A 63498-nucleotide genomic window follows, 5' to 3' on the forward strand; every position below is an offset into this window, starting at 1 on the left:
AACAATACTTCAATTTCTTGAACCCCATATATTTTAAAAACTATACCATAAGGAAAATATTTAATTCATAATTACATTTTTCTCTCCCTTTTCCTGTATCAGTAGTAGCAAATTCTGTAGTTCTGTAATTTATTGATAAATAAACTAAGAAGTTCATACCTTCAAGTTTTACATTGAAGGTGCTTTCCTTCCTACTTGCAGGTAATATGCATTTCTGTTGCCTGGAGGCAAAGAGTGAGTCTGTGGACTACAAATTCACCAGAGAATGTTAGTACTGGAAAGGGTGGCCAAGGCAATGTTGTCTGTCCTCTTTTTATCCTTCCTGTCTTCCTCCTCCTGTGCTGTCAGCTTTAGCCCTCTTCAGAGGCCTCTATAAGGAGGCTCGTTGGTGGGCACCAGTGTGTTTGGTTTTTCAGGAACTGATGATCAGGGATATGGCCGAGGCTCTCACCCAGTGGAGGCAGCTGAACTCTCCTCAGGGAGATGTGCCTGAGAAACCCAGGAATCTGGTCTTGCTGGGTAAGGATGGCTCCCCCCGTGCCCGTGATTCTACCCAGTGTGGTACCTTGGCCTCCTCAGTTTCTAGGAGCTCCAGGGTCCTTATATTCAATGATTCTTAATTCTAGTAGGGCCTGAGACAGGCAATTTCTGCCTTTTGTTTCTGGATATAGTTTTAACACTCCTGGAATTAGACATAAACACCTTTATTTTATAGACCTGTAGCATCCTTCTTCTCTACTCCTTGACCAAGGATGTGGAGACAAAGTGCTAATGAAAACAACTCTTAAGAGAATGGATGCTTATTCTTTAAATAGGGGGAGGTGAAATTGATAAGAGACTCAACCCCCTATCAGTCTTCCTACCTCGAGAGCACTGTTGAGGAAGAAATGGAGAACTGACCTTACTCTCTCCCTCTCTTACCGTGTTCCTGAAGACCAAGGAATGAACTCTGAGGTCTTTACCAGACTCCTTTTTCTTTCCCTATGAATAGGGCTTCCAATTTCCACACCTGATGTAATCTCTCAGTTGGAGCATGAGGAGGAACTGAAGAGAGAAGTTTCGAAAGCAGCCAGTCCAGGTGTGTGAGTGTTGAAAACAGCGCGCGTAAAAACCAGATTGTCAATGGAAATGCTTATGGAGGAGGAGCCTGTCCAGGTATTGCTAGACCCATGGAAAAGTTGAAGTCCCTGTCTCCCCTGTGCCACATCCTAGCTTCGTGGATGGTAATCTGTTTATAAAGTTATAATTTGATTTTTTAGAAAGTAAATACTTTCTACTCTTTCACACCAATTCTTTTTCCCAAATAAGGTGCAATGAAACCAACATTTTAATGTTTGTTAATAACTTGCTTGGGTTCAAGGCTCTAAAGCAGGATTTTCCACGTGTCATTTTATCTTTGCCGGACGCCATATTTTTGAGTCTCAGATCAATGACTGTAAATTCATCTCTGGGTTTTCCCTTGCCACCTTCTCTGTCTAAGCAGAGGCGGCATGGCATGATGGTTAAGACTGCAGACTTCGGAACTAAGCTCCTTGGTTTAAACCCGATCTTAGGTACTCATTAGCTTTGTGACCTTTAACAGGTGACTTATGTTCTCTGTGACTTAAATTTCCCCAATGTTGAAATGGGGATAGTGACAGCACAGAGCTTATACTGTTGTGGTGACGATCAAAGGAAATAATCCAAGAGAAATGTTTTAAGCAGTACCTGGCTATATGCTAAGCAAATGATAGCTATTAAGTCCTCATAACTTTTTTGAAAGATGTTATGGATTTGACCCTGTTACTTCTGTCAAACTGGATTACTGCAATAGACTATTGGTTAATTATACTTTCTTTACTCTTATCCTTGTAAAATTGAGGCAGCATAATACTGCTAGATGCCCCAATGAGTTGCTTCCTCTGCCAGTTCTGTATTCCTCTCCCTGCTTTCAAAGCCGTTGTTAGTCTACCTGTCTAACTTTTCTGGCTTCTCTGTTATTCATTTTGAACTCTTAACATCAGATAGGCAAGTCCCTCACTGTCCTCCACTAACCCTGTGTTCTTCATGAACATTTGGGGCTTTAATTTTTCCACTCCCCTTAGCTGGAAGTCCATTTGCCTTTAACCTATTCTACCTATTTGTCCTTTAAAATCCCAGGCACGTCCCTGAGTATACTAGTTGAGAACACTGTATTGTATTAATTTATTTCATGTAGAGACATGATTGGAATGGATATTAAAGACCGTTTAAGCTTGCAAGGATTTAAACATTTTTAGCAATGAAGCTTTTCCCCCTCAAATTCTTACTAGGAAGACCAGGAACTTGGGGCAGGTATCATGAGAGGTTGGGGACGAATCTGAACACATGGAGTTTCAACCTTCCTCTCCCAACACACTGCTGTTTTTCTCTTTCTTTCTTTTCTCTCTTTTTTCTTTCTTCTTGGTTCTGTTTTACTCTTTCCAGTTTGCTGGGTCTAGGGTGATGGTAAGCAATCAGAGGTGATTAGTTGCTTTCCAGTTAATAAGCTTTGTGCTCATTTGAGTTTGTAGACCTGGACCATGTTGAATGCTAGCTTCTAGAATTTGTGTCTCATCTTGAGACAGTAGAAGCAACAGATTTTTGTGAAAGGGAGATGGTTTTCAGCAATTAGTCTTTTAGCTGTGGTTGGGACATATTGGAGTAGGAAAGGATTGGTGGCAAGGAGATTAGCTAAGGATGGTCATTCTCGAGGCATGAAATGGTAAGGCTCTGGTCAGATGGGTACAGTGAGTCTTTGGAAGACCATCTTTCTCTGATCCTAGCCCTGTCTCCTCTAAGTCCTTTAAAAAAAAATCTGCTATTTCTCCAGATCACCTCTTGTTAGTCTCATTCTGTTATTTTTCGTTATTTCCTATCCTGCTGCATAGGGGAACGTTGAGTACCTGTACACACTCTCCTTTTACGCAGCTGTACTTCTTTGTCCAGTCATCTTTTTTTCTTGTGTTCTCCCAAGATTGCAAGACTATTTTTGAGAGCTTTCAAGTTCATGTGTTCCCTGTAAATATTCTTAAACATGTCTCATTAATTTCCTACCCCAGCAGTTATTTTTCTCTCAGTGTAGGAAATGATACACGTGTGTATTTTTGCTTATTTCAGACTGGGAAACAATACCAGAAGGGAAGGAGCTAACTCCAGAGAAGGATATTTCTGAAGAAGAATCGGCCCCTGGGGTGTTAATTGTAAGATTTTCAGAGGAAGGTTCTAGTGAATGTGAGGATTCTTTAGAGAGTCAGCAGGAAAACCATGAGAAACACTTAATACAAGAGGATGTCACTCAGAAATCTTCTAGGGAGAGAAGTTACCAATTTGATGAATTTAGAAGAAATTGCACTCGGAGGTCCTTACTTGTTCAGCAGCAGGGAGAGAGACTACATCATTGTGAGTCATTTAAAAATAACTTAAAACAAAATTCAGAAATAATTAGGCACGAGAGAATTTGTGCAGGAAAGAAACCTTGGAAATGCAGTGAGTGTGAGAAAGCCTTCAGTTACTACTCAGCTTTTGTCTTACATCAGAGAATTCACACCGGAGAAAAACCCTATGAATGTAAGGAATGTGGGAAAGCCTTTAGCCAGAGCATACACCTTACTCTGCACCAGAGAATTCATACTGGAGAGAAACCCTACGAATGCCATGAGTGTGGGAAAGCCTTCAGTCACCGCTCAGCCCTTATTCGGCATCACATCATTCATACTGGAGAAAAACCCTATGAATGCAATGAATGCGGGAAGGCCTTTAATCAGAGTTCATACCTCACTCAACATCAGCGAATTCATACTGGAGAGAAACCTTATGAGTGTAATGAATGTGGGAAGGCCTTCAGCCAAAGCACATTCCTTACCCAGCATCAGGTCATTCACACTGGAGAGAAACCCTATAAGTGTAACGAATGTGGCAAAGCCTTTAGTGATCGGTCAGGTCTTATTCAGCACCAGAGAACTCATACTGGGGAGCGGCCTTATGAGTGTAACGAATGTGGGAAAGCCTTTGGCTACTGCTCAGCCCTGACTCAGCACCAGAGAACTCACACTGGGGAGAAACCCTATAAATGCAATGATTGTGCCAAAGCCTTCAGTGATCGCTCAGCCCTTATTCGTCATCAGAGAACACACACTGGAGAGAAACCTTACAAATGTAAAGATTGTGGAAAAGCATTCAGCCAGAGCTCGTCTCTTACAAAGCATCAGAAAACTCACACTGGAGAAAAGCCCTACAAGTGTAAGGAATGTGGGAAGGCCTTCAGCCAGAGCTCATCCCTCTGTCAACATCAGAAAACTCATGCTGGAGTGAAAACCAAGAAATATGTCCAAGCTTTTAGTGAGCATTTAACCTTTGGCCAACACAAGAGAATTCATACTGGATAAAGACCATGTACATGTGGTACATTCAGAGCATACTTATTGAGCATTTACCGTGCTTGCCATGGGGATCTACAAAGAAATTTAAGATGGTGTTGCAAAAAAGTGATTGAGAAGTCACTGCTGATATGGGTTGTAGCATGATTAGACTGAAAGTATAGTTTTACCTTTTTAAAAGTGTTCTGGCAGAGGACACTGAATTTCCCTCAGGAAAGAGGGAAATTGTTTGTAACACCCTAACGTGTATGTAAATTCCCATATCCTTGGGAGAGAAATGGGGTATGCTGTGGTGGAAAGGGGACATCTTGACTGTGCTAGATATTTTCATAATACTAAGAATATAAGTTTTAAAGAGATAAGTTATACTTTTAGGGAAGTTGCGTGGGTAGAAATAAGAGATTGAGAATTCACAATGAGTTTGTCCAGAGTCAGGAGTGGTGGTGGAAGGGAAGTTGTCCTTCGTTCTTAAGTTTAAAGAGCCAAAGGAAGTAGAGGGAAAGGATGGAAAAAAAGAGCTCCGGGAATGAACCCAAAAAATGTTGATTATGTTAACTACTCAACTGAATGTTCACAACCGTGAAAAATATTAGACTTAATAGTTGTCCTGTTGAAAAGTTTCTGTGAGGGCAGCTAAGGACTGTTGGCTGCAGGGTAATGCAGGGTGTTTGCGTCTGCACTTTCTGTCTTTTAGACCTTGCTTACTGAGACATCGCCTACTAAATCATGTTAATTTCCAAGGGTCGAGAACCACAGCTTAGAAAATTGAGTACAGAAGAGAACTTTGATGCGTTCAAACTGTTTTAAGGTATCTGAGTTACCTGAGAATGTGCTTATTTACAAAGATTTACCTCAGTTGTATCTAGTTTGTACCTTAGATTTTGTATAGCTTATAGTAAAGTTTAGTTGTAGATTTGCACTGACACTGCATGTTAGATTATGAAAAGCTGGAAAAGACTTTGAAATACCTTTTACCATTTTACTCTTGGGTAGAGGCAGGTGGCATTTTTTATATATATTTTTTTCATTGAAACTTTGAAGATTATTGGACACATTATTTTGAGTGCAGAGTTTTTAATTTTAGGAAGTTGTACTGTGATGTATCTTGGTGTGAATTTCTTTTAGTTTACCCTATTGGGTTTGCTTAGCTTCTTCAATGTGTAGGTTTATGTCTTTTGCCAAATTTGGTAGATGTTCAGCCCTCATCTCTTTAAATACATTTTAGCCCCCATCTTCTACGTCTTTTCTCCTCGGACTCTAATGAAAGAAATGTGAGCTCTTTGGTTGTAGTCTCACAAGTTCCTGAGGCTCTGTTCATTTTTTCTTGATGATTTTTGTCTGAATCTACTCAATCTGCCATAACAAGATAGCAAAGACTGACCAGGTGACTCAAAAAAATACGTAATTCTAACGGTTCTGAAGGCTGGGAAGTCCAAGATCAAGGTGCCTGCTGACTCTGCTTCTAAGCAGGGCTTTCTTCCTGGCTTACAGATGGCTGCCTTCTCACTGTGTCTTCTCATGTCCGTAGTGCAAGCAGATGGGCCAGTTGGGAGAGGGAGAGAGAAATAGCTCCCTCTTCTTATCAGTCCACCAGTTCTAACAGATTAGGACTCTGCCCTTATTACCTCATTTAACCCTAATTACCCCCCTGAAAACCCTGTCTCCAAATAAATTCACATTGGGGATTAGGACTTCAACGTAATTTTGGGGAAGAGGGGATACATTTAGTCCATAACGTTCCACCCCAGCCCCCACCGAATTTATGTCCTTGTGTGCGGAATACATTTATTCCACTCCAACAGCCCCAAAAGCCCTAACTCATTCTAGCATTAGCTCTAAAGTCCAGACCTTCAAGTAAATTATCACCTAAATCAGATACGGGTAAGACTCAAGGTACAGTTCATCCTGAGGCACAATTACTCTCCAGCTGTGAACCTGTGAAACCAAACAAGTTGTGTGCTTCCAAAATACATTTGTGGTCTGGACATAATGTAGGCATTCCCATTCCACAGAGGGAGAAATAGGAAAGTAGGAGGAGGGATATGTCTTGAGCAAGTCCAAAACTTAGCAAGGCAAATTCCATTAGGTCTTGTGTTTTGTCAGTTCTTATGAGAATAATCCTCTTTTGCTCAGTGCCTCCCGGACCCACTGGGGTAGAGGTCCTATCTCTGGTACTGCCAGGTAGCCCCTCGCCCAAGCCTTTGCTGGGCAATTCTGCCCGTAAGGCTTCAGTTGGAGGCTTTCTGTTCTGTTGAAACCAGGGTGATGGTTCCACCCTTTGAACAGGAGGCATCCCCAGTGGTCTCTGAATTCTTTTCAGGGTCATTCTCTTTTCTTGAAGGATAACACCTCTTCATAGACAAATGGCTCTCTAGTCTGGTTCTATAGGATCTAAAAAGTCCTAAAGCCTGCCTTCATTTTACTTTCTTGTTTTTCTGTCCCGTTTAGTGCCAGGTGGCTGTGTTTCTGCTGTTATAATCCCATCTATATTCCTGGCTTCTCCTGGGGCTGCTAAACCCATTTGATCTATTTATCAAATGGTTGAAATAGTTTTTAAGCCACACGCTTAGTGTTTTCTTCATAGCAAAGTTTCTCATATTTTTGTGATACGAATGGAATTTTCACATTTCTTTAATTGTGCTTCCTTGTTTCTCAACAGTTCCTTCTTCACTTAATCCCTCTCCTCTCACATTTTACTACAAGCACTAAGGGGACCCAAGCTGCACCTTCAGTACTTTGCTTAGAAATCTGCTAAATAAACAGTTTCATCACTCTCAAGTTCTGCCTTTCAGAAAACACTACAACAGTTCAGATAAGTTTTTTGCCACTTTATGACAAGAGCCACCTTTTTTTTTTTCCGGTTGTAATAATATGTACCTCATTGCTATCTGAGGCCTTGCCAGAGTGGCCTTTAATATCCGCATCTCTAGCATGTACCTCAAAACTCTTGGCCTCTACCCATCACCCTGTCCAAAGCTGCCTCCACATTTTGAGGCATATGTTACAGCAGCATCCGCCTTCTGGGTACCAGAATCTCAATCTGCTTGGTCGGCCATAACAAACATCCATAGACTGGGCGGCTCAAACCACAGAAATTTATTTCTCAAAGTCCTGGAGGTTGTTAAGTCTAAAATCAGGATCCAACAGCGTTCAGTTCCTGGCTTGTAGATGGTTGCACTCTCACTGTGTTCTCACATGACCTGTTCTCAGTGCACAGGTGTGGAGAGAAATTGGATTGGGACCCCACCTTTCAGGTCTCTTTTAACCTTAATTGCTTCCTCAGAACCTATCTCCAAATATAGTCACATTGAGGGTTAGGGTGTCAACATAATGAATTGGGGTGGGGGGACATAGTTCATCACAGTTTTCTCTCTCCAGATTATTTTCTGTTGTTCTGTCTTCCAGTTCACTAGATCTTCCCTCTGTTGTTTTGATTCTGCTGTTGAGACCATCCTTGAATTTTATTTCAGTTATTGTACTTTTTAGTTGCGTTTGATTCTTTGCTCTGTTTCCTTGCTGAGAGCCTTTCTTTGCTTATTTTGTTTGTATTAAGCATGTTTGTAATTACTCATTGAGGCGTTTTTGTGATGGCTGCTCTCAAATCCTTGCAGGTTATCCTAACATCTGTGTCATCTTAGTATTGACATCTTTGGGTTATTTTCTCATTTAAGTTGAGATTTTCTCGGTTCTTGGTGTGATGAGTGATTTTCAGTTGAAGGCTGGACATTTGGAGTATTTTGGTGTGAGACTTGGTATCCTATTGAAGTCTTCTGCATTGGCAGGCCTCCTCTGATACCACTGTGGTGGAGAAAGTGTTGCGGGGGGTGGTGCCTCAATTCTTTAAGTTGGTTGGAAGTCCAGGTTCACCATTGGCCTCTAATGACTCCTGGGGCAGGGGTCCTCACTACTGCTGGGCAAGGGTGGGATTTACAGCTCCCCACTAGGCCTCCGCTGACACCGCACTGGCCAGGGAAGATCAGGAATGCCTTGTTACTGCTATTTACGTGGCCTCGATTGACAGCATGGTGTGGGGTTGAGGGTGACATCATTACTATTGGGAATTGGTATAAGTCTTGACCCCCCACTTGGCTTCCACTGAGACCACAGCAGTAAGAAAGAAGAGAGATGGCTCTGAGTAGGGGGGACACTGCCAGGGTGATGTGTGGGGAGGGGTGGGTTTTAGAAATCTATCTGCCCACTTGGTTTTCTCTGATACCACCCCAGGCTAAAGGTGGAGGACTGAGAGCCTTGTTACGGCCTGGTGACGGTGGAAGTATAGGCCTTTGTTGGTGGGGATAGGACCATAGCTTGCTTCTGTGGTCTTTTAAGTAGGATTGTGGTTTTCTAAACATTTTCTGTCTTGCTAGGCTACTGCCTTTCCAGTCCTTTGGCTAGAAAAAGCAGATTTTTTTTGGGGTTTTTTTTTTTTTTTTTTTTTTTTTTTTTTGGTCTGTGCCTGTGCCTGTTGGCATTTCTGGGTTGTCAGCTTCTCTAGAACCCAATCTGGGATAGATGAGGCAATAAGAAAACCCAGGAAAGTCACTGCTGTGTTCTTCCTCAGGTTCTGAGGTCCCTAGCCAGTCCATTCTCTCTCCACCTTTTAGAACTTTCTTATATTTGCTTTGTATGTAATATCCCAGATTTTTAGTCGTACTTAGTGAGAGCAGTAGGAGAAAGTAGTGCTCCACCTTTCCCGTGACATCCTTGTGCTTGACACTGAAATCACACATCAAGTTGTGGTATATATAGGGTTTGTGGTATATACAGGTCATTTGTAACCAGTTAGGAATAGGTACTAAAAGAAATGCTCACTGGATTCCTGAGGATAAGCTGCCAATTTGATAGGTAGAAACTATCAGCCTGCTTCATGTAGCTTTGAAGGAACAATAGTTTATAAATTGAGGAAACACCAGTATTTAATTGTACGTTATAAACTTGAGAAGGATAGATATGACTAAGAATATAAACTGTAGGGTTAAATTTTTTGTATTTGTATTTTTGTTTGAAAAGCATATGAGAAGCACTGGAGAACTGGACTCAGAATTTCGATTTTTTTCCAATTGTATATTATCTACATGTGGCTATCTGTTCACTTTCATTTGCCATATGATATGAGATCATAGAGAATCAACAAAATAAAGAATGAAAATAACTGAGATTTGGGACAAGTCACCTTCATCCTTTGAAATCTATTTCCTCATAGATAGATGTGTTAAAATTTAATGCCTACTTGAGAATGATTAGAGTTAGGTAGGAAATGGATGCAAATGTGGTTTGTAAGCTATCAGGTGCTACGTAACTATTAGGTATTAATGATACAGTCATTAGAAGACATATCCATCATGTATGCTTCACACTGGTGGCCCAATAAAAACAACTGTGAATATAGTGGAATGACACTTTTTATCTTTTTAAATAAGTTTTCTGGGATCCTGTTAAAATCTGCATCTTTTGAGATGACCATGTGGTTCCTTTTAATCTATTAATGTGGTAAAGTACATTGATTTTCTGATGTTAAAGAATCCTTGGATTCCTGGAATGCAATTTCGTGATTTTTTTTCTCTCTCTCTGGGGAAGTTTGTGTCCCTTGAATTTTAGTTGCATTCATCTGTTAAACTGGGGTTATTGTGTTTGTGGTGTGTGGTTTGGTTGGTTTTAGGGGCTATTTAGATTTACTATTTCTGCTAGAAAGTTGTAGGTTTTTCTAAGAATGTATCCTTTTTGGTCATCAAGTTGTTTAAAATGGTTTTATTTTCACGTACTTTTCTATCTGAAGTTATGTCCCTTTTTTCTTTCCTAATATTGCTTATTTGTATCCTCTATTGGTAATGTTTCTAGAGATGTGTCAATTTTACTAGTCTTTTAAAATAACTGACTTTTCTAACTTTTGCAAAAATCAACTTTTATCAAAGTGCACAATAAAATTCACCCACTTAAAGGTGTTTGTTATGTTTGACGAAGATATTGCCCTTGTGACTACCACCGTAATTGTGTGTGTGGTTATAATAGTTCCTCCTTTTCCTCCTCCCTCTCTCTCTCCTTCTTCCCATCTTCCTCCTTCTCCTTTCACCCCTTTCTCTTTCTTTCTCCCTGTTCCTTCCTTCCTTCCACAGTTCTGTCTTAAAACAACCTATGTAGACTTGTGTAACCATCACCACAAAGGGTACAGAACAATTCCACTGCACCAACAAATTCCCCTTGTGCTGCTTTTTTTAAAGAGTGGCTCCCCACCCCGCATTGAGTATAAAGGCTTTGATTTTCATCAGTGTTTTGTTGTTTATTAATTTTTATTGCTGAGTAGTTTTCCACGTTAGGTGCTACAGTATTCTTAGCCATTAACCCACTGAAACACATTTAGGTTGTTTATAATTTTTGGTGATTATGAATAAAACTGTTACAAACATTAGGTTTTTGTATGAACATAAATTTTCGTATCTGTACGGTAAATATTGGAGTGAAATGGTTAGGTCATATGGTGAGTATATGTTTACCTTTGTAACACAGGGCCAACCTTTTCCAGAGTGATTGGTTAAATTTGTTTTCCCACCAGCAATGTATGAAGATGTGGTTGCTCCATAATTTGCCAACACCTGGTAATTCTCATTGTTTTTATTTTATCCATTCTAGTAGATGTGTAGTGGTATCTCATTGTGGCTTCAGTTTGTATTTCCTTAATGACTAATGATGTTGAGCATCTTTTCATGTGCTTTTGTCCATCTGTGTATCTTTTTGAAGTGTTCAAATCTTTTGCCATTTTAAAAGAATTCTATTGTTTGTTTTCCTAGTTTTATTTTTGTAGTTTGTGGCTTGTCTTTTATTCTCTTTTATTCAATTTTATTTCAGTGTCTTTTATAAAGCAAAGGTTTTAAAGTTTAATGAAGTCCAGTTTTCCTTTTATGGACCATACTTTGGTGTCATATTTAAGAACCCATCCCGAACTAATGTTTAGGAAATTTTCTTCTACTAGCTTAATGGTAATGTTTTCATATTGTGAAAATTTTCACATTTTTATATAATGTGTTAAAGGTCTAGGCTCGTTGTTTTTACATGTGGTTATCCAACTGTTTCAGCATCATTTGTGGAAAACATTGTTTCTCCATTGAATTGCCTTTGCCCTTTTGTCAACAATTGATTGCTCGTGTTTAAGTGGCTCTGTTTCTCAGTTTTCTATTCTATTCCATTGATCTATGTGTCCATCCCTTTGCCAAAACCACACATTATCTTGATTACTGTAGCTTTGTAGTAAATCTCAAAATCAGGTAATGTAAGCCCTTCAAATTTATTCTTTTTCTAATTTATATGCTTCCACTGTCATATATTTGTCTATATATTATGTCAAGTTTTACTTTATGTATTTTGACACTCGGTTGTTATCTGAATACAGGTTAAGAATTGTCAAATCTCTGGTGATTTGAATGTTTTCTGATTATGTAGCAACTTTCTTTAAACATAAGAATACTTTATAACAGATAATATTGGGGTTTTTTTGGAGGGAGGGGAGGAGGTTTGAAACAAGGTCTCACTCTTACCCAGGCTGGAGTACAGTGGTGGTGTGATTTTTGGCTCATTGCAGCCTCAACCTCCTGGACTCAAGCAATCCTTCCACTTCAGCCTCTCGAGTAGCTGGATTACAGGCATGCACCACCACACCCAGCTAAATTATTTTGCATCTTTTGTAGAAATGGGGTTTCACCATGTTGGCCAGGCTGGTCTTGAACTCACGAGTTCAAGCAATCTGCCCACCTTGGCCTCCCAAAGTGCTGGAAATACAAGCATGAGCCACTCTGCCCCACCACAGATTTATTGAGATATAGTTTACATTCCATAAAATTCACCCATTTAAAACGTACAGTTCAGTGTGTGTGTATTCACAGAGTTGTACAACCATCACCACAATAAATTTTAGACCGTTATCACCTCTAAAATGAAACTTTTAGCTATAACCTCTGCTATGATCTGTATGTTTGTGTACCCTCAAAATTCCTAAGTTGCAATCCTAACCCCTAGGCTGATGGTATTAGGAGATGGGGCCTTTGAGAAGTGAGTAGGTCAAGAGGGCGTAGCCCTGATAAATGAGCGCAGTGCTCTTATGAAAGTGGCCACAAACAGGTCACTCACTCCTTCTCCCTTGTGAGGACACAATGAAAAGACAGTCATCTGTGAGCTAGAAAGTGGGTTCTCACTCAAATTTCATTGTGCTGGTGCCTTGATCTTGGACTTCCCAGCCTCCAGAACTCTAAGAAATCATTTATTGTTGTTTATCAGCTACTCAGTGTGTGGTACATTTGTTATGGCAGCTGGAACAGACTAAGATAACTCCCAACTCCTCTATTCTCCCCAGCACTAGGCAACCATGAATACACTTTCTATGTGTGTAGATTTGCCTGTTCTAGACATTTCAGATAAACGGAATCATACAGTCATTATACAGTATATGATCTGGTGTGGTTTGAATGTGGATTAGCCTGTTTTCACACCACTATCAATAACCTGAAACTAAGTTATAAGGAAAAGAGGTTTAATTGGCTCACAGTTCCGTAGGCTGTACAGGAGGCATGGCTGGAGAGGCCTTAGGAAGCTTATAATCATGGTGGAAGGCAAAGGGAAAACAGGCTCATCTTACATGGCCAGAGCAGGAGACGGGGGAAGGTGCCACACACTTTTAAACAACCAGATCTCGTGAGAACTCTTCTCACAAGAAGAGCACCAAAGAGGGAAATCTGCCCCCATGATCTAATCACCTCCAATCAGGTCCCACCTCCAACATTGAGGATTACAATTTGACATGAGATTTGGGCAGGGCCACAGACCCAAACCATATCAGAATGTGTCCCCTAAAGTTCATGTGTTGGCCACTTGATCCCTAGTGAGGTAGTTCTGGGAGGTAGGGCCTAATGGGAGGTCAGTGGATTATGGGGGCAGCACCATCACAAATGGATTAATGCTATTGTGAGAGTGGGTCTGTTGTCACAGGAGTGGGTTCCTTACAAAAGAACAAGTTTGGCTCCCCCTTGTTCCTCTATTGCCCTCTCTGCCCTTTGCCCTCTCTTTGCCCTTTGGCTATGGAATGGTACAGCAAGAAGCCCCTCAACAGACACCAGCTCCTTGATTTTGGACTTCCCAAGCTCTAGAACTGTGAGGAAATAAATTTCTATTCATTATAAATTACCCAGTATAGCATTCTGTCATAGCAGCACAAAAGGGGCTAAGACATGGTCTTTGTGATTGGCTTTTTTCACTTACCATAATGTTTTCATAAGGTTTATGTTATGGAATATATTAGTGCTTCATTTATTTTAAAAACATTCTTTCCTTTTTTAAAAAAATCTCAAATGTGATAGTACTTTTTTTATTGTGTTAAAAAACACATAACATAAAATTTACCCTCTCAACCATTGTCTTCGTTTGTTTTGTGCTGCCATAACAGAATACCACAGATGGTAATTTTTAAGGGTGGAAAATTTATTGCCTCACAGTTCTGGAGGCAGGAAAGTTCGAGGTCAAGGGGCCAACATTGGATGAGGCCCTCCTTGCAGCGTCATCCCATGATGGAATGTGGAAGAGGAGACTGAACTCATGCTTTTGTAATGGCACTAATTGCACCCACAAGGGTGAAGCCCTCATGGCTTAATCACCTCTTAAAAGGTCCTGCCTCTTTAAACTCTTAACACCGGCAATTAAATTTCAACATGAGTTTTGGAGGGGGTAAACATTCAAACCATAGCATTCCACCCCTGGCTCCCCAAAACTTTTGTCCTTTTCACATACAAAATACATTCATTCCATCCCAATATCCCCAAAAGTCCTCACTGATTTCAGAATCAACTCCAAATTCCAAAGCCCAAGAGTCTCATCTGAAATCAGATATGGATGAGACTCAAATCACTATTCATCCTAAGGCACATTTCCAGCTCTGAGCCTGTGAAATTAAACAAGTTATGTGCTTCTGAAATAGAGTGGTGAGCCAGTCATAGGATAGACATTTGCGTTCCAAAAGGAGAGACAGAAAAGAGAGGAGATCCTAATCAGGTCCACCCTGTGGCTTTCCTGGGCTCAGTCCACACAGAAGCTCTCATGGGTTGAAATCTTGTGCCTGCAGCTCTCCCAGACTGGTGTTACACACTGGTAGCTCTACAGTTCTGGGGTCTTGGGAATGGCCCTGCCTCCATAGCTTCTCTAGGCCTAGTGGGGGACTCTGTGCAGTGGCTCTGACCCCACAGTTCCACTGGGCATTGTCCTAGTAGGGTCTCTCTACAGTGGCTCCACCCCTGTAACAAGTCTCTGCCCCAGGCTGTTCATGACATCCTTTGAAATCTAGGGCTACATTTAAGATCAGGTCATCTGCAGATAATTTTATTTTTTCCTTTCCAAGTTATCGCTTAATTACTCTTACTAAGACCTCTAGTACTATGTTGAATAGAAGATGTGAGAGTGGGCTTGTTCCTATCTTGGAGGAAAAGCTTTCAGTTTCTCACCGTTGAGCGTGTTATTAGCTATGGACTTTTTATATATGGCCTTTGTTATGTTGAGGTAATTTCCTTCTATTTTTAGTTTGTTGAGTGGTTCTTTAAAATCATGAAAGGGTGTTAAATATTGTCAAATGCTTTTTCTGCATCAGTTGAGATAGCCGTGTGATTTTTTTGTTTTTCATTCTGTTAATATGGTTTATTGCATTGGTTCATTTTCATATATAAAACATCCTTGCATTTCATGGATAAATCCCACTTGGTCATGGTCTATAATTTTTATTTATTTATTTATTTTTATATAACTTTCATTTTTTAAAATTATACTTTAAGTTCTAGGGTACATGTGCACAACATGCAGGTTTGTTACATATGTATACATGTGCCATGTTGGTGTACTGTACCCATTAACTCGTCATTTACATTAGGTATATCTCCTAATGCTGTCCCTCCCCTAGCCTCCCTCCCCACAACAGGCCCCAGTGTGTGATGTTCTCCGCCCTATATCCGAGTGTTCTCATTGTTCAATTCCCACCTATGAGTGAGAACATGCAGTATTTGGTTTTCTGTCCTTGCAATAGTTTGATGATGGTTTCCAGCTTCATCCATGTCCCTACAAAGGACACGAACTCATCCTTTTTTATGGCTGCATAGTATTCCATGGTGTATATGTGCCACATTTTCTTAATCCAGTCTGTCATTGATGGACATTTGGGTTGGTTCCAAGTCTTTGCTATTGTGAATAGTGNCCATGTTGGTGTACTGTACCCATTAACTCGTCATTTACATTAGGTATATCTCCTAATGCTGTCCCTCCCCTAGCCTCCCTCCCCACAACAGGCCCCAGTGTGTGATGTTCTCCGCCCTATATCCGAGTGTTCTCATTGTTCAATTCCCACCTATGAGTGAGAACATGCAGTATTTGGTTTTCTGTCCTTGCAATAGTTTGATGATGGTTTCCAGCTTCATCCATGTCCCTACAAAGGACATGAACTCATCCTTTTTTATGGCTGCATAGTATTCCATGGTGTATATGTGCCACATTTTCTTAATCCACTCTGTCATTGATGGACATTTGGGTTGGTTCCAAGTCTTTGCTATTGTGAGTAGTGTCGCAGTAAACATACCTGTGCATGTGTCTTTATAGCAGCATGATTTATAATCCTTTGGGTATATACCCAGTAAAGGAATGGCTGGGTCAAATGGTATTTCTAGTTCTAGATCCTTGAGGAATCGCCACACTGTCTTCCACAATGGTTGAACTATAATTTTTTATTGTGCTGTTGAATTTGGTTTGCTAGTACTTTTTAAAAGGGATTTTGCATCAATTCCTCAATAAATCCTGATCAATGAATACATCAGGGATATTGAGCTGTAATGTCATGGTGGAAGGTGAAGAGGAAGGAGGCATGAGTTACACAGCCAGAGCAGGAGGAAGAGAGTGAAGGGGAAGGTGCTACACACTTTTAAACAACCAGATCTTGTGAGAACTCACTCACTATCATGAGAAAAGCAGGGGGAATTCCACCCCCATGATCCAATCGCCTCCCACTGGCCTCTCCTCGAATGTTGGGGATTATGGTTGACATGAGATTTGGGCAGGGACACAAATCCAAACCATATCATTCTATTTCTATTATTTGTAATGGTTATTTTTAATATCTTAATTTAAGAGACAGGGTCTTGCTCTGATGCTCAGGCTAGAGTGCAATGGCACCATCATAGCTCACTGCAGCCTCAAACTCCTGGGCTCAAGTGATTCTCCTGCCTCAGGCTCCCAAGTAGCTAGAACTGCAGGTGCACACCATCATACCCAGCCTATTTTTAAAATTTTTGTGAGATGGCTCACCTTGTTGCCCAGGCTGGTCTTGAACTCCTGGCCTCAAGTGATTCACTCACCTTGGCCTCCCAAAGTGCTGAGATTACAGGTGTGAGCCACCACACCTAGTCTATATATATATATATATATATATATAAAGAGAGAGAGAGAGAGAGAGAGAGAGAGAGAGAGAGAGTCTCATTCTCTCACCCAGGCTGGAGAGCAGTGGCACGATCTTGTCTCACTGTAACCTCCACTTCCTGGGTTCAAACAGTTCTTGTGCCTCAGCTATTATTAATACTTTAACAAGCTAAATTAGCTTAAAGCATATTTAAGACTCTAAATCAATTTCTTTATTGTTCCTACAATGAAATAAAGGACCTTAGAATGATTTAGCATCAGTCATTTCGGTATGGGTTAGCTCTTGGTGCAAGCAAATATTCTAAAATGTAATGGTACGAAATGATAGCCATGCATAACTCCTCATGAATCTAACGGTCAGCTTGATAGTGCTCCCTCTCCCATTCAGGCTGGGCTCAGTTATGTGTCTGCAGCAAGGTGATGGATCAGCTGTGGCTGGCTGCCCTGTGATGGCCTTGGATCTTTTTTTCTAGCAGCCTAGCTAACTCAGGCATGCCCTCCTGGTGGCAGGAGTTCAAGAGCGCTGAAGCGTGCCAGCCTTTTGGAGGCTTCCACTCCAAACTCGTACACTGCCACCTTGATCACATTCTATAAGCCAGAGTCACAAGCCAGCCTAGGTGGGGAGAAAATCAACTCCAGCTCCTGATTTAAGGGGCTAGAAGATCACATTGCAACGAGTGTGGACCCAGACAGGGATGGAGAATTGGGTCAGTCTTTGCAATCAGTGTGGCAGAATCACCCTCCCTCTGAAGTATTGGTTTTATTTTACTCACATTGTCATTATTTTATACAGTCAATATTTGTTTAGACTTGCCCATGTGTGTATCACTATGCCTTCTTGCCTTCCAGAAGGCCTTCGTTTTAAGCTAGTAAAATGTAAGCTCACAGAGACTTCTGGAATAACTTTTTTTTTCTGAAGGCATCTTTTGAAGTTAGTCTGGTGAGGATCCGTGGCTGATAAATTGTCAGTTTCTGTTGACTGATGACATTTCTGTTTCTGTTTGACATTTTTGCCTCAGTTGCTGAAATGTATTTTCACTGGATGTGAGGTTCCAGGCTGCTGTTATTTTTCTCTCATCTCTTTAAAGCTAAGCCTACATTGGTCTGGCTTAGCTTCTCATGGTTTTATAATCATGAATTGTGAGCTTACATTTTACTGGCCTTAGTATGTAGGGATTCCGGAAGGCCTGTGTTGTGTTGTGTTTCTCCGAAGAAGAATTAAATAAATTTATTTCTTGAATTGCGATTTCCTGGACTAAACAGGAAACATTACCTCAAATGCCAGACTCTCCTTGGGACAGGTCTGTGGTTATTGACTCACTAAGGGAAGATCACCCCGTTCCCAACTCCCATCACCGAGTGTGGGGGGCTTAGAGAGCCACGTGTCCCTGTGGGCCCCCATTTTAGTGGTTAGATGCATTTCCCACCACCTGTTTCACTAAGGGTCTCAATCCACTGTGGTGTCCTGGATCCAAATCACTGCCCTGCTCACGCCCAAGTCCTGGTCTCCTGGCTTAAGTGGCTCTTGAGTCCCAAAGTCCCAGGGAGTTAAGAGCAGCATGCAAGGCAGAAAATTTCTGGTTTCTTTTGTCCTTAGAAATGAAGTGTTTTATTAAATGAGTTATTTTTCAAGACAATGAAACAATCACTGCCACAATTTATTGATATGGCCCTAGAAAGAAGGGCCCTGAGGCTCCTCTCTCCTCCCTGCCTTCCTTTCTCCCTCCCTTCCTTTCTGCCACCCTTCTTCCCTCCCACCCTCCTTCCTTTCCCTTCCCTTCCCTTCCCTTCCCTTCCCTTCCCTTCTCTTTGTCTATGCATGTTTTCCTTTTGCTGAACTATTTGCAACAGGATTGCTGACATCATGGCATTTTACTACTCATGTCCTGTATCTTATAAGAATATTTATCAGCATGTGTATTTTTTTATTTTATTTTATTTTTTTGAGACAGAGTTTCACTCTGTCTCCCAGGCTGGAGTGCAGTGGTGCAATCATGGCTCACTGCAGCCTCAACCTCCTGGGCTCAGGTGATTCTCTCACCTCAGCCTCCCAAGTAACTGGGACTATAAGTGCACACCACCATGCCCAGCTAAATTTTTTTTGTTTGTTTTTGGAGAGACAGGGTTTTGCCATGTTGGCCAGGCTGGTCTCAAACTCCGGGCTCAAGTGATCGCCTGCTTCAGCCTCCCAAAGTGCTGGGATTACAGGCCTGAGCCACTGTGCCCAGATATTTTATTTTTAGAGACAGGATCTCTGCTCTGTTTCCCGGGTGAAGTGCAGCAGCATGATCATAGCTCACTGTAACCTTGACCTCCTGGGCTCAAGCAATTCTCCCGCCTCAGCTTCCCGAGTATCTGGGATTATAGGCACACACCACCACATGCAACTATTTTTTTTTTCTTTGTAGAGATAGGGTCTCGGTATGTTACCCAGGCTGGTCTCAAACTCCTGGGCTCAAGCCATCCTGCCAAAGTGCTGGGATTATAGCATGTGTCTTCTATGAGCAAGTATATTCTCCAACATAATCGCAATGCTGTTATTCAACCCACACGGTCTAACTCTGATGCAAGATTACTGTCTAACACACAGTTTAAATTTATCCAGTTATCCCCAGAGGTCATGTACAGCTCCCTATCCAATTTCCAATCAGTTGGGACACACTGCATTTATTCGTCCTGCCTCTTCAGTTTCCTTCTGTCTAGAATGGTCTTTCAAGCTTGTTTTGTCTTTTGTGACATTAATATTTTGAGAAGTCCAGACCAGCTGTTTTGTAGAATGTTCCACCAGCTGCATTTTCTATTTCCTCATGATTAGATCCAGATTAAGCACTTTTGACAAGAAATCTACGTATATGTGTGATTCTCATTAAATGACATTAGGAGGGCTGGGCTTGGTGGCTGTCCTCTGTAGTTTCAGCTGTTCAGGAGGCTGAGGCAAGAGGATTGCTTGAGCCTGGGAGTTCCAGGTTCTAGTGAGCTAGGATCACACCACTGCCCTCCAGCCTGGGTGACAGAGTGAGACCCCGTTTTAAAAAAATTTTTTTTTACATCACATCAAGAGACTCCAGATGCCAATGTGTCCTATTCCTAACGCTAAATTTGATTACTTTGTTCACGTGTTGTCCAAATTCTCTAGTTGTAATTAACAACTTCTCCCTTTGTATGAATATCGTGGCTCCTAACAACTTTTCACCTGGTGTTTTTGCTCTCCATGGAGGATACTTGCCTGAATCAATTATTACATTAGTGCCTACAAAATGGTGTTTTGATAATTCTGTTATTCCTCCCACATTTAGTGCTGGCATTCTTATGAAAAGAAGAGCTTTCTATCTCCACTTTCCACCTGGTGGGTTTTTTTGTTTTGTTTTTTTTTTTTCTTGTGAAAGGAAAATATCTTGGGCCCCCGAAATCATTAAGGAAAACTCAAGCTGGAAACTGCTTACAGCAAACCTGCCTCCCGTTCTATTCAAAGTTACCCCTCTGCTCACTGAGGCAGATTCAAATCTGATTTGCCTCTTTTGGAAAGGCTAATCAGAAACTCAAAAGAATGCAGCCATTTGTGTGTCACCTGTCTGTGACCTGGAGCCTCCCTCCCCACTTCCAGTCTTCCTGCCTTTTCTTCCGGTTGTCCTGCCTTTCCAGATTGGACCAATGTACTTCTTACATAGATTGATTGATGCCTCATGTCTTCCTAAAATGTGTAAAACCAAGCTGTGCCCCGATCACCTTGGGCATATGTCATCAGGACTTCCTGAGGCTGTGTCATGGGCGTGTCCTCAACCAGGGCAAAATAAACTTTCTTCTCAGATTTTCTGGGTTCACAGGATCACTATGGATCCATGGATTCCTTTTAAAGAAAGTTTTAATTAACATTCCTAACACGTATAGATCTTTAGTATATGCTTGGTGAATTTTTATATGTCTATAAACCCAGGTAACACCCACCCAGCTCTTGGTCAAGATACAGACCCTTTTCATTCTGCTGGAAGGCTCCTCCATGCCCTTCCCTTCCCAGTTAATCCACCCCATGCCACCCCACCTCATCCTCCCAATGCCTCACCTCCCCGTCCCCGTGGGAGATCATGAGTTTGGTTTCTATCTCCTCTACTAGTTTTATGTGTTTGAACACTATTTAAATAAGATCCTATAGTACATACTCCTTTGTATGTGGCTTCCTCACCCCACATTTTGTATGATTCAACCATTCTGTATGTATCAGTTGTTCTTCTTCTTCTTCTTCTTTTTTTTTTTTTTTTTTTTGAGACAGAGTCTTGCTCTGTCGCCCAGGCTGGAGTGCAGTGGTGCGTTCTCCACTCACTGCAAGCTCCACCTTCTGGGCTAACGCCATTCTCCTGACTCAGCCTCCCAAGTAGCTGGGACTACAGGTGCCCACCACCACGCCTGGCTAATTTTTTTTTTTTTTTTTGTATTTTTAGTAGAGACGGGGTTTCACCGTGTTAGCCAGGATGGTCTGGATCTCCTGACCTCAGGTGATCTGCCCACCTCGGCCTCCCAAAGTGCTGGGATTACAGGCATGAGCCGCCGCGCCGGCCCAGTTGTTCTTTTTCACTGATGGTGTGGTATTCCACTGTGGGAATATACTACAGTTTGTTTATTAATTCTACTGTTGATGGATAATTGAATTGTTTCCAGTCTGGGGGCTCTCATGAATATAAGTGCATTTTCCTTGGGTACATATACCTAGGAGTAGAATTCCTGGGTCATAGAGCAGACAGATGTTTAGCTTTAAAAGATAATGTCAAATGGTTTTGACTTTACCAATTTACAACATCTCTGTCAGCAAGGCATGAGTTCCAGTTTGTCAGCACTTTGTACTTTTCGTCTGTTACATTTTAACCATCTGGCTCATGTGCAGTGGTCTCTTATGCTGGCTTAAATTTTCATTTTTCTGTGGTATATATATACCATGGAACAAAAGGAACAAAATAATGGCATTTACCGCAACCTGGATGGCGTTGGGGACCATTATTCTGAGCAAAGTAACTCAGGAATGGAAAACTAAACATTGTGTGTTCTCACTGATAAGCGGGAGCTAAGCAATGAGGATACAAAGGCATAAGAATGATATAATCGGGCCGGGCGCAGTGGCTCCCGCCTGTAATCCCAGCACTTTGGGAGGCCGAGGCGGGCGGATCACAAGGTCAGGAGATCGAGACCATCCTGGCTAACACGGTGAAACCCCGTCTCTACTAAAAATACAAAAAACTTGCTGGGCGAGGTGGCGGGCACCTGTAGTCCCAGCTACTCAGGAGGCTGAGGCAGGAGAATGATGTGAACCTGGGAGGTGGAGCTTGCAGTGAGCCAAGATCACGCCACTGCACTCCAGCCTGGGCGACAGAGTGGGATCCCATCTTAAAAAAAAAAAAAAAAAAAAAAAAAGATATAATGGACTTTGAGGACTCGGGGAAAGGGCGGTGAGGAGGTGAGGGCTAAAAGACTACACCCTGGGTACAGTGTACGCTGCTTGTGTGACGGGTGCACCAGAACCTCCAAAATTACCACTAAGGTACTTATCAACGTAACCAAACACTGCCTGTTCCCTCCAAAATTTGAAATATACATAAATGAAATAAATTTTCATTTTCTGAGTATGACTAATTCTGATCACTTTTTCAAGTGTTTATTGGATATTGGTTATATTCTCTTTAAAAGTGACTCTTTTATCCATTTAAAAAAATTCAGTGTTTTAAGTTCCTTTGCGGAAGTTCTTTATCCGTATTCTTAATGCAAGTCCTCTGGTAGCTGTGCGCGTCGGGAACACTGTCTCCCAGCACTCAGCGATGGTGGGACGGGAAGTGGCAGACTCCACGCTGGCTCCTCCGTCACCGCCTCTGGGCCCCTCCCTGCTTCCGTCGCGATGGAGGTTTGAGGATCACTTTGTTCTTTCCTTGCACCAAATCTGGAATCAGCCAAGGATCCTTGGTTCCTTTCAGTGAGGAATGACTATGTGTTTTGGGGTTGCTCCTATGTTTCCATGAGATGATTTATGATGTTTTAATCCAGCATTTCCATTTCAAAGTGTGGGGAGTTGTAGAGAATGCCCGCTTCGCCTAGCGCTGACCCGACAGTGTCTGTGAGTGAAGTGTGGGGAGTTGTAGAGAATGCCCGCTTCGCCCAGCACTGACCCGATAGTGTCTGCGAGTGCTTCTTAGCTCATGTAGAATTGGACCCCTTCCAACTTAAAAAAATATAAGAAAGGTCTCACACTACTGGTGGGAAGATAAAAATGCTACTACCACTTTGGAAAATGGTTCGATACTTTCTTATAAAGATACCCATTGACCCAGCAATCTGACTCCTGGATGTTTGCCCAACAGAAATGAGCACATATGTTCACAAAAAGACTTCTTCAAGCATGTTCCTAGTCATGCTCTTCACAACTGGAAACAGCCCAAATGTCCATTAGCAGTATAATAGAAAAACAAATTACAGTGTATTCACACAACAGACTACTCAACAATAAAACAAATGAGCTCATTTCAAAACATCATGTTGAGTGAAAGAAGTCAGAACACTACAGTACGTTCTACATTATTTCATTTATATGAAACTCTAGAAAAGTCAGCACTCATCTATAGTGACAGAAAGTGGAAGAGTCACTGCTACTTAGAGGGGTACTGCCTGGGAAGGGGCAGAACAGATTTTCTAGGGTGATGACGCTCCTTATCACGATTGGGGTGTGCATACGACTGTGTATCTGTTTGTCAAAGTTGCACAGTTAAGATTTACATATGCAATGTCTATAAAATGTTCCTAAAATGCGTATACATATGTGAGAGTGTGTGTATAAATTATGTCTCCAAGTGTAAAACAAAAAGGAAGGACAGAAATATTAACTGCCTAGCAAAAGCTTGAAGTTGGCTGAGTAGATCAAGTTAATTTAACTCCAGGGGAACATTTGGCAAAAGGGGAAACAGGAGTTCTCTGCACTGTTACAGGGCTTCAGGGCTGTCATCCAGGGGCTCAGCACTGGTTTTACTTGTTTTAGGGGTTTACTTGCTTCCAGAACGTCCCTGTAGTGCCCTTCAGCCTCACCAGGTGGCAGTGTCATATCAGCTGGGGGCCTGAGAACCGTCAGCTCTCAGGAGACCCTGGTGCTCTCTGGAGCAGCGGGAGAGCAGGTGCCATTGTGTCCTCTTTGGGCAGACTATGACTCATTCTCATTCACCAGGCTTAGCTGGACATTTTTTATCTGTTTCCAAAAATTATATCTAGGGCACAAATGTGCCATCTTTGCAGGTATTCAAGAGACTGTGCCCAAGGCCCCATGGAAAGCAGGGTGGAGGAAGAGGTCCCAAATCCAACATGTGAGCTTCCCCCTCACGGAAGATGTGTGTGCGGCCTGATTCCCTGTGGAGGGGTCTGGAAACGTGGAGGTGATTTCCCTCCACGGAGACGTACTTCTGTGACTTTCGATTTGACTGGGGGCCCCTGGGCTTCACTGATGATTATTCACATGTATTGAGCATTTACCATGCATCAGGCACTGTTTGAGTTGCTGGACATACGTGATATCATTTCTGGTCTAGGAGGTAGGGACTATGAATATCCCAATTTTTCAGGAGAAGAAACAGATACCAAGGGGCACTGTGACATTCCAGTGCTTGTGAGAAGGCAGCTGGCCTGACCACGCAGTCCACTCCAGGCTACAATTCAGGCAGGGCGCCCGGGACACTCCTCACCTAGTGGCTGAGCAGAACGATAGAAGAGAGATTTTGGCAAACATTTCCATTACAGTATTTTGCTCTTCATCTCTTTAAAATCTTGGGTGGATCCCCCAACTCAGTGTTTGTCTCTTTTGGTACATCTTGTGCACGTGGTGACATTGGAGCTGCCATTTACAGCCTATCTGCTTCAAAGCACACTATAAGGAGGTCAGTCTCTTTAGAGGCTTTGTCTATGGACAGCAGCAACAACAACAACAGGAAAAGGATTCTGTTTTATCATCGTTACTTAGCACATCTTTGTACCCTGGGCTTTTTAATGCTAATATAGACTGCTTTAAATATGCCTATATATACATGCATGTGTGTGTGTGTATGTGTGAGTATATATGTATATGTACGTATTTAAGGGAATAGAGTTGCAGAAATATTCCTCCATTCCCTCTTGCTTGTAGTGTGGTGGAGGATACATAGTAGGTACTAAGTACAGGTTTGAGAGCTAAATGGCCTGTTGAATTCTTGGCAAAATGCACCTGAAATTATGTTGAGCTCTCTCATTAGTTTGCCTCATTATGTGGGATGTCCTTTTTCCTGCCTAATTGTTGTTGAAAGGCACATTCCTGAGGGATGACTTCAGGTCACATCCCGAGCCTCTGGTTGTATTTTCTGGAAGCACACCTTTGTCCAGAGTTTCTTTTCAGGACTCCAAATTAGAGTTTCTGTTTTTGTTTTAGTTTTACACATACACACCAGACTTACATTTGATTTTTTCCTTTTCTTTTCTTTTTTCTTTTCTTTTTTTTTTTTTTGAGACAGATTCTCACTCTGTCGCCCACGCTGGAGTGCAGTGGCGCAATTACAGCTCACTGCAGCTTAGCACTCCAGGGCTCAAGCCATCCTCCCACCTCAACCTCCCGGGTAGCTGGGACCACAGCTACATGCCACTAGACCTGGCTATTTTTTGAAAAAAATAAAAACATCCCACTATGTTGCCCAAACTGCTCTCAAATTCCCAGCCTCAAGCAGTTTCCCTGCCTCGGCCTCCCAAAGTGCTGGGATTACAGGCATGAGTCACCACGCCTGGCCCTCCTTTGAAACTTCCCCCGACTCCTTTGAAACGTCTTGGGGGCTAATTTTTGTATTTTTTGTAGAAATGGGGTTTCACCATGTTGGCCAGGCTAGTCTGGAACTCCTAAGCTCAAGTGATCCACCCGCCTTGGCCTCCCAAAGTGCTGGGATTATAGACATGAGCCACTGTGCCTGGCCTGTTTCTTAGTTTTGAGAATACGTCAGTTTTGTGAAATATGTGTGTCTTTTCTTTTTTTTTTCTTTTTTTTTGAGATGGAGTCCCGCTCTTATTGCCCAGGCTGGAGTGCAGTGGCGCGATCTCAGCTCACTGCAACCACCGCCTCCCGGGCTCAAGCAATTCTTCTGCCTCAGCCTCCTAGTTTTGTAAAATATGTGTGTCTTATTCCAGGAGGCAGTGGTGCAAGTGGGAGTAAGTGTCCATTTAAATGAGGTCTCCATATGGCGCCAGCAGTCAGGCGCTCAATGAGGAGCATTTCTTTGGAAACAAAAGAAAAACAAAGTGTTTATTATGATTAGAAGAAGGCTCCAGAAAAAGAATTTCTCTCTCTGACATTTTCCTACCCGTCTTTCACCTGCCCAAGGCAGGACTCTAATCTGATTGTGGGTCTAAGACCTTTATTTCAGAGAAGGTCCTGCCCCACTCACCCTGGAAGAAGGAGTGCTGCACAGAGAGGCCAAGGAGAATCTGGACGGACGGGCCTTGCAGGGTTTCCCACTCAGTCTGTTAGCACTTGATCATGCTCTTTTTGTCCAGTCACATTTCTACATGGCTGTTCAGGCTTCAGCCATGCCTAACCAATAAAGGTTCCATAAAAGGCCCAAGAGGACAGGGTAGGAGGTTCCAGGTAACTGAGCACATGGAGGCTCACAGGAAGGTGAACAAAACTCATTCCCATGCCCAGAGGGTGGAGCACTCCAACTCCACGCGGGCCCTTCCAGACCTCACCCTGTATGTCTCTTCGTCTGGCTGTTTACTTGTACCTTTTAAAATGTGCTTTGTAATCAACTGGTAAACCAAAGTCTTTCTCTAAAAACGCTTTGGGTTTTATTATCTTAACTTGCTGGAGCAGCTCACAGGACTCAGGGAAACACATGAATCTGGTGGGTCAGAAGTTGCGGAAGCCTGGACTTGTGGCTGGTTAGAAGGAGGGGAGGGCCTTGTGGGAGTGAGTTCTCACTTTGTGGTTTCTTGGGCTATCTCTGGGTAGACAGCATCAGAACTGAACTGAATTGGAGGTCACCCGGCTGGTGTCCACTGCACGACTCATTGCTTGCTTGGCACGTGAGGAGAAATCCCCACACATTTGGTCACAGAAGTCTTCTGTGTTGGTTGTTGCCGAGGGAGAGAACAGGAAAAAGCAAACTGGGTGTTGTTGTTTTTTTCAGACTTTCACAAAGATTCATAATTGGGAGCCTAGTCTCTGAGTCCAGAAGGCATCCAGTCAAGATTTCTAGAGTTGAGCTCAGAGCATCCTTAGATGATGGAATGCAAACAGCAGTTGTAGTTTGATGCACCTCCTGGTTTGCAGTTGGAATGTTTTCAGTTATGGCACTGGATGTTCCAGTAAACTTTTTTTTTTTTTTGAGTCAGAGTCTAGCTCCGTTGCCCAGGCTGGAGTGCAGTGGCGCAATCTCGGCTCACTACAACCTCCACCTCTCGGGTTCACGTCATTCTCCTGCCTCAGCCTCCTGAGTAGCTGGGACTACAGGTGCCCGCCACCACACCTGGTTAATTTTTTATATTTTCAGTAGAGACGGGGTTTTACCATGTTAGCCAGGATGGTCTTGATCTCCTGACTTTATGATCCACCCACCCTGGTCTCCCAAAGTGCCGGGATTATAGGTGTGAGCCACTGCGCCCGGGCCCAGTAAACTTTCTCAGTGGCTCAGACAACAGCAGGCATGAAGTTTGTCCATACAGGATTTGTTGTGGCGATTTCTCTGAAGTTTATATCAAGTGGTCAAGTTTAGTTTGTTAGGGTTTCAGGAAAAGGGAAATTTTGCTTTTTAATGATTCCAAATCGGAAGGGTGGGAGAAAAATTGGGAATGTATAAAACAGCAGGAGCCAGTTCAAAAGAGGTAGAAGCTCAAAGGTGGTGAATACAGTACTGGTTCAACGCCTCCCCAAAGGATACAGCTTTAGTTGGAACAGAACTGTCTCCCTACAGTCACCTCCATTTTCATCAGAGATCTCCTGAACTGCTTGGGCCCACCAGGAAGTAGCCTTGTTTATTTACCTGGAAGGCAGGGGACTCTGTGGGCAAGGAGCCAGCCTGGTTTTGTCAGGGGGCTTTACTGATTCCACAATGTCACCTCTCGTTCCTTAAATCTGTCTGGTCATATCTGAAAATAGGACATTCCAGTCAAAGCCTTGGCGATATAATTAATGTTTTCAAATCGTGTCTTGTTATAGATTCTTGTTGGACCTATGCAAATGACTATATTGCCATAAAAATAAGAATACTCAAAGTTTCCAGAATTTTGGAGGAATCAGGTAGGAAGAAAAGGAGAAATGTCTCAACGTTATTTACAAAAGTGTAATTTACCAGACTGCTGTAAGCCACAGATCGCTTAAGAGAAAAGAGAAAAGGGTTTCCTTAAATATGGTAAACAAGACGTTAAAGAATCATCAGTGTTTTAAACAGTTATAAAAACTAAAATCATCTTCTTTGGTGCATTTAGTTCCATGTAATTAATTCTCGTTCTGCTCTATCTTGGATTAGCAGTTTTCCGAATCCATCCTTTTCTTGCATTAGAGCTATAGAAATTCTTACCACATTCAGTGGTATGATCTGAACATTGTCAGGAGCCTGTATCATCGCATAGTACTTGTCAGAGTCTTTCCATGAATCTCTTCGAAGATGAAACACTTTTGTCTGTAGCTGGTTGTAAGAGCTTTCAGGAAAGCATCAGAGTACAACAACCATCTGTGATAGACAAAACAAGCAAAAAACAACAACCCTCTGAAACAGTCATGATTGAGGATGTGGTGAGAGTTTACTATAATAGAGTTGGCAAGAAAATTGTATTTCTGTGGAATACAACACCTTAAGATACGTAGAATTATGACTGATTATATGGACACTAAGGGCATTGACAAATTTCTAGGAATTTCACATACAGGCGTACATCATTTTTATTGTACTTTGATTCTTTATTACACTTTGCAGATACTGTGTTTCTTACAAATGGAATGTTTGTGGCCACCCTGCATGGGCACAATTTATCCAACAGCATGTACTCACTTCATGTCTCTGTGTCACATCTTGGTAATTCTCACAATATTTTAAACTTTGTCACAATTGTTGGATCTGTTATGGTGATCTGTGATCAGTGATTTTTTTTTTTTTTTTTTTTTTTTTTTTTTTTTTTTTTTTTTTGAGACAGAGCCTCCCTCAGTCACCCAGGCTGGAGTGCAGTGGCGTGATCTCAGCTCACTGCTACCTCCGCCTCCCGGGTTCAAGTGATTCTCCTGCCTCAGCCTGCAGAGTAGCTGGGACTACAGGCGCCCGCCACCATGGCCAGCTAATTTTTGTACTTTTAGTAGAGATAGAGTTTCACCATGTTGGCCAGGCTGGTCTCGAACTCAAATCAGTGATCTTTAATGCTACTATTATGGCTGTTTGGGAGCACCATGAACCGCCGTTAAGATGGTGAACTTAATTGATACATGTGTGTTCTGAGTGTTCTCTGACCAGACGCTCCCCTCCCTACCTTCCTAGGGCCTCCCTATTTCCCTGAGATGCAGCAATATTGAAATTAGGCCAATTAATAACCCTACAATGGCCTCTTAAGTGTTCAAGTAAAAGGAAGAGTCACATGTTTCTCATTTTAAATCAAAAGCTAGAAATGATCAAGCTTAGTGAGGAAGGCATGTCCAGAGCCGAGACAGGTTGAAAGCTAGGCCTGTTGCACCAAACAGCGAAGTTGTGAATGCAAAGGAAAAGTTTTTGAAGAAAATCAAACATGCTACTCTAGTGAACATATAAATGATAACAAAGCAATGCAGCCTTATTGCTGATGTGGGGAAGGTTTGAGTGGTCTGGATAGAAGATCAAGTCAGCCACAATATTCCCTTAAGCCAAAGCCTAACCCAGAGCAAGCTTTCAATTCTATGAAGGCTTAGAGTGGTAAGGAAGCTGTAGAGGAAAAGTTTGAAGCTACCAGAGGTTGGTTTCTGAGGTTTAAGGAAAGAAGCCATCTCCATCACATAAATTAAGTGCAAGATGAAAGCAGCCAGTGCTGACAGAGAAAATGCAGCAAGTTATCCAGGATATTTAAGACCACTGATGAAGGGGGCTACACACAACAACAGATTTTCAATGTAGACAAAACAGCTTTTTATTGGAAGAAGATGCCATCTAGGACTTTCATAGGTGGAGGGAAGTCAATGTGTGGCTTCACAACTTCACGGGACAGGCTGACAGGACTGGCTGACGGGACAGGCTGACGGGACAGGCTGACGGGACGGGCTGACGGGATGGGCTGAAGGGACAGGCTGATGGGACAGGATGACGGGACGGGCTGACTGACAGGACAGGCTGACAGGACGGGCTGACTGACTGGACAGGCTGAAGGGACGGGCTGATGGGACAGGCTGACGGGACGGGCTGACTGACAGGACAGGCTGACGGGATGGGCTGGATGGGAGGGCTGACGGGGACGGGCGCTGACGGGACGGGCTGACTGGATGTGGACAGGCTGATGGGACGTTTACTGATGGGACAGGCTTGACGGGACAGGCTGATGGAGACAGGCTGGGACATACGGTGCTGACGGGATGGGCTGCTGATGGGAACAAGAGCTGAGGGCGGGCGGACGGGACGGGTGATGGGACAGGCTGACTGATGGGACAGGCTGATGGGACAGGCTGACTGATGGGACAGGCTGATGGGACGGGCTGACAGGACAAGCTGATGGGATGCAGGCTGACAGGACGGGCTGACTGACAGGACAGACTGACAGGATGGGCTGACGGGATGGGCTGATGGGACAGGCTGACGGGATGGGCTGACTCTCTTGTTAGGGCTAATGCAGCTGGTGACTTTAAATTGAAGCCAGTGCTCATTTGTCATTCTGAAAATCCTGGGGCCCTTAAGCATTATGTGAAATCTACCCGGCCTGTGCTCTGTAACTGGAACAACAAAGCCTGGATGACAGCACATCTGTTTCTAGCACGGTTTACTGAGTATTTTAAGCCCAGGGCTGAGACCTGCTGTCCAGAAAAAAGAGTCCTTTCAAAATGTCACTGCTCATTGACGGTATACCTAAACACCTCAGAGCTCTGATGCACAAGGAGATTAATATTTTCATGCCTTCAGATAAAACATCCACTCTGAAGCCCATGGATCAAGGCGTGATTTCAACTTTCAAGTCTTACTATGATTTAAGAAACACATTTTGTAAGGCTACAGCTGCCACAGTAATTCCTCTGATGGATCTGGACAAAGTAAATTGAAAACCTCTGGAAAGGAGTCGCCATGCTAGATGCCATCAAGAACGTTCGTAATTCATGACAGGAGGTCAAATATCCAAATTACTAGGAGTTTGGAAGAAGTTGATTTCAGCTCTCATGGATGACTTTGCAGGGTTCAAGCCTTCAGTGAAGGAAGTAATTAAAGATGTGGCAGAGAGAGAAAGAGAACTAGAATTAGAAGTGGAGCCTGGGTCGGGCGCGGTGGCTCACACCTGTAATCCCAGCACTTTGGGAGGCAGAGGTGGGTGGATCACCTGAACTCAGGAGTTCGAGACCAGCCTGGCCAACATGATGAAACCCCATCTCTACTAAAAATACAAAAATTAGCCAGGCATTGTGGCACGTGCCTGTAATCCCAGCTACTCAGGAGGCTGAGGCAGGAGAATCGCTTGATTCTCCAGGAGGCAGAGGTTGCAGTGAGCTGAGATTGCACCACTGCACTCCAGCCTGGTGACAAGAGCAAAACTCCGTCTCAAAAAAAAGAAAAGAAAAGAAAAAAAGAAGTGGAGCCTGAAGATGTGACTGAACCATTGCCAATCTCATGGTAAAGCCTGAACAGACAGAGTTGCTTCTTGTGAATGAGCAAAGGAAGTAGTTTCTTGAGATGGAATCTGCTTCTCCTGGTGAAGATGCTGTGAACTGTTGAAGTGACAACAAAGGATTTGGAATGTTGCATAAACTTAGTTGATAAAGCTGCAGCAGGGTTTAAGAGGAGCAACTCCAATTTTGAATGGAGTTCTACCATGAGTAAAACACTATCAGACAGCATGCTACAGAGATATTTTGTGAAAGAAAGAGCCAATTGATGTGGCAATCTTCACTATTGTCTTATTTTAAGAAATTGTCACAGTCACCCCAACCTTCAGCAACTGCCACCCTGATTAGTCAGCAGCTAGCATCATCGAGGCAAGACCCTGCACCAGCAAAAAGATAGTTTTTTTTTTAGACGGAGTCTCACTCTGTCACCCAGGCTGGAGTGCATCTAGCTGTGTCCCCCAGGCTGGAGTGCAGTGACACAATCTCGGCTCACTGCAACCTCTGCCTCCTGGGTTCAAGCAATTCTCCTGCCTCAGCCTCCTGAGTAGCTGGGATTACAGGTGCCTGCCACCACGCCCGGTACTTTTTTTGTATTTTTAGTAGGATGGGGTTTCGCTATGTTGGCCAGGCTTGACTCAAACTCCTGACCTCAGGTGATCTGCCCACCTCAGCCTCCCAAAGTGCTGGGATTACAGGCGTGAGCCACTGTGTCTGACCTAAAGGATAGTTTAAATATTACTTTTATATGCACTGGGAAACAAAAAAATTTGTGTCACTTGCTTTATGGCAATATTTAACATATCAAATAAGCTTAAGGAGTCTAGTATATCTACTTTTATAAGATGAGAAACAAATCCTTTAAGATCATCCAGGGGTTCTCTGGGAAATTCCAAAGTTAATTCAAGGTTGGAAAAAAAAAAAAAGACTTTATTTAGAATTTGGTTTTGGAGAGGAGCAAAGATGTCCAGTTAGAAGCAGCTGTGGTTTGCAGCACTCACAGAAAGGAATGAAAGGAGCAAGTTAATACAGCACCTTCAACCGAAATATCCAGGTTCTCTCGCTGGGACTGACTAGGCAAACGATTCAACCCGTGAAGAAGGAAGAAAAGCAGGGTGGGGTAACGCCCACCCAGGAGCAGCACAGAGTCAAAGGAACCCGCACCGCCAGCCAAGGGAAGTGGTGAGTAACTGTGTGACCCCACTGGCAAAACCATGCTTCTCCCATGGATCTTTGCAACTCGTGGATCAGGAGATCTCCTCGTGAGCCCACGCCACCAGGGCCTAGGGTCCCATACACAAAGCTGTGTGGAGTCTCAGCAAAGCAGCAACTCAGGCACACACAGAGACCCAGGAGTTTTACAGACCCCAGCCCTGGGATCCCCAGCAAGGCGGGAGGTCCACTCGTACATACCCCTAGAAGGGTGCTGAATCCAGGGAGCCGAGCAGTGTCCTTCTGCAGGCCCCACTTCCACGGCACCTCTTACGGTAAGACCCACTGGTTTGGAATTCCAGCCAGCCAACAGCAACTGGCTGGAGTCTGCCTGACACAGGACAGAGTTCCCAGGGCTGGGGCAGCAGCCACCATCTCTGTGGTTCAGTCAACTCAGCCATTCCAGCCTGTCCAAATGGTCTGGAAGAGGAAGTGTCCCCCACATTGCAGTGCAGCTGCTTTGCCAGATCATGGCCAGACTGTTTTAAGCAGCACCTTGATCCATTCCTCCTCACTGGCTGGGACCTCCCTGCAGGGGCTTTAGCCACTCCAGTCAGGGTTATGCAGACAGAGCTCTGATCTCTCCCAGGGATGGAGCTCCCAAGGGGAGGGGCAGCTCCCATCTCTGTGATTTGCTCGACTCAGCCATTCCAGTCTGTTGGCTTTGACGTGGACAGTCCAAACTGTCCAGACGTGGAAGGGGCCCCACCCCACTGCCCCAACACGGACACCTGCTCTACCAAAAAGCAGCCAGACTGCTTCTTTAGGTGGATCCCTAATTCCATTTCTCCTGACTGGGTGAGACCCCCCAACAAGCATGTCTGGGCTGCCAACAGGTCAGTACCTCCCTGGGATGGAGCTTCCAGAGGAAGGAGCAGGCTGCTATCTTTGCTGTTTCATAGTCTTCACTGGTGATACCACCAGGCACAAGAAAAACTGAGGCAACTAGGATTTGGAGTGGACCCCCAGCAAACTGCAGCAGCCCTACAGAATACTGACCTATTAAAAGAAAAACAAACAGAAAACAAAACATCATCAACAAAAAAGACCCCACAAAATTCCCATTCAAAGGTCAGCAACCTCAAAGATCAAAGGTAGATAAGCCCACAAAGATGAGAAAAAATCAGTGCAAAAGTGCTGAAAACTCAAAAAGCCGGAGTGCTGCTTCTCCTGCAAATGACCACAACACCTCTCCAGCAAGGGCACAGAACTGGGCTGAGGCTGAGATGGCTGAAGTGACAGAAGTAGGCTTCAGAAAGTGGATCATAACAAACTTTGCTGAGCTAAAGGAACATATTGTAACCCAATGCAAAGAAGCTAAGAATCATTATAAAATGATACAGGAGCTGACAGCCAAAATAGCCAGTTTAGAGAGGAACATAACTGACTTGATGGAGCTAAAAACACAACATGAGAACTTCACAATACAATCACAAGTATCAATAACAGAATAGACCAAGCGGAGGAAAGAATCTCAGAGCTTGAAGACTATCTTTCTGAAATGAGACAGGCAGACAAGAATAGAGAAAAAAATAATGAAAGGAATGAACAAAACCTCTGAGAAATATGAGATTATGTAAAGAGACTGAAGTTACAACTGATTGGGGTACCTGAAAGTGACAAGGAGAATGTAACCAAGTTGGAAAACATACTTCAGGATATCACCCAGGAGAACTTCCCCAACCCAGCAAGACAGGCCAACATTCAGGAAATGCAGAGAACTCCAGTAAGATACTCCATGAGAAAATCAACCCTAAGACACATAATCATCAGATTATCCAAGGTCAAAACGAAAGAAAAAATGTGAAGGGCAGCCAGAGAGAAAGGCCAGGTCACTTACAAAGAGAAGCCTATTAGACTAACAGCAGACCTCTCAGCAGAAGCCTTACTAGCCAGAAGCAATTGGTGGCCAATATTCAACATTCTTAAAGAATTTCCAACCCAGAATTACATATCCAGCCAAACTAAGCTTCATAAGCAAAGGAGAAATAAGATCCTTTTCAGACAAGCAAATGCTGAAGGAATTCATCACCACCAGGCCTGCCTTGCAAGAGCTTCTGAGGGAAGCACTACATATAGAGAGGAAAAACGTACCAGCCACTACAAAAACACACTGAAGTACACAGACCAGTGACGCTATGAAGCAATTGCATAAACAAGTCTGCAAAATAACCAGCTAGCATCATGATGACAGGATTAAAGTCACAAATAACAATACTAACCTTAAATGTAAATGGGCTAAATGCTCCCAATTAAAAGACACAGAATAGCAAGCTGAATAAAGAGTCAAGACATATCAGTGTGCTGTCTTCAAGAGACCCATCTCATGTGCGAAGACACAAATGGGCTCAAAATAAAGGTATGGAAGAAAATTTACCAAACCTGTGGAAAACAGAAAAAAGCAGGGGTTGCAATCCTAGTTGCTGACAAAACAGACTTTAAACAAACAAAGATTTAAAGAAGACAAAGAAGGGCAATTACATAATGGTAACGGGTTCAATTAAACAAAAAGAGCTAACTATTATAAATATACATTCCTAATACAGGAACACTCAGATTCATAAAGCAAGTTCTTAGAGACCTACAAAGAAACTTAGACTCCCACACAATAATAGTGCAAGACTTTAACACCCCACTGACAATATTAGACAAATCATTGAGACAGAAAATTTAAAAAGATACTCAGGACCTGAACTCAGTTCTGGATCAAGTAGACCTGATAGATACCTACAGAACTCTCCACCCAAAACAACAGAATATACATTCTTCTCATTACCACATGGCACGTACTCTAAAATTGATCACATATTTGGAAGTAAAACACTCCTCAGCAAATGCAAAGAACTGAAATAATAACAGTCTCTCAGATCACAGCACAATCGAATTAGAACTCAAGATTAAGAAATTCACTCAAAACCATACAACTACATGGAAGTTGAACAACCTGCTCCCAAATGACTCTTGGGTAAATCATGAAATGAAGGCAGAAATCAAGAAGTTATTTGAAACTAATGAGAACAAAGAGACAACATACCAGAATCTCTGGGACACAGCTAAAGCTATGTTAAGAGGGAAATTTATAGCACTAAATGCCCACATGAAAAAGCTAGAAAGATCTGAAATTGACATCCTAACATCATAACTAAAAAAACTAGAGAACCAAGAGCAAACACACCCCAAAGCTCAGAGGGAAACTGAAGGAGATAGAAACATGAAAAATCCTTAAAAAAATCAATGAATCCTGGAGCTGGTTTTTTTTTTTTTTTTTTTTTTTTGAGACAGTCTCACTCTGTTGCCCAGCCTGGAGTGCAGTGGCACGACCTTGGCTCACTGCAAGCTCCACCTCCTGGGTTTACACCATTCTCCTGCCTCAGCCTCCTGAGTAGCTAGGACTACAGGTGCCCACCACCATGTCCGGCTAATTTTTTGTATTTTTTAGTAGAGATGGGGGTGGGGGTTTCATCATGTTAGCCAGGATGGTCTCAATCTCCTGACCTCGTGACCCACCCATCTCGGCCTCCAAAAGTGCTGGGATTACAGGCGTGAGCCACCGTGCCCAGCCTGGAGCTGTCTTTTTGGAAAAAGAAAATAAAAAAATAGACTACTAGCTAGACTCTAAAGAAGAAAAGAGAGAAGAATCAGATAAACAAAATCAGAAATGATAAGGGCGATATATCATCACTTACCTCAAAGAAATACAGACAACCATCAAGAATACTATAAACAGTTCTATGCACATAAACTAGAAAATCTAGGAGAAATGAATAAATTGCTGGACACATACACCCTCTCAAGACTGAGTCAGGAAGAAATTAAATCCCTGAATAGACCAATAACAAGTTCTGAAATTGAGGCAGTAATAAGTAGCCCACCAATGAAAAAAAAAAGCCCAGGACCAGACAGATTCACATGCTGAATTCTACCAGAAGTACAAGGAAGAGCTGGACTATTTCTACTGAAAGTATTCAAAAAAATCGAAAGTAGTAGAGACAGGGTTTCACCATGTTGGCCGGGCTGGTCTCGAACTCCTGACCTTAAGTGATTGTCGTCCTCCCAAAGTGCTGGGATTACAGGTGTGAGCCACCGTGCCCAGCCTCTTTTCTTTATAAATGGCCCAGTCTCAGGTAGGCTTTTATGGCAATGCAAAAACAGCCTAACATACCCTGTGTCAGAGGCTCTGCCCACAGCCCTCCGCATTTGGAGACATTGGAGCTCCTGTCCTCTGAGTTTATGTGGATGTCACTGATCCAATGTCGTCTGCATTTGGAGCTGCTGTTCCACATCCTATGCTTCTTTATTTCTTTGAGACAGGATCTTACTCTGTCACTGAGTCTGTGGTGCAGTGGTGCATTCAATCACAGCTCACTATAACCTCGAACTCCTGACCTCAAGCGATCCTTCCACTTGCCAAGTGAGTCGTGTGCTTCTGAAAGGAGTGGCTCCAACACTCCCTGTCCTTCTAATGCTCTGCTAATCCACTCTCCTGTGCATTTGGGGGGGGGCTGCCTCACTGTCCTCTGCACTTGGATGCCACTGCTCCACTGCCATCTTGATTTTGAGGTCCTTTCTCTGCTGTCCTCTGCATTTGGAATGATCAGCTGGAGTGAGGTGGGTGTTCACGGCAGCGGAAATGCTTTGGTCACTGACTTCATCTGTTTTCCTGCCAGCTTGGTAGTCCATCCTGAAGAGCTCCATGCAGACTTGCTGGTCCCCAGTGGTCCCCCAAAGCACCCCACAGGCTGCCCAGACCTTGGCAGGGAGTGTCTGCATCTCTCCACATGCCCACGGTGGGTGTTACACCCTAAATTCCAGCTGACCCCCAACGAGCTGAAGGTTTCCTGAGATATGTTCTGGGGCTCATCTGCAGCCTAGGCTCCTCCGGGCCACCCAGCTGCTTCCCGCCCCACCCCCTGTGAGAGCGTGGGGGGCACCACTGTCTCCCACCCTCCTTTCTCATGCCTGTTCCTTACCTGTGTGTCTTAGTCCCTGGGGCCTGGTGCAAAGGCTACTTCTCAGGGTACAGACTGCAGTGGACGTGGAAGGTGGGGGGAGAGACGGCCCCAGGCAGGAAAGGGATCCTGACGCCCCCTCACCAGCCCACATAGAAAGGTGAGGAACATAGGAGGTGGGGGTGCCCCTGCCCTACAGGATGAGAGCTGTGTCCTGTGAGGGGGGCCTGCGCCGCCCTGGGAGTGGCTCTCAGGCCTCCTGGCCCCCCAGAACCTCCTGGCAAGCTCACAAAACTCACAAACACTGAACTCCACTACAGGAGATTAGAATTTGGGGGCTCTGGGACGTGAGCCAGGCATCCGCAGGGGATTCTGACAGGCAGCCAGGCGGAGACGTGGGGGTGAGAGATGAGCTCCCTTCGCAGCCCACCCAGAGAGGAAAGGCCTTTCCTTTCAAAGAGCCTCGGAAAGCAACGGTCCAGGTCCTTCCTGCTTCCTGGGAGACGCCACGTGGATCTACTTCTGAGAAGTCTGTGCGGTGGGTGTGGGAGCGCCTGGGGCTCCTGGGTGTCAGGTGTCCTATGTCCTCTCCCGTGGTCTGCGGCAAGTCTGCAGAGTGCACCTGTTGTGTAGGAAAGGGAACCGCTGCTGAGAGTGGGACCCTGGAGGGCTGCGCCAAAGTGCCTGCCCTCGTCCTTCCATGCCTTGAACCAGGCATGGGTGGCCGGGTCTGGAAGACACAGAATGTAGGTAAGAAGTGGGGGAGAAGGCAGGGTAGGGTCAGATCTCTGGCTCCTCTCAGTGTGGAAGATGGGAAGCCAACGCCGCCTTCCCCTGGCCTTCCCATTCTCCCTCCTGACCCTTGGGGGCGGCTCTTGTCCTGGCTCGGTGCTCCTGGCCCTGCCTCATCTCGCTGTCACTGTTCTGAGAGGGAGTCCAAGCTTGAACTCCTGGGATCAAGCGATCCACCCACCCCGGCCCCCGTAGTGCTGGGATTACAGGGCGCCCGCCACCAACCCAGCTAATGTTTGTATTTTCAGTAGAGACGGGGTTTCACTAGGTTGGCCAGGCTGGGCTGGAAGTCCTGGCCTCAAGTGATCCGCCCGCCTTGGCCTCCCAAAGTGCTGGGACTATAGGCGTGAGCCACTGCGTATGGCCAGGGGTTTTGGTTTGTTTATTTTGATGGCCCTTATGGGGAACAAATCTTATCTTTAAATGTATTCAAATGATGTGCTTTTCCAAAGTTTCGAGACTGGAAAATATGCTGGGTTCTGTGTCCAGGGCTGAAGAGGATGTGACGGTGAGTAAAACTCAATCCTGTCTACGTGGGGGAGACAGACAGGGAAACGGGGAATATGGGGGCAGGTTTCACATTAAGGGATGCCTTGAAAGGACCCCTCACTCAGCCTGGGGGTCCTAGAGAAGGTGACCACTGAACCAAGCTTAAAGGATGAGCAGAAATTGGGTGAACGTGGAGGCTGGGGATAAAGAAGGGGAATCGTGAGCAGGGCCAGGATGGAGGGGAGTGTGGTAGGGTGAGCCAAGGACTGCAGGAACTAGCCAGGGGAACTGAGAAGGGCTCCAATGGTGGAGGCCCTGGAGACAAATTAAGGAGTCCAATGTAGGAGCCATTAGAGGGTTTGAAACAGGGGAGCCCAGGATCCATCTACATTCACGATGGTCCCTTCTGAAGCAATACTCAGGAGGGGTGCTGGAAGGGTGGATGTGTGGCTGCATGCCAGACCGCGGGACGAGAAGTCAGGCAGGGACCCACATTCTGGGAGTGTGGTGGTCACAACGCTCCAAAATATTCCCAGAAAGGCATCCCAGAGGCCTGTTCCCTCAGGGCCACCACGTGCCACAAGCTTGGGCCCAGCTGCTACGCTTGCTCTGTGTAAGGATGTCGCAGCCAGAGGGCCCTGGACCATCAGTTTCCTCCCGCTAGGATGGAGAGTGTGGCCTGTGGTGCTGGTGGGACTCATAGTAGACCACCTGGGAGAACAGGCAGACTCAGATCGGCAGGGCAGCCCTCTCTGCCATGTTGGACGAGGAGAGTCCGTTCGGCAGAGGAGGCCGACGTGCAGTGGGGAGAGGTCCCGTCCCAGAGAGAGGGTCTGAGACAGACATGGGGCACTTGATGGAGTTCCTGTTCCAGGATCTGAGCCCTCCTGAGGGCCCTTGGACTCCAAAAGTGTGCTTGTATCTCTATAATAAATCCTCACGTTTCAAATATTTCCACTGACCTAAGTGGGTTTTTCATTCTTGCCGTCAAAAATGTTGACTAAGACGGTGGCCGTGCCGAAGCCTTGATGGTCTGGTAAGTGGGTCTTTGTCCCCTTGAATTGGTTTAAAACTCATTCCCAGTGTATGGTATGGATAGCAGAGGCAAGAAAGTAGAGGAGCCTGTCTTCTTGCCTGAGGTTTCCTTGAGAGTGTCTGAGCATCTTGCCGCTCTGTTCCCAGCGTGGCCGCATGAGGCAGACAGAGGGGCCCAGGGGCTTTCTGGAGGGCAGAGTTCCTCCCCTTGCTGAGGTCTCTGCCTCTGCCCACCTCCTCCCCACCTTGGGGCTGTGGGGTTTGGGGAACATCGGTTTGGGGAACACTGATCTTCAGGAGATGCATGAGTCAGGGTGAGCACGTGGTCCCAGGAGGTGTTTCCAGGGCAACCAGGAGTAGCTTCTCCTGGTCAACCAAAGAATTCCCCATGGAGGTCAGAGGGTGCCAGGGGTCAGCAGGAGCAGAGAAAGTGCAGGTGTGCCCAGAAAGATGTGAGGAAAAGGAGGGTCTATGACCACCCTTGGCCTCCCGTCCCCACTTCCAGAAGCCCTCCAGCTGGGTGGCCTGCCCCACCGCCCAAGGCCCTTAGTGGCTGCCGCAGGGGCCCCCATGCTTGTGAACAGTCCCCACCCGCCTGCGTGCTGGGCTTTTCCAGGGAATTCAGTTAGACCAGTGGCTTCCTCACCTCCTCTGCCCAGCTCCAGGGCTGGATCCTGAACCCCACCTGCTCTCCCATGCAGGGTTGGGGGTGGGAGGAGGCAGGGGCTGACCCGCGGGTCTGATGATAAATTGTTTATCGGGATCCCACTGGGGAAGGGGAGCTGTCGTGTCCACTCCTGGCTTGGCCGCTAACTCAGAATAGTCCTTTCTTCCATCTATCTATTTCTCCATCTGTTCAACAGGCAGATTCAGCATCTTCATCCCGTCCTGGGCTGAGGAAGAGGCTTGGTATGTTTTTGTTTATCCCAGGGGAAATCTTATCTTCAAACCACAGTGTTTTTTTGTTTGTTTGTTTTGTTTTGTTTTGTTTTTGAGACGGAGTCTCGCTCTGTCGCCCAGGCTGGAGTGCAGTGGCCAGATCTCAGCTCACTGCAAGCTCCACCTCCCGGGTTCACGCTATTCTCCTGCCTCAGCCTCCGGAGTAGCTGGGACTACAGGCGCCCACCACCTCGCCTGGCTAGTTTTTTTTTTTTTGTAATTTTTAGTAGAGACGGGGTTTCACCGTGTTAGCCAGGATGGTCTCGATCTCCTGACCTCGTGATCCGCCCGTCTCAGCCTCCCAAAGTGCTGGGATTACAGGCTTGAGCCACTGCGCCCGGCCAAACCACAGTGTTTTTACCATACACACAAATAAAAACAATAGCAGTAGCCAATGATTGGCTTAATTATGACAATAATTGAGAAGAGAGAGAGGGTGGGAGTGGAGCACCTGGGGCCAAAGCGCTTATTTCCCAAGTCCCCGAGGGCTTTTAGCACCAACCAGGAAGCTAGGACCTGAATTCCCCACGGCTGGTGCACCGGAGTCAGAAGATACAGAAACGCTTAAGAGGCAGGGACTCGGGGGAGGGCTGTGTGCATCTTGCTGCTGATGCGGGCGTTAGAAAGCCATCCCAGGCCAGGTGCAGTGGCTCAAGCCTGTAATCCCAGCACTTTGGGAGGCCGAGACGGGAGGATCACGAGGTTAGGAGATCGAGACCATCCTGGCTAACCCGGTGAAACCCCGTCTCTACAAAAATAAATACAAAAAAAAAAAAAAAAAACTAGCCAGGCGAGGTGGCGGGCGCCTATAGTCCCAGCTAGTCGGGAGGCTGAGGCAGGAGAATGACGTAAACCCAGGAGGCGGAGCTTGCAGTGAGCCGAGATCCGGTCACTGCACTCCAGCCTGGGCGACAGAGCGAGACTCTGTCCCAAAAAAAAAAAAAAAAAGCCCATCCCAGGTGAAGGCATTATTTCTAACAGCCTAAATTGGAGGGAGAAGGAGAAGGGAGAAGCGGTGAGGCCCTGGAGAGACCAGCCCTTCCTCAGTGCAGCCTCTGGGGAACCAGGAGTCCCCAACATAGATGCTGGGCTCAGGTGAGTCGGGAGGAAGGGCTGTGGGCAGGCCTAGGTGGGCACAGCCTGCACTGAGCTTCACAACACAGTCATAGGCAGTGTGGCCAGGGGCCTCTCTGCACACTCTGGGGTCGGAACCCCACAGGAGGAGCTGGCCCTGGACCCTCTCTGGGGTCCACAGCCTGCTCCCACCAGGCCTAGGGTGCCAGGACACCCCTAGACTATTATTCTTCACTGTATCCCTGATCCTCACCCTTTGATGAGGCCCCTCTTCCTGTCTCGCCCCACTATTAACTGGACTATACCTTCTACCACTGTGTTCTCTCGTCCCCTGGCTCTGAGAAAGCCGCAGAGGCAGCAATGGGGAGTGTAAGAGTTCTCCTATGGGCTCAGCCCTGAATCACAGGTAAGGCCCTAATTGCCTGATAACCCTACCAGGGACAGCCAGACATCCCTGAGCCACTCACCCACCCTGCAGACCATCCTGAACTATTGCCCTGGGCTGAGCTTGGGGGTCCTGGGAGCCACGGAGCCAGCCCTTCTCTCCAAGGCTCCCAGTCAGGGGCAAGGAGCTGCCATGGAAACTCACAAACTTCAATTACTTATTTCAATACGAGTAACACACGTTTAGTGCACAGAAATGAGGAAGTACACGTGAGCAAAAGAAAATGAAAAATTGCCGGCACTCCACTGAAAAATGACCGCCGTTTTTCACCTTCACTGTGTGTACTGGTCTGTAATCTTCTTTTTTTCTTTTTTTGAGATGGGGTCTCGCTCTGTCACCCAGGCTGGAGTGCAGTGGTGCAATCTCAGCTCACTGCAAGCTCCGCCTCCTGGGTTCACGCCATTCTCCTGCCTCAGCCTCCTCAGTAGCTGGGACTACAGGCACCGCCACCACGCCCGGCTAATTTTTTTTTTTTTTTTTTTTTGTATTTTTAGTAGAGACGGGGTTTCACTGTGTTAGCCAGGATGGTCTCCATCTCCTGACCTCGTGATCCACCCACCTCAGCCTCCCATCTGGTCTATAATCTTCTATTTGTGGAAATGATCACCGTTTTACACCTTTACTGCGTGTGCTGGTCTGTAATCTGCTATTTGCACTTATGAGTGCGTGTGAGTATTTTTCAGTCACCAGAGACATTTATTTCCACAGCATGTTCCTTAGCAACCGCCCAGTGTGTGATGTAAGAAGCTCGTTTTGCCCGTTCCTCAGTGGTGGCTTTCAGAACTGTTTCTGATTTCCTCCAGCCCTTCAGTGGATTTCTCCATGACCTGCTCAGCTGTAGGCGACTTTCTGGGCATTGGGCATACAGCTGTTCACAAAACAGCGACCTGTGCCGACACATTTCTGGTCATATCCTATCAGTTCTTTCAACTGCTGACTGGATGAGGTATGCCAGGCCAAAGGGCACACCTCTGGGATTTGCTCTTCCAAAGGCCTGTGCCTGTCAGGGTGGGCCTGTGTTCCGGATGGGCCCGGCAGCGGGCACCGGGCATGACCTGCAGGGACAGAGCAGGTTCCAGATGAAGCAGGGAGAGCGAACCTGGGTCCTGGCCCTGTGTGCCTGGTCTTATGACCATTGTGGCCAGGGCTTCACCAAGCAGCTGTTTTCCCAGCTCCCGGACGGGGCTGCTGGAGCTGGGCACGGAACAGAATATTTGAAATGGGGCCACTCTAGGCAGTTCCAAGCTGCTGAGGTACCTTTTGGACCCAGCTCGAGGCAGCCGTTGCCTGCAAGGATCTGGGTGGTGGGGAGCCCAGGCTTCCACCCAAGGCCACCAAGGGCGGTCCCAGCCTGGCCCTGCCCCTACCCTGTGCCTCCACCCCTGCCCTTCCTATGCTCCAAGGCAGGTAGGGAGGCGGGAGGCCAGGTAGCTCAGGAACCCAAACCTGTTGGGCAGGTTTTGAGAGCTGTGGAGAGAGGGACAGAGGCTGGAGAAGGATGCACGGCCTGCCCTGGGCTTGCCTGTTCCCTCCTGAGCCTGAGCCTGAGCCTGAGCCCCTTACCTTCCTGACCCCATGAGGCACGCACTGGCTCTGCTGGCTCCCCTGCTGGGCCTGGGCCTGGGGCTGTCCCTGAGTCAGCTGGCAGCGGGGGCCACAGACTGCAAGTCCCTTGGCCCGGCAGAGCCCCTGACATTCACCCCAGCAGCCAGGGCCCGGTGGCTGGCCCCTCGAGTTCGTGCGCCGGGACTCCTGGACTCGCTCTACGGCACCGTGCACCGCTTCCTCTCGGTGGTGCAGCTCAATCCTTTCCCTTCAGGTGAGTGTGCACCTCCCCGGCGAGGGCCTCAGCATTTGGGTCCCCAGCCAGGCTTCCTCTGTCCCCCTCTGCCATGAGATGTGCCCAACAGGCACTGGCCGTCTTCCTGGGGTAGAAGGCGGAGGATCCGGGGCGGGCTCCAGAACCTGCTGTGTGACTGTGGTAGGCCCTGTGTCCTCTCTGAGCCTCAGGTGCTCTGTCTGTAAAGTGAGGAGGTCACATTAGAAATACATTAGACCCGACTCAGACATCCTCTGAGTCTAGTGGTGCTTGGGTTGGGTGGTCCAGGAGTGGCTGAAGGACCCTCCCAGTCTTGTCCCTTGCTGCTTGAGGGGAAGAACTGCCAGGCCAGGCCCCTTCTCCACCTTTGCCCAGGCTCAGGACTGACCTGTAGGGTCCAGGAGGAGAGGTCTGCAGCCTCTCCTCTCTCACCCTCCTGTAGCAGTGCTGAGGTCAGGGCAGGATGGTGCAGGGTTGTGGTGATGCAGCCTCCTGCGAGGGTCCCATGGTGGTGGCAGGAGCCCTGCCTCAGAGCCACTTTACCCTGGCAGTGGGGAGAGGACGGACACGGGGCAGGGCGGTGGCTGCCCTCATATCCTCAGCTTGGCTCTTTCCGGTAGAGTTGGTAAAGGCCCTGCTGAATGAGCTGGCCTCCGTGAAGGTGAATGAGGTGAGCAAGCTGGGGAAAGGTGCTGGGGGAGGGAGTTCCGGGGTGAGCAGCAGGACGGGAGCAGAAAAGCCCCAGTCCGCTCAGTCCCCAGGCGGGGGCTCGGGCATCCTCGCCCCTCCTCTGTGGGCCCTGCCGTCCGCAGACCTGGATGCAAACCACAGCTCTGCCATTTACTGGCAATGAGGTTTGCAGGGAGCTGCAACTTCCTGAACTGCAGCTTCCTCCTGTGTAAGATGGTGATGAGCAGTAAGACTGCGGTCGCCTCTGGGACGCGTTGCGTGAGATGCAGGCCATGCCCCCGATGGCACTCCCGCCCCTTCTGGTTTCCCTCTGGACTCCGGCAGAAGCCAGGGCTGGGCAGTGGGGGTCAGGTCGCCCCTCATGCCCTGCCGCCTGCCCAGGTGGTGCGGTACGAGGCGGGCTACGTGGTGTGCGCCGTGGTCGCGGGCCTCTACTTGCTGCTGGTGCCCGCTGCCGGGCTTTGCTTCTGCTGCTGCCGCTGCCGCCAGCGCTGCGGGGGGCGAGTGAAGACAGAGCACAAGGCGCTGGCCTGTGAGTGTGCGGCCCTCACGGTCTTCCTGCTGCTGACCACCCTCTTGCTGCTGTAAGGCACTGCCCAGAGCCCGGGCGGGGCGGGCTGTGGCCCCAGGCTCCCTCTGACCCCGCAAGCGCCTCCCTCCTCCCTCCGTTCCCACAGGATTGGCGTGATCTGTGCCTTAGTCACCAACCAGCGCACGCATGAACAGATGGGCCCCAGCGTGGAGGCCGTGCCTGAGACCCTGCTCAGCCTCCGGGGCCTGGTCTCTGATGTCCCCCAAGTGAGCACTGTTACCCCTCACCCGCATGTGCCCCTGTGAGCACCAGGCCCCGGCAGGACAGAGCCGAGTGGGCTCTCGCTGGCCCATCACCAGCGCATCTGAAAGCCACCTCCTCTCCCGCCTTGCCTGAGAGTCCACCACCCTCAGGGTGGATGCCACAGGGGCAGGGAAGGGGCCAGGGAGAGATGGGGGTCAGGACTGCTGGTGACCAGGAAGGGCAGCCTCAGGGACTTGTGTTTGCCTAGGAGCTGCAGGCCGTGGCACAGCAGTTCTCCCTGCCCCAGGAGCGCGTCTTGGAGGAGCTGGATGGTGAGGGTCTTGTGGGCTGGCAGGTGGGCCGGCTCCAGTGGGGGCCTCTCCCTCATTCTGGACCCCACCTGGGAACAGGCTGGTAGAGGTGGGGATCAGGCCGGCTGGAGAGCAAGAGTGGCCACCACTCAGCTGCTGGAGGAACAAGCCGTGTTGCCCCTCCTCCACTCCCCTCCACCCCCTGGCTTCTGCAGAGCCCGGTGGGGCCTGGGGAGGCAGGATGGGAATGGGGGGGGCCCTCCATTCTTGGGGCTTCACCCTGCAGACTACCGTGTGCCCTGCAGGTGTCGGTGTGAGCATTGGGAGCGCGGTCCACACCCAGCTCAGGAGCGCCGTGTACCCCTTGCTGGCGGCCGTGGGCAGTTTAGGCCAGGGTGAGCTGAAGCCACCCCTGGATAGTGTGGAGCCCAGCGGGTGTCCTCCTGGGGCAGTCCCACCTGCCCCCAGCCCTGGATTTCCTGAGCTGCCTCTGCCCCACCTATGACTTCCCCATCGCTGTACCCCAGGATCCAGCCCCCTTCCCCTGGCTTGATGTACCCAGGGGCAGTTTCCATTGTAGGCAGGAGGTCAATGATTTGCAGGTCCCTTTGGCTGGGGGAGGGGAGTTCTGGGATGCCTATGGGGGCCACTGTTCAGGCTGGGTGTGGGTCTCTCAGCCCTGCAGGTCTCCATGCAACACCTGCAAGCCCTGAATGCTACAGTGGTGGAGCTGCAGGCCGGGCAGCAGGACCTGGAGCCAGCCCTCCAGGAACAACGGGACCGCCTCCTCCAGCTGCTGCAGGAGGCCGGGTGCCAGGGAGATTGTGCAGGGGCCCTGAGCCGGGCCCGCACCCTGGAGCTGGGTGCTGACTTCAGCCAGGTGCAGACCAGGACAGAGTCCTCTTAAAGTCATGGAGGGCTGGCTGCCTGCCGCTCCTGGGATCCGGCAAATTCCCAGTCCCCTTCACCAATGTTCCTCCCTTGCCCCACCCACCCAGGTTAATGCCGGTCATCCTGGCTGTGGGTAGAGTGCTCCCCGGGCCGTGCCCTCTGCGTGAGCTTCACGTGTGTGAGCTCCTCGAGTTCTGGCTGCCTCCAGGGGCCGTAGGAGCCATGGCAGTCCCCATTTTACACTTGAGGACATTGGGGTTCAGAGGCACCTGCCCCCTGCATCCGCCCTCAGGGATCCCCTTCAGGCTTCTCCTTGACCTTTGTAATAACCCACCTTCCCCCATTTCAGGTGCCTTCTGTGGACCATGTCCTGCACCAGCTGAAGGGTGTCCCCGAGGCCAACTTCTCCAGCATGGTCCAGGAGGTGAGAGCCACCCGGTCTGCCTGATTCCTCCCTCACCTGCCAAGTGAGGGCCTCTGTTTCCCCCTTTTGGGCAGGAACCCAGTTGAACCTAAGACTTGAGGTCCCACCCACCACACAGCACCCTGGGCAGGGGACTCCTGACGACCATCCTTGGTGTGCACACAGTCTGTGCTCAGAAGGGACAGCTGGGACCTTTAAGGCAGCAGGCGTCTGGGGGTGGCAAGGGAGCAGTGCCCAACCTGAGCCCAGAGGGCAGGCGGCTCCCTCGGGTGGAGATGGGCCAAGGGGGAGGACTCGGTGTTGTGAGTCAGCGTCCAGGACCCAGGACCTGGAGCTGGGGAAACGGTGAGTCAGCTGTGCTGGGTGGCTGGAGTGGAAGGTTCCAGAAGGAAGGAAGTCAGAGCCGAGGCTGGGTGGACTGGAGCTGTACTTTCAGGAGCTAGACCTGGCAGTTGTGTGGAGGACAGCTGAGAGTTCACTGCAGTGGTGGGAGAGGGATGGGGGTAGGAAGAAGAGGTCCGGGAGGAGCAACCTTTTACAAGTTGAGTCAGGCTGGGCCAAGGGAGGGGAGAGGAGGGCAGTGACCAAGAGAAAAGAGGGAAGCTGGGAGCACTGAGGGCGGCCCTCCCTCTAGGCCTGGTGACTTTGGGGTCTCCCAAGAGGGAACCCTGGGCAGAGATGGGGAGGCCCATCCCTACTTGGTTCCTGCAGGAGAACAGCACCTTCAACGCCCTTCCAACCCTGGCTGCCATGCAGATGTCCAGCGTGGTGCAAGGTTAGGCCGCAAGGATCAGAGGCAGCTGCCAGGCACAGCTTCCCACCCCACCCCTGCCAGAGAGGCTTGTTGAGAGAGGACTGGGGTGGTGGGGGACTGTCCTCCCTCTGTGGTTCCCAGATGTTCTTCCTGCCCCCCTGTCTTGTTCCTGGGCCCCAGGGTGCCCTCCGCATCCCACAAGTCCCTGCTACTTTGGGCAGAGCTGAAGAAGGCAGTGGCCCAGCAGCCGGAAGGGTTGAGGACACTGGCTGAAGGGTTCCCAGGCTCGGAGGCAGCTTCCCGCTGGGCCCAGGCACTGCAGGAGGTGGAGGAGAGCAGCCGCCCCTACCTGCAGGAGGTGCAGAGATACGAGACCTACAGGTGCTGGGCACCCACAGGGTGGGATGGGGTGGGCAGCCCAACCTCTATGCCACCCTGACACCCTGAGCCCCATTCCCAGCCCCTATCAGCCCCTGACTATACTGAGCCTCTGTGTTTGTTTGTTTTGAGACGGAGTCTCGCTCTGTCACCAGGCTGGAGTGCAGTGGAGCTATCTTGGTTCATTGCAACCTCCGCCTCCCAGGTTCAAGCGATTCTCCTGCCTCAGCCTCCCAAGTAGCTGGCACTACAGGCACCCACCACCACGCCCAGCTAATGTTTGCATTTTTAGTAGAGACAGGGTTTCACCATGTTGGCCAGGCTGGTCTCTATCTCTTGACCTCATGATCCGCCCGCCTCGGCCTCCCAAAGTGCTAGGATTACAGGCATGAGCCACCGCGCCCGGCTGCCTCTGCATATTTTTAAGCCAAGACCCCTGACTCCACAGGCTTCCAAGTCCCTACCAGGCTGTGTGCCCTCGGAACCTGAGCCTGGAGACCACACAAGAGCAGTAGGGCCTCAGGAAGGGTCTGTATCTGCATTTCTGAAGCCCTGGCCTTGGGGTTAGAGGCCACACCCAGCCACCAGGTCCCGCATCTGTCCATCTTGGTGCCAGCCACCTCCCTTCTTACTGACACCCGTGTCCTCTCTGTGGCAGGTGGATCGTGGGCTGCGTGCTGTGCTCTGTGGTCCTGCTTGTGGCGCTCTGCAACCTGCTGGGCCTCAATCTGGGCATCTGGGGCCTATCTGCCAGGGAGGACCCCAGCCACCCAGAAGCCAAGGGCGAAGCTGGAGCCCGCTTCCTCATGGCGTAAGAGAGGGCTGGGAGAGGGGAAGGGTCCCCCCTTACGGGGCTGGCCGATTACTCTCGCTCCTAAGCATAGCTCCCGTGGCTGCCAGTGTCATCATCTGAATAAAGGGGTTGAACCAGAGCAGGAATGGCCAACAAGGAGCTCTTCCCTCCTACAGCAGGGGCAACTGCCGTAGCATCTAATGGGCACTCCTTCCCCTGAGTCAGACATAGCCTAGAGTCCTTACCCCAGCTTCCAGGCGGCCCCCACCACCCATAGGCAACAGCACCAGAGGTGGAATCTGTTTGCCAACCCCAGACTAGACGGTCTCTAAGGCCAAGTCTGCCACATACAGTTGTACAGGTTGTTCACTGAACAAGAGTGCCTGGCTAAAGAGGTAAGTGGGGGCTGAAATCCACCGCATGTTTCATTTTCCAAGCCTCACGGCCTGACATGGGGCTGTGCCGACCTCATAAGCCCTTCGAGCCCCCTGGTCTAAGATCTTTACTCCTCAGGCCTGCTGGGATTCTGCCCTGTCAGCAGGTCATGCCTGGCCATGCCAGGTGACCCTTTTGAGTGCTGGGTCCTGGAGCAGGTCACCTCCACGGGCCCCAGGCACAGAAGTCAGCAGTCTTGGCTCTTTGGGTTTTGTTTTGTTTTTTGTTTTGTTTGTTGTTGTTGTGACAGGGTCTTGCTCTTGTCACCCAGGATGGAGTGCAGTGACACCATCATGGCTCACTATAGCCTCAACCTCCCAGGCTCAAGTGATTCTCATGCCTCAGCCTCCCGAGTAGTTGGGACTACAGGCGTATACCACCACGCCTAGCTAATTTTTAAAATTTTGTAGAGACAAAGTCTCACTCTGTTGCCCAGGCTGGTCTCATACTCCTGGACTCAACTATCCTCCCACCTCAACCTCCCAAAGTGCTGGGATTATAGATGTGAGCCCAGCTAGTCCTGGCTCTTTGAACAAAACAGCTGTTCTCTCCTCTAGGCTGCCAGGGCCAGCCCGGGCACCAGGAACAGGGTAGGGATGGGGTGAAGGTGAGGCCGGAACAGTCAGGAATTCTGGGTTCTCCCTCCTCCCCAGGAGGCCAAGTCCTCCAAGCTCCTCTCCTCTGAAGGCTCTGTCCTGGGGCCAACTGGCTGAGCAGGCTGGCCCTGGGGTGCGGGTGGGACAGAGGGTATGGTCAGGGCGGCCAGTCCCTGCTGTCCCTCAGTCCTGCCTCTCGCCTTCCCCAGAGGTGTGGGCCTCAGCTTCCTCTTTGCTGCCCCCCTCATCCTCCTGGTGTTTGCCACCTTCCTGGTGGGCGGCAACGTGCAGACGCTGGTGTGCCGGAGCTGGGAGAGTGGCGAGCTCTTTGAGGTAGGCCCGTCTCTGGTCACAGGCCCTCCTGGGGAGGGAGGTAGGGGGCAGTATGGGCAGACAGGAGGGTTGGGGGAAAGTGGTGGTCGGGGTAAGAGGGAGAGAGGGAGGGGAGAAGTGAGACAGACATGGCCAAGGAAAGAGACAGAAACCCGCCAGTGGATGGTGGAGGGAGAGAGCACCCATGAGTCCCTGAGATGCTGCCCAGGCCCCAGGGCAGGGACCTGAGAGATGGCACCCTGACCCATGCCCTCTCATCTCCTAACACTGCCTGGGAGCCGGCACCCTGGTGCCCAGTGAGCTGCAATGCTGGACTGGGTTCTCTGCAGAAGATCAGGCCGGCCTCCCCTCCTAGGGATTCGTGGGAAGAGCTCCTGTAAGGATTTAGGGTCCAGAGGTCACCAGAGTGAGAGGCCAGGTGTGAGCTGGGGTGAGGGGATGTTTCCTACCCCTCATCTCTGCTGTGCCACAGCGGCACAGCGCCAGGCCCTAGGGGACTGGGGTGGCCTTATCCCCACCCCGCTCTGTGCCCATTTCTCACTGCCCCATCCCCAGTTTGCAGACACCCCAGGGAACCTGCCCCCGTCCATGAACCTGTCGCACCTTCTTGGCCTGAGGAAGAATATCAGCATCCGCCAAGCTTATCGGTGAGCGGACAGCCTGGCGGAGCTGGGGACTGGGAAGGAAGGAGGAGGGCCAGTGTCCCTCCTGCCACCCCCAAGGCTCGTCGTCAAGGAGTGCAAGGCTTTCTTGCACTCCTCCTCAGGCAGTGCAAGAAAGGGGCAGCGATCTGGACGGTCCTGCAGCTCAATGACTCCTACGACCTGGAGGAGCATCTGGATATCAGCCAGGTGAGAACGTTTCCAGACCTGTGAGGAGCCCTCCTCAGATCCCCTCCTCAGATCCCCTCCTCAGATTACCTCCTCCGGTCTGTTTGCCTCTGTGGAGGCGCCGTCTCTTTGAACCCAGGAGACCCGAGAAGTCCGTGTGAGCGATTAAGGTGCCCGAGGGCAGAGGCCCAGTCACCAGCTCTGGGGAAGCTTCCGGGTGTGTGGGTGGGTCCGTGTGCACCTGAAGGCTATGTCCAGCCCCAAGCACAGCCAAGGTGGCAGCAGGAAAAGCTGGTGACAATGAGCAGGAGGACGAGGGGGCACATGTGTCCTGGCTGAGGACAGGCATTGTCTGCGATGCTCCACTTGGGAGGGGGAGGCTGGGGAAGGACGTGGCAGTGACAAGGACAGTGGAGAGTCTGGCTAACGCTGGGGGAGGGCCTGCCAAGCTCACGCAGGTGGGAGGTGGCGGCGGCAGGATTCCACCCCCAGGCTGACAAACGAGCCTCTTCCTGTAACCCCTGGGCTTTGCTGGGACTTGGTGTGCAGAACTGGAGACACTCGCCAATGCTAGCGAGAGACAGTTCTAGAACGAAGGCAAGGAAGGGCTGTTTCACAAGAGGGATGGACTTTGTCTCCTCATGGTGCACAGAAGCTGAAAGACATTCCCTCCTCGACTTCCAGGCTCCTAAGCATATGCTGGGGAAACCCACCATCCCCTGGCCCCAGTTCCCCTCGCCCTCCCCAAACACAGAGCATGCTCACTCCTGATTTTGCATCATCCCGGGAAACCCTTCCAACCCCCGGATCAACCAACCAGCCTCGGCCCACGGACAGCACAGCCACAGGGCCCAGTCCCAACTCTGTGTCTTGAACTGCACAACCTGGGACAGTGATGCAGCTCACTCCTCCTTCCGCCTCTTTAACCAGACAGGAGGCCGCTGGAGCAGGCGATATCTCAGTGCTAGGCCGAGACACTGCCCTGTGGAGGAAGGCTGGCCAGGGAGGGATGAACCAGGGCCCTGGGCAGAGGAGCCCCCATCCCCTGCTGGGAGGAAGCCATGGCTCTCGAGGGGAGGCGTCCTGGGCTTTGGATTCAGATGCACTGGGCAGTCCTTTGAGGCCGCCTGACAACGTACCCAAAGTGGTTGTAAGAATCCTTGTCCTCAAAGGAGATACGGATGGGTACGCAGACATGAGTAGGACACAGGGCTTTCCAGAGCACGGGGAGGGCACCACGCATCTCCCCACTTCTCGTGAAGCTGCTGCCACTGATGCCTGAGACACGGCCCGAAGGCCCCCACCCGAGAGGGCCAGGCCTTTTCTCCTCCGGGAGAAGGCAACCTGGAGGGATGCGGGGAGGAGAGCCAAGCTGGGCCGCAGTCTCTAACCAGCTGTGTAACCTTGGCAAGTGGATGCTCCAGTCTGACCACAGTTTCTTATCTGTTAAACACTGGGGCTGCATTTTATGACGTCTAAATCTCTTCCAGTGATAGTAGGAAAATGCTGAGGCTCTTTCCTGAAAATGCAGTTGCGTTCATTCATTCATTCATTCATTCATTCATTCACACAACTAACAAACTTGTACCCTGCCCACCATGTATGAGCCTCCGGGTTAGATGCTGGGGGTTTGGGGCAGAACAGGCAGGCAAAGCCCCACTGTTGTGGAGCTGACAGCAATGAACAATTAACCTCTAAGTAACATCATTTCAGAGCAACAAGCGCTTTGAAGGCCTCGACACAGCTGATGGGATAAAGGGGGGATGGGAAAGCTATTTTATTTCAGGTGGCCAGGGAAGGTCTGTGTCTTGGCCCAGAAGCCAGATAGGCACTGGAGGAAGGCCAGGTCTTGGCATTTGGGACAGGGGCCTACGGGGAGCCTGTCTGGGGCTTGGGGTGTCCAGGGCAGGGGGCCCTGAGGGCCTGCCGTGTGAGTCTGTTCTTGCGTTGCTATAGAGGAATACCTGAGGCGGGACATGGGGGCTCACGCCTGTAATCCCAGGACTTTGGGAAGCTGAGGTGGAGGGATTACTTGAGCCTAGGAGTTCAAGACCAGCCTAGGCAACATGGGGAGACCCTCTCTATACAATTTTTTTTAAAAGCCAGGTGTGGTGTGTTGCACCTGTAGTCCCAGCTACTCGAGAGGCTGAGGTGGGAGGATCACTGGGACCCAGGAGGTCCAGGCTTCAGTGGGCTGTGCTTGTGCTATTACCCTCCAGCCTGGGCAACAGAGCAAGACCCTGTCCCCTCCCCCAACCAAAAATTTAAAAAAGCAATACCTGAGGCTGCATAATTTATAAAGAAAAGAGGTTTAAGTGCAGGCTGTACAGGAAGCGTGGCAGCAGCACCCGTTCCTGGGGAGGCCTCAGGAGCTTCCACTCATGGCAGAAGGCCGAGGGGAGCCAGCACATCACATAGGGAGAGAGGGAACGAGAGAGCCAGTGCGGAGGTGCCGCGCTCTGTCAAACCACCAGGTCTCACGTGAACTAACTGAGCAGAAACTCACTCATCACCCGGGCAACGGCACTAAGGCCTTCGTGAGAGATCCGCCCCCGTGATCTAGCACCTCCCACCAGGCCCACCTTCACCCCAACACCCGGGGTCACATTGCAACATGAAATTTGGTGGGGACAAGTATCCAGACCATATCGCCTGGTGACCGACTCGCTTAGGGGAGCATCTCTGGGGTCCTAGCTCAGCAGCTGGGCATGACTCCCATCCTGCCCCCGCCCTCCCAGTACACCAACAAGCTGCGGCAGGAGTTGCAGAGCCTGAAAGTAGACACACAGAGCCTGGAGCTGCTGAGCTCAGCCGCCCGCCGGGACCTGGAGGCCCTGCAGAGCAGCGGGCTCCAGCGCGTCCACTACCCCGACTTCCTCGTTCAGGTCAGCGGTGGGCACCTCATTGGGGCTTCCTCGGCCAGGTGGTGATGGAACGAAGGGGCCCACAGAGGAGCGGGGTGTGCATCTCGCCTTATCACAGCTCTGGGCTCTTCCACGTTTCCTGGGGCCTCTTCCTGTGGAGGTGTCCCCAGATCATGTGTCCCTGGGCTCGTCCTCCTGCCACCACCCAGGTCACACGGGAATAGACACCCTCTCCCCTAACCCAGCAGCGTGTGTCACTGTTCGTGGTTCTGAACCCACTGCTGCAGCGGACACAGTGGGAAGTTGCCTCTTCCTTGAGTGACACCAGAGGTGCCTTATTTGTTCTTACTGTTTCTATCTCATTGGGAAAATGTCTGAAATATTTCACAGTTCCAGGGAAAACCCACTATGACTTATCTGTCACAATACCCTTAGCTGGTGTCAGTTCTGTTTGATAAGACTGGGGATTTGGAGGCTGGGAGCGGGTGGTCGTGGGCCCCAGGGGAGCTGGGTTCATCCCTCCTGGCCTCTCCTGTCCACCTGCAGATCCAGAGGCCTGTGGTGAAGACTAGCATGGAGCAGCTGGCCCAGGAGCTGGAAGGACTGGCCCAGGCCCAAGTGAGAGGGAAGCAGGGCCCCCACTGGGCAGCAGGAGAAACGGGGGGCTTGGGAGGCAGGAGAGGGTGGGAGGATGTGAGGGCAAAGGCAGGGGACTGAGGACCACCACCAGTGAGGCCTGAGGCTCCTGACCCCTGGCTGGGCTAGAGGGTTTTGCAGCATCAGTTCTTACTCAAGCTCTGCCACCCACTGGCTGTGTGGCCTTGGGCAAGACATGCAGTGTCTCTGAGCCAGAGGTTCTTCATCTGTTGGGTGGACCGTCCTCCATCTCAGAGCAGATGTAATAACTTTCTGGCCTCACGCAGTTGGGCAGGTGTTTCTCTGTGCTCCATTTGCAGGATTTGCTGGGACAGGGGCTGTGAGGACTTTGGGGTGGATGAGATGTCATGGCAGTTGCCCTTGAGGGGAAAAATAGCATTTTATATTTATAGCTATTTAGGGTTTAAAAGTTCTCTTTGAAACATCCCATAGGCCCCGCAACAACCCCACAGGGTGGGCAGAGCCAGGAGCATCCTCAATTTCCGCAGGTGCCCCTGCAGCTCAGGCATGTTCTATGACTGACTTGGGGCACCCAGCAAGCTAGAGTGAACCTAGAACTTGGATCTAGGCCCCCCAAACCCAGATCAGGCCCTGGAGCTTATGGAGGCTTCGGTTTTCTGCCTCTGAGCCCAGCACTCTCACTTCCCCTTGGTATGTCGGAGTGAAAGCCTGGGTGAGGGATGGACGTGCCTGTCCTGGGTGGGGCCGTTCTGATTTTTATATCCTTTCAGGGCAGTTCTGTGCTGGGGCAGCGGCTGCAGAAGGAGGCCCACGGACTCAGAAACCTTCACCAGGAGAAGGTCGTTCCCCAGCAGAGCCTTGTGGTCAGTTTGCAGGCCCAGGGAGCCTGGGGCCTGGGGGAGGGGAGAGCTGGAGAGGGGACAGTGAAAGGGGAGGGAAGCTCTGAGAGTCTGTTCCCTCCCCTCCCTTCCCCTCCCTTTCTCTCCTCTCCCCTCCCCTCCCCTCCCTTTCTCTCCTCTCCCCTTCCCCTCCCCTCCCTTCCTCTCCTTTCTCCTCCCCCCTCCTCCCCTCCCCTTCCCTTCCCCTCTCCTAACCAGCCCTGATCTCTTCTCCACAGGCAAAGCTCAACCTCAGCGTCAGGGCCCTGGAGTCCTCTGCCCCGAATCTGCAGGTGGCTGCTGGTGGTGGGGACGTGTGGTGGAGCAGGGGGGCTGCAGAGGGAGGCAGGAAGTAGGAGCCCATCGCACTCTGGACCTCAGAGCTCTGCCCAGGTTGTGGGTGGGGTCGGGAGGAGGATGGGGTGGCAGCAGAGCCTGGGGAATCACCAGCCTTGGCCTGTCTGTGGGGGCTGAACCCTCTCCTGCTGAGTGTGTCGTGGTGTGTGTTGAATTAATGAATGGATGCGTGAATGCAGGGCACTGAGTTGAGGCTCTCATCCCCTCCAGCTGGAGACCTCAGATGTCCTAGCCAATGTCACTTACCTGAAAGGAGAGCTGCCTGCCTGGGCCACCAGGATCCTGAGGAATGTGAGTGGTGGGTGGGACAGGGGAAGGGGCTTCCACCCCAGGCTTCTCCAGTCCCAGTTTCTCACTGTGGCTCCCAGGAAAGCTGGGACTGTCCTCAAGTTGCCACGCATGGGAGGTGGCGCGGGTGGGGGGGCACTGCTGCTTCCGGGACCCCTGCAGCCCATACCTCCTCTCCTTCCTGCAGGTGAGTGAGTGTTTCCTGGCGCGGGAGATGGGCTACTTCTCCCAGTACGTGGCCTGGGTAAGAGAGGAGGTAAGTGGGGCCTCAGAGCAATGACCGATTCCCTGCCCCAGCAGACCAGCTGTTCACTCCGCTCAGCCCTGCCCCCACCCCCAGAGCCCCTTGGGGGTGACCCAGGCCTTCAGGATCAAACCCAAACTCCCAAACCTGGCATCTGTACCCCTGCTTGCTGGCTGAGCTCTGCCCACCCCACCTCTGTTGCAGCCCTTCCCTTAGCTGAGTGTGAGCAGGGTTGGCGTTCTCCAAAATGTTTCCTCACACCTGGCCTGCAGGTTCTTCCCTGGGCCAGCCCCTTCCCCAGCTTGTCCAGGGCCAATCCTCAAAGCCTGCCTCCCACTGCAGACCCTTGCTGAACACAGCCTCTGCAAGCTGTCTGGACACCCACACTAGGTGGCAGGGATCTGGGTATACCCTGAGTGTGTCTGTGTGCCTGTGTGTGTGTGTGTGTGTGTGCACGCACGCACACACACGTGTTGCCTCCCCAGTGAGCGTGGCTTGAAGCACGGTGCTGGGTCATAGTAGGCCTTAATCCAGGCTGGTGAACAGATGGAAAGGGGAGGGCCAGCGAGGAGCCCGTGGGGTATGTCCCCATCTGTCTGTACCTGCCTCTCTGCATGTGTGTAGGAGTGTGCGGTGGCCCCAGTGGTGTCCCCAGGCCTATCTGTGTCCCTGTCAACCCCTCTCCCTGAATTGAATGTGGGTGTGCGCCTGTGGGTCAGGGTGTCTCTGTATCACCTGCCTCGTGTTGGCACCACAGGTGACTCAGCGCATCGCCACCTGCCAGCCCCTCTCCGGAGCCCTGGACAACAGCCATGTGATCCTGTGTGATATGATGGCTGACCCCTGGGTGAGTGCCCCAGCTCATCAGGGCTCGTTCACCAAGTCCCCAAGCCTTCCTGCTCTCCAGGGAGGGCTGGGTGAGCAGGGTGTGAAGTCAGGCATGGCCCCTGCCCCAGCTCTGATGACCAGGCAGCTGGGTGGGGCTGGGTACCACGTGAGTTGGTGAGCCGACCTCAAGCCCTGTTGCAGAATGCCTTCTGGTTCTGCCTGGCATGGTGCACCTTCTTCCTGATTCCCAGCATCGTCTTTGCTGTCAAGACCTCCAAATACTTCCGTCCTATCCGGAAACGCCTCAGGTGAGGGGCTGCCAGGGCTGTAGGCAGCATCAGGGGCCAGGGAGGTGTCCTCTCCACCGCCAGGGTCCCCTGTCACAGCCCCTCCTGAGGCCTCCCAGGCACAGGAGGCTCATGACCGAGCCCTGGAGAGCTGGGAAGTTCCCCGGTATGTCTGCCCCTTACCCTTCTTGCTGCATCCGTTCGGGCGTAGGTTCGTGGGACCCTTCCCATCCCCCGCCAGGGCTTCAGAGGAGAAACCCTCAGGGCTCTGGGTTTGTCGCTGTGTCTGGGCTGAGGGTCTGGGGCGAGGCCGTGCTCACTCTGTCTTCGATGCTGCAGCTCCACCAGCTCTGAGGAGACTCAGCTCTTCCACATCCCCAGGGTTACTTCCCTGAAGCTGTAGGGCCTGTGGGTGAGTTTTCCCCAACATGCTTAATTGCTCCCTGCCAGGGATTGAGGGAGTGGGGTGGGGAGGGGCCGGGGTCTGGGGTTTCCGGGGCCTTGGAGGGCAGGAAGGCTTGGGGACATGGTGGGATCTGGGTGTTGGGTGTGGCCCGTCCAGCAGCGGAGCTGACAGCCCTGTTCTCCCCTCCCTCCCCTTCACCCGTTTCCTTCTTAATCCGTGACAGGGTGAGGTGACCCCAGGCTGCCTGTCCTCCCCTTTGATTCAGCCTGAGCCACAGGACTTCGGTAGCTCTTGCCCCAGAGCCCAGGCTGGCATCCAGGCTTGGACCGTCCCTCATTCCGGCTTACCTGGCCCGACCTTGCCTGCTCCTTTCCACCTCTTTCTGCTCTCGACCCCCATGGTTCACTCTCAGAATCACCTGGGACTTCTGTGCAGATGCTGAGCCAGCAGGTCCCTCCAGGTGTCACCCCTCAGCCCACTGCTGGTGGCATCCTCATGGGAACAGCCTGCTCTCCACCTGCTGGAGCCTGGACCCTGGGGTGGGACAGAGGCCTCGTCCAGCCCCACTCCCCTTCCCGTGTGTCCTCCCCGTGCCAAGCCTCCCTCTGCCCCTCTCTGAGCTCCTCGCCCCCCACCCCATCCTCATCTGGCCTCCCTGCTGGCTCCCACTTGCCTCTTATGCCCTTCCTGGCCCTTTGCTTCCTCCCTTTGTCTCCTCTTCACCCTATCCCCACTGCTACCTTGCTGGCCCAGGGGACCACGCTGCCCAACCAAACCGCTCAGGTAACGCCACTAGTCAGGCAGGGGCACCGTGGCCTAGGTCTGGGCTGGCTGCAGGCCCTGCCTCATGGCCCCTGAGCCCTCCACTGCCCCAGAGCCCTGGGCCCTCTGCAGATCCCATCCTGGATTTATTGGTGCCCAGCGGGGTGAGGGAGGCCTGTCTGAAGGCCGAGCCTCCCTGCCTGCGCCCAGGTTAGAAATGGGGGTACTAGCACTTAGCTCCTCTCTGAGTGCTGGCTCCCAAGGAAGGGACCTGGGACCTGGGCGACAGTGGGGACTCGCCCTTATCTCTTCAGAAGGAAGCATCTTCCACAGCCCCCACCCAGCTTTCTTAGGAGTGGTCTGGTGGCCAGAACAGGATTTTGCCCTGCCCCTTCTATCCTGCGTGTGTGGCCTAGGGTCATCCCCAGCCCATCCCTGTGTCAGCCCTGAGTGCCGGATGCTATGTTCCACAAAGGAGGAAGAGGAGAGAGAGAAGAGATGGACAGACCTCAGATCCATTAAAGCGTTCTCACTTGCCTGAGACTTGGTTCTGGGTCCTTAAAACCAGGTTTCCTAGGCTGGGGCCCTGTACACAGTTGGAGTTTAAATGAGTGTTTATAGAGAGGAGAGTTCTAAGGTCTCCTCTGGCTGCAGGCATCCAGGGGTTATTCTAGCAATATGCAGCTAGGGCGTGGGTCCCAGCCTGGGAGCCTGCTGTCAGGAGCAGGCGGACCTAGACTCACAGCCTGGCTGTGATACTTGTTCGCTCAGCCTCTCCGTTTGTAAGATGGGGAGAAGAGTCACAGCCTCCACAAAGCGTTGTGCAAATCAAACGTGATCATTCACGGAAAGCCCTTAGCAGTGGCCTGGCACAAAACAAATGCTCAGTAGATGGAAGCTGCCTGTTATTATTACTATTGTTTGCCATGACTGCTCTGGGCCAGGGGTAGAGCTAGTGTCTGGGCGTGTACAAGGGAAGAGGGAGACAGGCCTCTGTTCAAAGGCAGAAAGTCCTTTCAGACTGTGGTTGGCTGGGTTTCAGGGAGTGTTTGTGTTGTTTGTTTTTGTTTGTTTGTTTGTTTGTTTCAAGACAGGGTCTCGCTGTGTCACCCAGGCTGGCGTGGAGGGGTGCAATCTCGGCTCACTGCAACCTCCACCTCCTGGGCTTAAGCGATTCTCATGCCTCAGCCTCCCAAATAGCTGGGACTACAGGTGCGTGCCACTATGCCTGGCTAATTTTTGTATTTTTTGTAGAGATGGGGTTTTGCCATGTTGCCCAGGCTGGAAGTGTCTATGATTAACTGCATCTTATAAACCAGCTACAAGTTTTCTACTAGAAATTAGAATGGTGCATACACAATGTATTGTTATCGCTGTCAGAAGAGCATCCTTGAATGTAGTGTGACTGCCTCTTTTTTGCCTTTCCTAGAGGGTTTTTTTTTTTTTTCCTTGTTACTGATCTGTTGACCTACCTGGAAGAAGTAGCACCCTTGCATTTAAAAAATAAAATTGATGGGATTACAAATGGAATAGAAGCAATTTTTTAAATATTGTCAGTTTTCTTTCAAAATTACCTATTTTATCTTTTATCTATTTGAACCTATTAAGCATAGTTATTTTAAAGTTCAGTTAGTCCCTTTTATGGAGCCTCCATTAGTCTGTTTCTAGTGCCTGTTGTTTCTCTTGTTTTTTGTTCGTTTTGTCCTGTCTCCTCCCATACTTGGCAATTTTTTTACTGAGTACAAGTAATTTCAGGTCTGGGATGGAGTTATCTTCCTCTGCGAGGATTATATTTACATCTGGCAGGTGGCCGGGGATGCAGTGAGCCAGATCTCTTTCATCTACTTGTAGGGAGTGAGATGATTTGAGTTACTTTAAGGGCTGGTCTACTTCTGATCCATTTGTATTCATAGGGTGAAGCCCACTGGGGCTCCAACCCAAAGCGTAAGACATTTGCCAGGTAGCCTTCCTGTGGGAGCTTTGCAGTATCTTCTAGAATCCGCAGACCCCCTACAGAAAACGTAATCCCAGATACAGTGCATGTGTCTCTGAGTTGCCTCCTTTTCCTAGATCTTGGCCTTGTAATTCTTCACTGCTTTGTAACCTTCCCAATACTCTTAATTAGACTTAAATATATCTATGTACATATATTTATTAAATAAATAAATAAATATAACTTTAAAAGCTGTTCAAAATGCCCGCCACCCCACCCCTCCCCTACACACACACACACACAAATTTTGAGCAGCTTTTTAAGTTGTCCTGAACTGGGAATTTCGTCCAAATGACCCAGCCCACGGTTATTAGAAGTAGTCCTAAAAAATGGACTTTGATGTTCCCCTTATAAACTGGGGAAAAGGCTGCCACTCTTTGAATTCCGTGTCCAGAAACTGGGGCCCAGCTAATGGAACATGATCTTTTGCAAAGGCGTTTTGTTTCGAGAGCACCACGGGAATACCGGTCACCCGGGGATGGGTCGGCCCTCGGCAGTTGGCAGAGAGACAGAAACAGCCACAGAGAAAGATAAATTACCTATTTCTCTGGCTTTTAAAATTCTGGAATCCTGAAATGCTAATGCTACTTTATATGCAAAACAAAGCCCCTCTGAGGTCACAATCTATTTCTTCTGTCCCATGACAGTCTCTGAGGGAGCAAACTCTCATCTGGTTGAGCAGAGGAAGCTCCGGGAAGTTCCATGGCTGGTTCAGGGTCTCAGAAGTTGAAGCCCAGCCAGGCTTTGGAAGCAGGTCCCTGGGTCCTGGTGTCCCTGGAGGTTTCTTCCTGGAGGCAATGCCAGTTCCCATTCCCTGTGGGCATGCGGGAGCGAGGCCCTCTCTCCAAGGTGACTTGAACCAAGTGTCCTTGCTGTCCCTGTGGCAGGGATGACAGATTGGGGGTGCTAGGAGTTCTTCCAGACCCTCCAACCTGGCCCCCCAGCAGAAGGCCTTACGATAGATTGTGCCAAAGCAATGCCAGATAGGCCAGGGTGTCTGAGGTCCCAGGTGGCTGCTCAGGGCGGCTCCAGCTGGCTCGAGGTGTACAAAGGGAGAGCCACGTGGCCGGGCAAGAGCCTGCCCAACTACCTGAAGGGACAAACACTGTGAGTTAATATTTATTTACTGAGTTCTGAGCATAAGTCAGGAAGCACTTTCCATGAATTAACTGGGAGGCAGGCATTGTTATTTACCTGCCTGACAGTTGAGAAAGCTCAGGCACAGAGACTGGATGTGGGCAGAGTAGAAAGGGCAGCACTCATCCGAATGAATCCGCGGAGAACAGTGCCACTCAGGCCACATCTGAGTCTTCTGGAATCAGCCTGAGGCCCCGCTCTGGGCGAATGTGGACAGCATCCCCCTTCCCTACTCTCCCCGAGCCAGGGCCATCCATCGCTTCTAGCCTGAGTGCCAGGAACTGAACCAGGAGGCTGGTGGCCAACCTGGTGCACACAGCACCTGCTGCCAGAATAAAGTTCCTTGTCCGTGGTCCCAGCCCTTCCTAGCACATGCTGGGTGTGCCCGTCCTTAGGTGGTCCGCACTCATCCGTCTTACAAATGCTGACCAAGAACTGCGGCTTGGGTGAGGAGGGAAGGAGGGGATGAGTAGAGGGTGGGGCCCCATCTGAGCCCTTGACTTCTGCCCATGAGTGAAGCAGAATTTAGGGAAGAGGTGGCTGAGCCCCTCCCCACACTGAGGGCTGGAGTGGGAGCCAAGGAGTCAGGCGCTGAGGTTAGAGGAGGGAGGTTTCAGGGAGGTGAGCTGAGTCCGAGGCGTGTGGTCAGCCGCCCTTTCTTCACTTCAAGCTGCAAGGCAAGGGGCTTTAAAGAAAGCTGCCAGAGAGCTTCACGGTGTTCCCTGAAGTCTGAGAAATCCCTTGGTCTGATGCCGCACCCACTGCAAAGTCTCGAGGGCAGTCAGGCTGGCTGCCTTGAAGGCGGAGCTAAGAAGAGAGCTGGCGGCCCAGGTGAGCGCCTCCTGTGACAGTCGGCATGGAGTCTCCTAGGTCCAGTCGAAGGAGGCCGCCCAGAGAGTGAACCGACCTCAGCCCAAGAGGAGGCAGAGCTGCCATTAGGTACTGGGGGCTTGTGGGTTCCCTGAGGCCCGTGTGAAACACTCTAGTCAGGGGACCCTAGTCAGGGGACCAGGAGGCCAGGCTCCCAGGACCCTTGGAGCAGCCCACAGAGAAAGAAGGACAGCTCTCGACCTCTGCAAACCCAGAGCACAGCTCAGCTGGAGGCTGCCATGCCGGCCGCCTGCCCCAGGCCGCCACCCCAGCCGCCTGCCCCAGGCTGCCCGCCCCAGGCCGCCACCCCTGCCGCCCGCCCCAGGCCGCCACCCCCAGGCCTGAGCTGGGTGGGGAGCAGGAGAGTTGACGATGACATGGGCCTGAATGGGGGCTGAGCCTGTGTTGTGAGATG

The 63498-nt window shown here is 49.2% G+C and overlaps 2 protein-coding genes across 4 annotated transcripts in view; both read left to right on the forward strand.

Moving 5' to 3' along the window:
- ZNF892 (zinc finger protein 892) overlaps positions 1–8787 on the forward strand; it is a 12322-nt gene extending 3535 nt beyond the window's left edge. The window contains exons 3-6 of one of the 2 annotated variants that reach the window (XM_017860503.1): positions 202–267; positions 417–519; positions 992–1078; positions 3118–8787. In XM_017860503.1, coding sequence (XP_017715992.1) covers positions 202–267; positions 417–519; positions 992–1078; positions 3118–4385 — 1524 coding nt within the window. In that variant the 3' untranslated portion in view covers positions 4386–8787. The remainder of the gene's footprint in view (positions 1–201; positions 268–416; positions 520–991; positions 1079–3117) is intronic. The other variant, XM_017860504.1, reaches the window with a different exon arrangement.
- Positions 8788–43101: 34314 nt separating this feature from the next.
- Positions 43102–60603, forward strand: PROM2 (prominin 2). Of its 2 annotated transcripts, XM_017860519.1 has the most exons (24): positions 43102–44341; positions 44962–45011; positions 45413–45615; positions 45709–45829; positions 46075–46138; positions 46423–46512; positions 46795–46997; positions 47358–47432; positions 48144–48207; positions 48408–48567; positions 49223–49375; positions 50598–50721; positions 51277–51368; positions 51488–51572; positions 54290–54436; positions 54962–55033; positions 55804–55896; positions 56151–56204; positions 56479–56559; positions 56744–56812; positions 57558–57647; positions 57830–57936; positions 58255–58327; positions 58545–60603. In XM_017860519.1, exons 1-23 carry the CDS (start codon positions 44098–44100, stop codon positions 58316–58318), a joined length of 2505 nt encoding a protein of 834 aa, XP_017716008.1. In that variant the 5' UTR covers positions 43102–44097; the 3' UTR covers positions 58319–58327; positions 58545–60603. The 2 variants fall into 2 exon arrangements, with proteins under 2 accessions (XP_017716008.1, XP_017716009.1); XM_017860520.1 differs by lacking the exon at positions 44962–45011 and having other exon boundaries at positions 44271–44341; positions 58545–58720.
- Positions 60604–63498: the final 2895 nt, after the last annotated feature.

Source organism: Rhinopithecus bieti, unplaced genomic scaffold (genome assembly GCF_001698545.2).
Source record: "Rhinopithecus bieti isolate Rb0 unplaced genomic scaffold, ASM169854v2 scaffold_54331, whole genome shotgun sequence".
NCBI classification, from domain to species: domain Eukaryota; kingdom Metazoa; phylum Chordata; class Mammalia; order Primates; family Cercopithecidae; genus Rhinopithecus; species Rhinopithecus bieti.

Excerpts from the sequence above, each read along its gene's own strand:
- PROM2 (XM_017860519.1), top strand. The coding sequence starts at position 44,098 with ATGAGGCACGCACTGGCTCTGCTGGCTCCCCTGCTGGGCCTGGGCCTG. Across the intron at positions 46,998-47,357 it reads TGGGTGCTGACTTCAGCCAG|GTGCCTTCTGTGGACCATGT; the intron begins GTGCAGACCAGG and ends CCCCCATTTCAG. Across the intron at positions 50,722-51,276 it reads AGAGTGGCGAGCTCTTTGAG|TTTGCAGACACCCCAGGGAA; the intron begins GTAGGCCCGTCT and ends CCCCATCCCCAG.